Source organism: Camellia sinensis, chromosome 2, assembly GCF_055761805.1.
Source record: "Camellia sinensis isolate YWXY chromosome 2, ASM5576180v1, whole genome shotgun sequence".
NCBI lineage: Eukaryota > Viridiplantae > Streptophyta > Magnoliopsida > Ericales > Theaceae > Camellia > Camellia sinensis.
In genome coordinates this window covers 135,994,346-136,066,434 of record NC_138962.1, presented here as the reverse complement: position 1 = coordinate 136,066,434, position 72,089 = coordinate 135,994,346, and the positions used below count along the sequence as shown (strand labels likewise).

General features: G+C 40.8%; 1 protein-coding gene across 1 annotated transcript; it reads right to left on the bottom strand.

Annotated features, from left to right (window-relative positions):
* Positions 1-34,090: 34,090 nt before the first annotated feature.
* LOC145819066 (uncharacterized) lies at positions 34,091-69,179 on the bottom strand. The gene is made up of 3 exons (XM_082913051.1): positions 68,945-69,179; positions 34,688-35,026; positions 34,091-34,548 (listed from the first exon to the last, which is right to left on the bottom strand). The coding sequence occupies exons 1-3, from the start codon at positions 69,177-69,179 to the stop codon at positions 34,091-34,093; spliced, it is 1,032 nt and encodes a 343-aa protein (XP_082769177.1).
* Positions 69,180-72,089: the final 2,910 nt, after the last annotated feature.

Genomic DNA, 72,089 nt, shown 5'->3' with positions numbered 1-72,089 from the left:
CGCAATTCAACAATTGGCACACACACAACTTCAATTACAACCCCAAATCTTACAAATGAAAGGGGGAATTCTTACTCAAAGTTAAGAAAAGACTTAATTAAAACAAAATTAACATACATTGAGCCTTAAACCCTACAACCCCTCTCAATTCCCCAATCTTTCTTCTTGATGAGTTTCTTCCTTTCAAACCCTTTCTTTCCTTCTCTAATTTTCTTCTTCCAGGAGGTATTTGAGCTAAAGGCTCCCAAGTCCCAGTATATAATATATATATATATATATATAAAGTTAAGTTATATGAGACAAAACTTAATCAATTTAGTCCATCCAAATCAAATTTCTACAAACATGCTTATCAGTACATAACAATTATGACGATCTCCAATGTAAAATAAATTTCAGATTATCAAGCCACTAAGGTGTTCAATTTCTGATCTGAACATCATAATTGTGACAGATATGTTTCCTTATTAAACAGACCTGAATCGAAAATCATAAGGCTCACTTAATTACACTTAATTCCACATGGAATTTCACAATAAGCATTTAACTCTGCCGAATAAGGGACTGAGAATATGTCAGAGAACATGTATGAGGGTCGGGTTATTACACTCTCCCCCCCTTAAATAAGTTTGGTCCCTCAAACTTGTTTTATCGTGTGACAGGAAAAAAAAAACAAAACACAGTTTCACATCCTTGTTCAATTCCGATATAGATGGTCAATTAATTCCTACCATTCACAGGTGAACCCAATATTAACATAGTTACCAGACGTTATCCAACTAGTCGTTTCACTGTGTAAATGCCATATATTTATTTTATAGGATCGTAAGTCGTATGAAATGAGACCACAAAAGTTCGCTACTAAATACTCAAGGCATAATTCCCCGGTAGGCAGGGTTTAGAATCACAATATTTTTCCTATTGATAAGGTGTCTAACATCAATTGTCAGAACAGAAACATAATACATATCACTTCCTTAAGCACATCCCATGTTAACAGAAACGTTCTCTATTTCCGAAAACATGTCCGAGTCACATCGTTATATTGCTTCAAAACCATATATACTAATTCTTGACAAGATCAGAACATTAGGGAAAAGAATCCCAATCAATATCGTCAATTCTTCACAGTTTTTTCTTCTACATACCACAACACAAGGAAAATCATATTCTAACGCAAATAATGACAGTACTACCAAAGCAAATAACATACAGTTTTGTAAATTCATGCAGATATACCATTGTAGCCTCTCGATCACGCCATCATAAGTTCAACTCTAAACAATAAATACGACTATAACGGACATAACAGCTGTTAATTTGAGCGAAGGGAGCCACTCAAAAACAAAACCAGAAATCACATTCACAATCATGCTTGACTAATCAGTCAGAACCATAAGGTGTAACATCTTTCTTTCAGAAGCATTTCTTCTTGTTGCAACACAAAGTACTTTGGCCTCTTTTAAATCAGACATAACAATTCATATTATAGCTTTCAATACAAATAGAGGGCTAGCGCAACAATTTGTAATAGTCAGTACTTACATATCTACACAGAAATACATCACAGAAATGATTCCTTATTATACACCTAAGCAGGGTTTTGTTCTTGTAGTAAATTGTCAGCTTACCAATCATATACATTAGTCTCAACGTAGTCAATAACTACTTATCCTTCCAATACAGAATAGGGATTAATTTAACAATTTACAATATCTAACGTTTGCATATTTACACAGAATTATTTCACAAAAATGGTTTCTTAATCTTAAGTCATTTATACACGAACATGTTTTTGTTTGTTTTTATTCTTGCAATAGGCCAAACTGCCCCTCTCTCTCTCTCTTTTTTTTTTTTTTTTTACAAGTCTCATGTCTCATGTAAGTAAACACATAATGTGGGTAAGGTCCTTCATGTCATTCAACCATTCTTTCTAAGAAATCCTGATTGTGGATTACAACTTATACATAACAAAATCAATCACAGAATAATAGAGTACAGATTTCAGATCACAGGTTCCCGTAAACAAATTACACAATTCTTAATAAGGGTCATTATATGCCTAACTTCTTCTTACAACCAATTGTACAACACAATTTCAGTTAGCTTGCAAACACATCTCATCAAAATGCTCAAATGCCGTACTTTCTCAAGATCACAGATCTAACATTATTATGGTAAGGAAGGCATAATGCCAGCTTAAAGTTAGAGTGTTACATAGGACCTTTCCTTTGATCTTAGAAATATCCCATACTTAGAGTTTAATCAATTCACTTAAAGAGATGCTAAAAAGTCTAATTATAGCGTCGTCATCTCTCACAGATGACTAACAACCGATAACACACATTTCCTTTAATCATTTACATATAAGCTGTCTTACCAACCAGTTCGAACCCTCACCACACTTCCGCTGCGCAACTTTATTGATTTAATACCATCTGCAGGTCTTACCATGTTCTGCATAGCAATCAATCACAATATATACAAGAATGTAAAATAGACATAACTAGTAACCATTGCGGTTTGCGTTATTACATGTACCATTATCATTGCTATCAAGTCCTTTCATATGCACTAAGGCTGTCATGCATGATGCCTAAGTCTTTTCTAGACATCCTAAAGCTCAACGGATTCGCGGGTGAGATAGCAACTCGTGCTCTGATACCACTTGTCACGTCCCAAACTCGCCCCTAAAAGTTTGGGCATGACCAACTCAGAAACGGACACTTAACCTGCTGTATATACCGTAGGGGCCTGAACGAAAGCATTAAATATAAGAAAATAACATAAAGTAAAAGAATTGCATCCATTGAGCGACCACTATCATGCCAGGATCACAAACAATGCATCAGAGAATTTAGCTATGTACATATATATATACAGACCTAGCCCTCAAGATTGGGCGTAACAAAACATTGGGAACTTTAACATATTATAGACAATCAAAGTATAACCTAAAACTTAGCAAACTTCACAGAACAGGTAGGCTTCATCCAAATGCTTGGACCTATGGAGGCTGACAAAGGAAGGCTAGCATCGAGGTTTGTGTCTGACTTCCAGATTTCTTACCTATATAATTAAACAAAATAAAGGGTGAGACAATCTTAGTGAATAATAGTACGTATTAACTCAATGTTCAACTTGAATTATGATGCCGAGCAATGCATATATAATGTAAAAGACAGGTAACAAATCTGATTTTGTACTAATATTCAGAACGGATTTGTCGGTTCACAACTTCATAGATTGGCCCTTCGCCTGATGGGTTCACACTTTCGCAAATTGGCCCTTGGCCTCATAGATTCATAACTTCACAAATTAGTCTTTAAATAGAATGACTGTCATACAGCCCTTATCAGAATGGCATAAGCCCTTATCATGTATGTATGAACTCAAGAGGTGGCTCGCACGAATTCTAGAGGTGACTCGCAAGGCAGTACTTAGTTCCGTGCAGCACTTTGTTTCATACTAACAGATCATACAGAATGGCCATAGGCCCAGATGTCACAAATTGGCCATGGGCCACAGATGTTACAGAACGGCCGGAGGCCTCATAACTTTCACAGAACGGCCATAGGCCTCATGGGACCTCATAACTTTCATATTGGCTTTAAGCCCAGTTCACATATGTATGGACTCAAGAGGTGGCTCGTATGGATTCTAGAGGTGGCTCGCATTGCAGCACTTTGTTCCGTACAGCACTTTGTTCCATACCAGAAATCATTAGGTTTTAAAGGCCGGTCAATCATGTCATAACATAGTATAACGAAACAGATAAATAAAACAAATTCAAACATATGCTTAATTATGCCTGAACCATAAATAGAAACAGAGTTCATGCTTGCTTGATTATACATAATACATCCAATGGCGTTAACAAATCCTTATATCGTTCCATAATGGAACCTTTAGTACTGGGAACTTGTAACATACTTGAACCATGGTATTATTACCCCCGGGCAAGGGCCATAGATACTTTTACATATTCATTGATTCAAAATATAACATCTCAGTAAAGAGAGCATTTCTTGTTATATCATGTCATTACAATACACTTACCAAAGACAGAACAGTTTGCATCAGAATGTGAGTTACATGATAATGTCATTGTCATTTACTTCTGTCCTCAAGTTGAGTCGTACGTAAATCAATCCAATGTTTATCATACTTCTTAGCAGTTATTAACGTAGAAAACAATCTGTGGTCTAATTTAATTATGCATCCGGATAATCCATTCTGGGTAGATAGCCATGCCGTAAAACATGTGTTGAAACAACTAAAACTGTAGAAGTTCATGATAGGTCATTCAGAACATCATGATCTTGTGCAAATTAGCATGTTCTCATTAAGTGGAATTTACTTTCATAATTCTTAATAGTCATAAGTACTTCTTGTGCGGAGTTCATGAGTAATTCACAGGTTATAGCACATTAACGATAATCAATAACCCAAACCGGAATACCGAGTAGGTTTAGAGTCATACCAATGTACGCTAAAATCTTTGAACATCCACATAACTTCACGCTACTTTCCAATCAACATAATGTTAGCGTAACAAAACTACTTGTGAAAAGCAGAGCGTTAATAATAAGAATGATTTACGGTAAAGAAATGTGCGGTTACAGTACTACTACTCACAGTGTTGTGGCGGAGCGCTACTCCCCCCCTGAAGCGTGTCCTACACACATACAAAGTTCACAAATCAACTTTCCTTTTTCCTTGTCAAATTACTTCCTGACTCATTACGACTCGAATGAATTTACAGCCATCCTAAGATTATCAGAAAAATATTTTAAAAATATCAGAGGGTCAAGCATACGAAACGGAGCAGAACATTTTTGTCAGCTTGGGCCGCACGTGCGGCTTTGAGCCCCGCACATGCGGCGATCTGGACAGATTACAGTTCGAAATTTCAGCAAAACTCAATTTTTGGTGAGTATTCTTGAGGCTCGAAATAGATATTTTAATTGATGAAATATGGTTCAAAAATCATATATATAAACATTACAAACATCTATCAATCCCAATATAAACATTACAAACATTACATAGCTTATCTTGACAACATCTCCAATCAACCAAGTGACAAGAGCATTTCTCAATTCAACAATTGGCACACACACAACTTCAATTACAACCCCAAATCTTACAAACGAAAGGGGGAATTCTTACTCAATGTTAAGAAAAGACTAAATTAAAACATATTTAACATACCTTGAGCCTTAAACCCTACAACCCCTCTCAATTCCCCAATCTTTCTTCTTGATGAGTTTCTTCCTTTCAAACCCTTTCTTTCCTTCTCTAATTTTCTTCTCCCAGGAGATATATGAGCTAAAGGCTCCCAAGTCCCAATATATAATATATATATATATATAAAGTTAAGTTATATAAGACAAAACTTAATTTATTTAATCCCTCCAAATCAAATTTCTACAAACATGCTTATTAGTACATAGCAATTATGACGATCTCAAATGTAAAATAAATTTCAGATTATCAAGCCTCTAAGGTGTTCAATTTCTGATCTGAACGTCATAATTGTGACAAATATGTTTCTTTATTAAACAGATATGAATCGATAATTATAAGGCTCACTTAATTACACTTAATTCCACATGGAATTTCATAATAAGCATTTAACTGTGCTGAATAAGGGAATGAAAATATGTCAGAGAACATGTATGATGGTCGGGTTATTACAGGTTTTGAACCAAACCTTGTTTTCCTTGCTTAGTGGGTGGAATAAGGGGTGTAGATCAGTTTCCCTTCTTGAAGACCACTTTTTTTCCCTGCCAGCCAGTTTTCTGGTCAGCCAACAGGTCTTGGTGGTCTTTGGACCACCTAAAGTGGTCGGCAGCCATGCCACCACCCTCCACTGTTTGTGCAGACCAGCTTTCCCCTCTTGCCGACCACTTGTTGACCTTGCAGACCACTTGTTGACCTTGTAGACCACTTTTTCTGGTCAGTCGACCAGTGGGAGTGGTCGGCCGACCACCTCAACTAGTCGGTACCTTTTCTGCATTTTTCTGCAGATATTTTCTTGCCAGTTGTGCCAGCTGTTCGGCACAGAAAGCATCCTCCATACACGGGTATGGAGGGATTGCTAGGAGCTTCAAGCTTGTTGAACAAGCTTAAGGCTTGGTTTTCTATAAAATGGAGCCTCCTCCCTCTTGTCTCTGGTTGGGAAAATTTGGCTGAGGGCTATACTTATCTTCTATCTCTATACTTCTTCCTTTCTCTATATATTTGTGCTTAAAAGTGCCATTTCTTCACACTTTTGCACACAAACACCTAGTGAAACACATTTGCTTTGGAACTGAGGCACCTTGATGCTGGTTTTGGTGTTTTTGGATTGCTTTTGGTTCAAAGAGGCTACTGGAGTTGCTGCTTTGAAGTTGTTCTTCAAGGGTAAGAAAACTACCCCCTTAAAGCTTTGTTTTTTATTAAGTCTTTGGCCCTATTTTCGTAATGTTTTAGGCCTAACTTTCAACTGTAAAAAGTTCTAATTTTAAGTGCTTAAAGTGTTTGTTTAAGGCTTTGTTGGTGTTGGGGGTGGTCTATTCCCTTGCATGCCTTATTTACTAGGCTTTTGAGCCATCCTGCCTTTGTTTGGCCTCTTCACCACTGAAACTCAGAGGAATTTCAGTGGTGGGAAGTTTGTTTTGAGGTCTCAAATGGGTGGGGGTTGTTCCCCCTCCTCTTCTTTTGTGTGCTTGTGTTGATGGCTCATCAAAGTAGCATGTTTGTTAAGCTTGTTTTGGCTCCATCTCAGGCTAGTTTTGGCCTTATTTCAGTATGGCATACCTCTGTTTTGGCTTAGTTTAGGCCACCCTTGCATGCTTTATACACTTGTAGTGTAATCCTTGCAAACTAGCCGTGTATGCTTAAGGTTTTAGCTCACCTTTCTAGCATGTATTGATTCTATCTCATCATATTTTTGGTGTTGTTTTGCCATGATATATCTTTGTTTTCGGTCGGATTGATTGATTCTTGCATGTTCCTTGCACTTGTAGTGCAATTCCACTCACTAGCCTAACATGCATTGTGCTTTGGGCCATCATTCAAGCATGTTTTTGGCTCCTCTCCAGCAAGCTTTTGTTCATATTTTGCCATATTTAAGCTCTATTTTCAGTGTTTTGGGTCATGCATGCCTTGCTTTGTATAGCCATAGTGCAATCTTGCTCACTAGCTTTGAGTTTCCAAGTCACTAGCATGCATTACTTGGGCTATTTACATGATTTAGCATCATTTGATACATGATTTTAGAGCATGTTTCAATGTCATACACTCACATGTGTCACTCTTTTAATGCTTTGGAGGGTTGGTGCTTTATGCCTTAAATATGAGCCAATGTGTATGTCATCTTGCCTAAGCTTTTGGGCTACCATTTCAGTGTGTTTTTGGTGTTATTTTGCCATGAAACAACTCTTTTTTTGGTTGGTTAGAGCATCGCTCATTTGATTCTTACACTTGTAGTGTAATCATGCTCATTGGCCTAGTGTACTTGGTGTTTTTGGCCCATCATGCTAGCTTGTTTTGGCTATACTCCATACATGTTTTAGTGTTATTTTGACATGCTTTAGGACTGTTTTGGGTTGTCTTGGCCATATAGTTCATGTATTGCATAGCTGTAGTGCGATGTGCTTGACTAGACTTGTGTTTTCATGCCTCTAACATGCTTCATTTGTGACATATGCATGATTTGGCATCATTTAACATGTTATTTCAGAGCACATAGCATTTCCATGTTCTCACTTCTTCTACTCTTGGAGTGCTTTTAAGAGTTGTGCATTTGTGCCTCATTTATGGCCTAACTTGTATGCATGCTTGCCTAGGCTTTTGAGCTCCCATCTTAGGATGTTTTGGTCTTTGTTTTGACCTATTTGAGCTCCATCCATGGTTGGTTCAATCATTTGTACCATGCATTGCATGCCTCTTGTGTAGTCCCTTTTGGTAGCCTTGTGCCTTAGGCTTTCTAGCATGCTATGCTTGTGTTGTTTGGATGATTTGGCATCATTTCGCTCCTGATTTCAAAGCATATAGTGTTGTCACACTTCCATGTTTGTCACTTCTTGATCATGTTTGAGAGTTGTGCTCTTATGCTTAGTTGATGGGCCAATGCATGAGCATGGACCATCTTGCCTTTCATGCCATCATTTTAGAGCATTTTGGTCATTATCTTGGCATGCATGAGATCCATTTGGAGCTGGTTTGGTCCATTGAGCATTGCATTGTGTTTGGCATGCTTGAGTTGCATTGCATGTGTTTGGATTGAGCGTTAATCCAAACATCAGAAACAAGGGACGTTTCATACTTTAAGTGATGAAACGTGCCTCATTTCTCGGTCACCGACCCTCTTGATCAAGCATGATAGAGGTAAAGGCCCTTATGTGTTATTTCTGCATTCATTGACATTGAATTATGCAAACTTGGCTTCTCGGCCATCGTGCATTGCGATGCTCAGTTGGTGGCCCGAGAGTCGAGAACTACACTCCTTTGAGCTTAAGAAATGATGGGGAAGGTGGTTGTGCAAACATATCTTGCAAATACACTGTTGTACCCCTTCTTGTTTACTATTGCAGCAAATTGGAGCTTGGCAGAATTTTCTGGTCTGCAGACCAGAAAAAGTAGCTGGCCGACCACCTTTTTTGGTTTGCAGGATGTTTAGGTGGTCTACAGGTGGTCTACAACACCATTAAGTGGTCGGCAGCCCTCCTGGAGGTCTCCATGATGGAGTAGAAGCTATCTGGAGGTTTGCGCAGTATTCTGAAATCAAATGCAAACAGAGGCAAGTTGGGGCATAGTAATGGATTTCCGAATGAGGCGATCGAGCATGCATGCACTTCTCACCCCGAGGCTCCTTTTAACTGCTTTGCTTAGCTAGCTAACTATTTGGTTCTGTACTTAAGTAGTTAATGCACTTAGGTATTCATTTGTGTTTGTAAGTCGTTAACTTGTTAGTTAATTAGCTTCGGTTTGTGATAATCAGTTTAATTAGCTTAGATTAGCTAGTTAGCTTACCCTCCGTCGAAAGGGCACAAATGTTGTAATAAGTGTGCGTGTGTGTGTGAATGTCTTCCAACCCCACGTCTTTCTCCCTTTTACTTTACCGCTTTCGATGGTTAGTTTAGGGTCATTTTCAATTAGCATCCTTATGCTTCGCCTGCGTACATCATTCATCTGTTTTGCATGCACCGTGCTCGGCGCATCATATAAACTGCATTGTATTTCAATACCAATTTGAATACATGTTATCAAGTTGTATTCACACGATATCTTAGAATAGCCGAGCCTATCTTAGTTGCATTTTTGCATGTGTTGCATTAGGCATTCTTAACATAGCTAGGGTCATGCATTGGTTACTAACTAGCTTCTTTTTTGGCTCAGAGTACACTGTGAGTGTTTATGATTTAGCATCCTTGCATGTATGTAAGTGACTGCCATGATAGCATGCTTGCCATGAGGCTAACTGTTTAAGTGTTTAACTGCATGAATGCCTGTGGATGAAGGCTTCATTGCTTGAATTGGAACAATTCATAAAAATGTGCGTTTTAAGCCCACTTGAAGTGGCAAAATCATGTTGTTTTCTAAGCCCACTTGAGGGTTGCAAATCTGCGTTTTAGCCTACTTGCGAGTAGCACTTTCGAACCATTTTCGAAAAACAAACATGAGTCATTTTGTTCCAATTCTTGCGATTGAGTCTATACTTGTATGCTATGCACATCATGTAGTAAATTAGACTAATAAACTGGAATAAGAATGCATGTGTTTTTAAAAACAACATATCATGTTTAGTAGAGGCCGATCTTCGATCGGGCGAGCGAGGCTGCTCATTTCAGGACCTTCCCCGCTCGTACCCAAGTTCCCGAGCCGAAGCAACTTTGGTGATGACGGACACGTGGCCTTAGGCATGAGTCAGGGTTTCCTAAATTTTCCAAAACAAAATATTTAGGTGGCGACTTTGAAATCTGGCAAAGCAGTCCATGTTTGGTGCTTTTTGATTAAAATCGATTTTTCAAAACGATTTGCCAGATTTGGACTCTTTGGTGATTTATCAGTCTTACATTGCACTCTGTGAGATTAGATTCAGAACCGTGATAGGAGTTCGAACTGTAGTAGCTAGAACACAATTTGCGCCCTCGCGCACGGAGCGGAGTTCGGGCGGTCTACAGCCACCACAAACGCCTCCCATGTCGGTGCTATTCGACCCTTGGCATACTTCCACCATTGCCCTGTATCCCCCTTGAGATAGTAACTCGCGAAAGTCACTCTAAGCTCACTGTCTTCTATGTGAAGCATCTCGAATGTGATGCCCCAAAAATCGAGAACATCAGATAATATATTAACCATTAAATACAGGGTTTATCTAAGGTTTCAAGAGTAGGAAACGTCACTAATGAGTCCTTTGGCTAATAACCAAGCAAGATCACAGAAAGGTCGGAGGAGTCAAAATAGCCTCCATTCTGAGTCCAACCACCTTAGATAGCAAAGCTACCTTTTTGACAGACCTTGACAAGGTATTAACACAAGGCCTACATGAGTTGACAAAGTATAATGATAGGTTACAAATGTTATATACATACAAATTACAAAATCATGTATTAAATACCACATGGGATCTATCACTTACAATCTCAAACACATGTTTAACATAACTAGTTCCTAACTCTCATAGGATAGCCATACGTCCTCAAATACTTCAGCTTTGCCTTCGACCGGTCTAATAGTCTTCAATACCTGCCATGAAACGCCATGAGCTTTCAATGCCCAGTAATTGCACACACACCTTGTCCCTTTTTCCCATTCCAATACACCATCATTTTTATAGCGAGCAAGTAATGAAGCATGATGTTCAAGTCAATAATAGCAATTTTAATAACAGAGGAAAGGAACATGTCATTCAATAGATAACAAGGTTATAATGTTAGTGGTTAGTATTCTAGAAATCTCCCAAAGAGATTTTATCCTCCCAACCACAAGAATTGGACAGCAGACTGTTCGGAACTCCCCTTTTTGCTGCTTTGTTTCAGAACTAACCTCGGATGCCTACCAACGGTTATATACCGCATAGCGCAAATCGCAGGTGTGACGCCCCGATTCTACACTATAGGTTGCAGTCAAGGGGAAGTCACTAGTGAGTCCTATGGTCAATAACCGAGTAAGATCCCAGATCGCCAGAGGAGTCCAATAGCTTCCCTTCTAAGTCCGACTTTCTTAGGCAGCGCACTACCTTTTTGACAGATCTTACAAGGCATTGACACAAGGTCTCATAAGCAACGCTAAGGTTCATACATAGAATATAATTACATAATAACCACAATATACTTGATTAAAAAGATTGTTCCATTATATTACATCCCAAAAAGAAAGTTTTAAACTTCACATGAGTCTTACAAAAATATCAAAAGAAACTTCTAATATTCTAGGATAGCCAAAAGTCTTCAAATGTTTCAGGTTTGACATCTCCCGCTATGAGTTCCTCTTCGTCACCTGGTATGATACGCCGTGAGCTTTGAATGCCCAGTAAACACACACACATACCTCACCCATTTTTCCCAGTCCAATACACAATCACAAAATATAACATCAAGTAGTAAAGCATGATACTCCAATAAATAAATAAATAAAATAAATAAATAAATGGTTAAGTTAGATGTCAGTAAACTAGAAATCCCCCAAAGAGATTTCGTCCTCCCAACCACAAGAATCGGACGCGGATTATTCGGTATGCCCCATCTTTTGCTGCTTTGTTGCAGAACTAACCTCGGATGCCTACCAACGGTTATATACCGCGTAGCGCCAACTGCAGGGCCTCAAAAGAGACGGTAAAAGAAATAGGGCCTTGCCCGAATCCCTCCTTACACCAAACCACCTAGGGTCCGAATACAACCGCTCCGTTCAAGGGTTCCAAAAAGCAATTGCGCAAGACTTTAACTTTTAAATAGGGAACGCATCCCAACATACCATATACCACATATTCTCATCTTTTCATTACTCAAATGTTCGAAAAACCCAATACCCACCCAATTAGGTTTCACGTTGGATTAAGTGTTTTAAAACAAGGTTAGTTCAACATATAAAACATTAATATCCATATAAGCATGCATTCTTAAGATGAGAAAGGTAAATAACATAACCACAACACATATATTATCTGGTCAAGACATGATTATAAGCTACAACAATCTCATGAACTCAAAGGTACAAAACATCCATACCTAACAAAATTTCCAGATTTAGCATCGCATAAAGATTAAAATGAAAGAGCTATTTTAGATCCTTTATCGGGCTTGGCCTTCCTATGATTTGTAGAGGATTCAATCTAGTTTCTAGATCATTTTTCGGAATTGGGGTTGCTCTTTCAGATTCTAAGTTATCTAGAAAATATTTCAGCACTGTCCAGGGTCCGTCCAGAATCTGCCCAGATCTGTCGACTGTTACGAAAACTTGAGTTTCTTGTAAACCGCTCAATGTTTTTTGATGAAACCAATTTTAGTTGAAAGATAACTTCTAAAGGAAGGTTTTGACATAAAATTAAGGTTCAGAATATTTTTGTACATTTTTCTGGAATTTTCGAAAGTTGGCTGAAAAAAACAGGTTCTAAGGTAGAATGCCCAAATTAAGAAGATTTATGAAAAGGGCGTTCCACCATGGGAAAGTTTCATTTCTTTTGTGAAGAAAATATGCTAACTATCACATGTTTAACTCAAAATTTTTTTTTGAAAGAGTGCCCTTGGAAAGTTGAGAGATTTGTACAAAAAGAAGATGGTTTGTGCCAAAATGGGTAAAACACAAGAGAGATGGAAACAATACTCAAATCTTCGTATTTTTAACATAAGAACATGATAATAACAGATCTGAAACACCACTTAAAATCTTTAAAAAGAACATGCATTAGAAAAGAAAATGAAGAGAAGGTTGTGTTGGTGGCTTACCTTTTAGCTTTGCACAAGAAACTCTCTTCTTCTTCCCTCGCCTCCTCTAGACTTCTCTTCCTTGCTCTCCTCCCTCTCTCTAACCAAAATGTATGTGTGAGTGAGTGTGTTGTGTGTATGTTTGCAACCTAGGGAGGGTGTGGTATATATAGGCAATTTGGGGTAAAAGGACATGAAAGCCCTTTAGTTGAAAATGGATGGGAAAGCTCGGATTTTGGTTGGTGCCAAATGGGATAGGAGTAACTAACGTGTTAAATCCTAGGGTTTGGCATCAATTAGTTGATCTCTAGTTGAAAGGTAACTAGTTTTGAGATTTGCAACCTAGGTCTAGGTCATTAGGTTTGGATTTCCTATAATATCTTAATCATAGTCTTGAAAATTGGCTCCTCTCTTTTCCCTAGGAGTGTGACGGGTTATTATTTTATTTGTTTAGGTCCTAGAGCACAGTCTTCAAGGTGTATATATATGTATATCTTCCAAGAGTGATGGTACTAATAATATTAGGGTACATGTTGTCACGACCCGTACCCGCCCCTATGGGTTAAGGACATGACCGGCCAGTAATCCTGTGCTTACCTACGGCCTCAGACCGATACAGACGTAACTTGTCAGAGTAAAGGGGCCAAATGGAAGAAAAAATTTAAAGACTTTGTCCATAGAGCCGTGCTTATATGCACATCAAACAAACCATGCTCAGATACGTTAATAACCCACGTCAAAAATACAGTTACACAAAATACATTACAGACAGGATCATCTAAACTGAGTCAACCCATATCACAACTACATACCGATATACACAAGATCCTTGCCAACAAGACAAAATGGAAATACACAATAGAATGGCAAGGTTGAGTCTCGTGCGTGAGACACAAGGCTGACTCTCCAAACTCACGTTATTCCTGGCAGACTTCACTGGGGCTGGGTTTGGACTTCTATTGGCTCACCTACAAAGACATGAATGAGCGTGAGCGATAGCCCAGTGAATAATATCAAATATGACAGTTACATCACAATATGTAGAACAACATGCTCCAAACGGCCTTGGGCCCAATTCCTACTTCTAATTAGCAAATATATATGACTATACGAAATACAAATCAAGTAACTGTGGTTCCAACATTCTGGCCTTTCGCCCATTTGGGTTTCCATTCATGGCAAAACGGCCTTCGGCCCATTCACTTATGTCGAAACGGCCTCCGGCCCATTCATTTTTGTCAAAATGGCCTTCGGCCCATTCATTTATGTCAAAACGGCCTTTGGCCCACTCGTTCATGTCAGAACGGCTTTCGGCCTACTCATTCATGTCAAAACGGCCTTCGGCCCACTCACATGTGTCAAAAGGACCTTTGGTCCATTCATTTACATCAGGACGACCTTTGGTCCATTCATTTATATCAGGGCAACCTTTGGTCCATTCATTTACATCAGGACGACCTTTGGTCCATTCATTTACATCAGGATGACCTTTGGTCCATTCATTCATTTCAAAACGACCTTTGGTCCATTCATTCATTCATATCAGACTTACGTCCACAATCCCAATTAGCAATTCATAAAGCTTAAAAGGGGGGTAAACAATTGGACATTCGCAAGCATTCAAATATTGATATTACTCACAGTGATCGGCTTGTGGATTCGCCCTGGAGCTTGACCCTACACATTCCATGCACACAAAAGGGTCATTAACAATTCAATCCGTCCCTTAATTCACATATTCCTCTTTAGGCTTTATTCTTATCTCATTAACTCATTTATAATGTTTAACATACGCCTAAGAGTGATTACAAGTGAAAGAGAACGGAAAACGAAACACAGAACGCATGAACAAAATTCCAGAAATTAGGGTCCCCGCTCGAGCGTCACTTTACCAGCTCGAGCGGACCCTCAAGGCCTGTAAAAGTACTGGTTGCATGAAAAATACGCTCGAGCGTTAAATAGGGCGCTCGAGCGGAAGGCCTGTCAAAATAGCTCCCACGCTCGAGCGTCGACTTCCACGCTCGAGCGGGAACCATGTCTGCAGAAAATGCTGAGAGCTCGATTTCTTCGCTCGAGCGTCACTTAACCTGCTCGAGCGGACATCAAAAATCTGGGTTTTCCAGATTGAGTTCTTGAGCTTCATCTCGACATTCAAAGGCTCTAAATGCATGATTTCGGCCCAAACTTCACATAATCATATACTAACATGGTACAAACATAGAATTACAACATATTGAAGCTCAATTTCATAATTTATTTACATGCATGGCTCATTTTCCACCAACTCATTACCAATGTAACCATTTCATGCATTCAAAGCTCATATCGTCTCAATTTGTACATGCATGTGATGGATTAGCCACATTCTCAACTTAGATAACACAAATGGTGATCAAGACATGAGTTTCCTTTAATATTTCACATGGGTTATACACATTTGTGCTCAAACATGCAAATTTCAAAGTATTTCTTACATGCATGCACATATTAAGCTTCAATTCAACAAACACAACTCAACTTCATTACAATCTTGTTCTTGATCACCAAGATAGCTTGGACATGCACAAAATTACAATTATAATCCAAGAATCACTCACCTAGGAGCTTGATCCTCACAATCTATGATCAAATCTTGAATTAGACTTCCAATCTCCAAGTTTCAAGACCAAAGTTGCATAATCCCTATTTCTCCCTCCCTATAGTCGGCTCTCCCTCTCAAATTGAGTTCAAGAATCAGCCAAAATAAGCTAAGGGAGAGAAATAAGGTGTAGTGCTCAAATATATTAAGTCCCACTAAGTCAATATAATAATATAAAATAATGGGATACTTAATTTATCATTTCAATCAGTTTAAATTTACCAGAATCAATTTTCAATTAAGTTTCACCGTAGGCTCTAAAAATTATGCCAACCACAATGGCGTAATCGATTTTGGGTTCTGTGGCCGATAAGGCCCTCAATTAAATTTCCAAAGCTGATTATTCAAACAGATATTCCTACGGTGAACAGATAGAACTTCAAATCACATATTTTCACATAGTGGAACACAAAATCATATCAAAATACATAATCACATCATGTTAAGGACCAATTAACATATTACGGAACAGGGGTATTACAGCCTTCCCCCCTTTAGGAAGTTTGGTCCTCCAAACTTAATTTACCTGTAGTCGGAAATAATTCGGAATACTTTCTTATTCAACTGTTCCATTTCTTTTTGATAGCCACTTACTTAGCCCCAAAGTCAAACAAAACTCAGTTCTTACTCAGTCAGAGACTTACCTTTTCTTCCATACAAGGCCTCTATGGTGCCATACCGAAACTAGAGTGTAAGCCGTCGTCGTGAGCAAGGTCTGCCAACGATGGATAGATCTTTCCAATTCCTCGAAAATTTAAAGTACACATTTCGAGCATTTCTCCCAGAGTCTAACAAGTTCTTTCTGATCATACTTCAATTTGCGGATGGAAAAACAGCGCCGAATCATAATTCAGTTTCGTATCAAATTCGTAATTTGTCCAGATCATATACAGAAATCATAAGTCATGATTAAGTTTACGTGACACATCCATTAGCATTAACAGAACAGAACGGAACAGAACAGAACATATACACGTGAGGTTACGAATAACCAGTTTCATAAGGGAACCTTCGGGTCCGGATAACATAACAGAACAAAAGCTGAGCCCCCCATTGCCTCTTGAAGGCTTTTCAGAATTCAAACACATTTTAGAATTTCTGTCTAAACAATGGATACTGGGACCCCATGCAACCGAGCGATCTTATCGATGTAAACAGTGGCTAGTCTACAAGCATCATACAAAATTTTATAGGGAGAAATGGGCAACTTCAATAATTTTACCTACAATAGCCCAAATGGGACTTACACCTTGGGTACTCAAGGTAGCCCCACAACGAAACTCGTAGCCACATATTCCCATTTCCATTCCAAAATGGGGAGAGGTTGAAGTAGTCCCGCCACTATCTGGAATTCAACTTCGACCTGTTGGCACCGAAAAATATTTAGACATATTCACCAACTGACCTCTTCAAGGTAGGTCACCAACATATTTATTTCAATGTCAGCTAACTTTATCACAGAAGTTCGGTCTATTCCGTGTCACAAAAGTTCAATTCATTCTTCAATAATTCCCCAATTCACGATCTGATTCGGTATTTAGTCCAGTGGCTCATCACAATTATCCAAGGTCAATTAAAAGTCTTCAGGAATATAAGGTGGATCCAGATACTGATTCCCGAAACAACAAAGGTAACATCGAAGTAATTACCCACACAATACACTTAGTCCAGACATCCCCGTAATACTGATTGTAAAGTACAATAACATCGAAGCAGGCAATTTCTGACATAATACACGTGTTCTCAATTCATTCAACAGTTTACAGTTCACAATTCAGTTCAATATTCAATTGCCTGTTCTATCGAGTCTTTCCACATTATCTGATAGTCATCAAAAGCATAAGGCAATTCGTATATAAACCTCCATAATGGCAAAGGTAGTATCAAAGGAGTCAATCACATGTTAAGCACCATTTACACATCCTCAGGGCCCCAATTACAGAATATAATGGCGCTGGGCAGGCGTTCACAAGGTGTACTGAATTCGCACACTTATGGATAATCAGGATTTTTCAAAGCTTCTTGGATGTCTGTAACATCTGCATAATACCAAAGGATGACATTCCGGACAAAACAAAGGAATAATCGTCTCGGAATCAAGCACGCCCGTTCACAACCGTCGGTGGTCGACTCGAGATCTATTAGTCAAACCCACCCGTACGAAACCGTCGGTGGCAAAAGGTGTCTCGATCAAAGGTGCTACATAGGCTTAACGTCCCCTAGCACGAAAGGACGCCCCAAGAATGTCATCAAAACAAACATAATACCACTCATCGTAACCTGATCTTCCAAAATCCGATAACACTGAAGCGACCACTCTCCCATACACAACATATTCTGATCAGTCAAGGACAACTGTTCAGTACTGCTTATAGTCAAATCAATCTGCCATCATCAGTCCCCATAGCATCAAACCAACCAGGATGGGACAATACACAAGCATCGTTCCTTAAGACACCCAATCACGGGATTTGTACAATTCAGTTCATCTATAACACATATGTCCTCACTAGTTGAAGGTTAGTTCTCAATGGTGTTCATAGGTAGATCAATCTATTGATAGCCCACAAAAGGTCTTTCAAATAAGTCAAGCACTCCAAACGGATTCAAGTTTTGGGTCCATCAGTCTTCCTGCCAATAATAATCTGGTCATTTATTCATAGACAATTCTTAACCCCCTTTTACAAAATCAACTTTGATAGGGGTTCTTATCAATCAACCCAAGCAAAGGCCTTGTCAGATTAAATCAAACAAAGGTCCCGTCAAATTATATCCAATGAGGGTTCTATCGGGTCAATTCAGACAAAGGTTCTATTGGATCAAGTCAGATAGAAGTTTTCTCAAATAGGGTACATTTGATTCTGTAAAGCTCACTTCGTTTATTTAGGCACATGGCTGATAGTTTCACAACTGCCCTAAATTTATCAGTTCTCAAGGTCATATCAAAATCATTCATCACAGCTGTTCATATCAAAGTGTTTCGAATCACGTACAATACGGTATTGTCCACATAAGTTCAGGTATAGTTACATAAGCATGCAAGTGTTCATATCAAGAGGTACGTATCATAATCAGTATAGCAGTTCCCAAATAAGTCTTATATGCAAGAACATGGTGCACAGTAATACATTATACAAAGTTCCTCGGGTACACATAGTATGGGATTGTTACGCAAAGGTTCCAAATTAGTCACATCACCCAGTCAACTTTCTACCAATCAAAATATATGGTCTCACAATTATAGAGTTCATCATTTAGGGCGCTCAACTTGGTCACACGATTACAGAATCATAATTCCAGTGGTTTAGTCATTGAAGACGGTAACATAATAAATCACCCTGAGCATAGGTGTAGATATATATATATGTGCATGTGCAGAGTCAATCAATATCTCAAAACGTATTTCACAAATTTCCCAAACGGAGCATATCCTCCAATGAATACAGTCTCGATCATGTAAGTCTAACCAATCTAGATACACATGCAGCAGATATGAAATATATGCCGATCTGAATCAAATAATATCCCAAGCGAAGATGCACAAACGTACTAATTCAGAATCAATCAACACATAAACATTCATTTGTAAACAGTATAGATACCTCGGATAATGGTTACAACATTCTGAGTGCTTTCTGGGATGAGTGTGATTACTTCATCTTGAGTAGCAATTCCTACCACTGGTACGGATTTAGCCAAGGCAGAGGATTCATTCACATTTCGTTCAATCCGGCGACAGGTCCTTGCCGTATGGTCCATTTTACCATATCTATAATGAGCCCCAGAAGTCAGATAACAAACTCTTCGGTGTTTCTCACACTGGTGGTGGCAAAGGTTCTTGCCGTAGCGGCAACTGACGCTGTTGTCTCAAGATCTCTACCAATTCTTGTACTACTTTTTCCGGACTATCAAGTCGGGCTGTGGAAGAACCTTCCAACCCGTATGCCCTTAATTTGCCCATACTCTACATAAATTCTTATCAAGCTTTACCAAATATTGGGATGCCCAATACGAAATTAAACACAAAATCACATGAGTACATTCGCACATAGGCACATTGTTATATTCTTCTTTCACATATCGTACGCAATTAATCACTTACGTAACAGATAATTGCATATTTATCAAATATCGCATGCTGAACATTTACTAAGTAATTATACACTCAAATCATGTTCATATTCCACATAGACACCCATTGGCAGAATCGGATGCACATAAACAACCTTTCGTGATTCATATATTCATGTATGTGCATTATATCAAAACAAACTTGTTGTACACATTAGTGTAACAATTCATATCTCATATTCCAATCATGTGTGGTACTTCCTTTAGCATAACATAACATATTGGTCAAGCATAACAAGTTCCATAATGGGACCTTCGGTACTGAGTAACAGATCTCATACATAGGCCGCGGTATTGTTTCCCCCGGGCGAGGGCCTCATGACCATAAGCCACAGTATTATGTCCCCTGGGCGAGGGCCTCCGCTAAGGATACCACAATTATGTTCAAAGAGAATTTGAGCAACCACGTATACCAAACATAGCATCTCAGAGAACTTGTCATTTCATATCATCAGGAAATAATTGAGGCTAAACACAACCTTATAGAGTTCTTATTCACTATCTGATTAAACTTGCATTATACTCTATACAAAAGATTCACAAGTATGCATATACAAAGGAGTACATATATTTAGATAATTGCAATGCGAGTAGTTCACAAACTTATATCACATAATTACTCAAATCGAAACACTTAAGCATATTCTTGATGCTTTCAAGGTTCCTATCAAAATAGTTAAACATTATTATCAATGCTTCCAATTTCATGTTAATGCATCCTAGATCTCATCTAGACGCTTATTGCTCTTTTTGGACAAGTGTGTGAGTTATTAACTCGTGCTCTGATACCACTCTGTCACGACCCGTACCCGCCCCTATGGGTTAAGGACATGACCGGCCAGTAATCCTGTGATTACCTACGGCCTCAGACCAATACAGACGTAACTTGTCAGAGTAAAGGGGCCAAACGGAAGCAAAAATTTAAAGACTTTGTCCATAGAGCCGTGCTTATATGCACATCAAACAAACCATGCTCAGATACGTTAATAACCCACGTCAAAAATACAGTTACACAAAATTCATTACAGACAGGATCATCTAAACTGAGTCAACCCATATCACAACTACATACCGATATACACAAGATCCTTGCCAACAAGACAAAATGGAAATACACAATAGAATGGCAAGGTTGAGTCTCGTGCGTGAGACACAAGGCTGACTCTCCAAACTCACGTTATTCCTGGCAGACTTCACTGGGGCTGGGTTTGGACTTCTCTTGGCTCACCTACAAAGACATGAATGAGCGTGAGCGATAGCCCAGTGAATAATATCAAATATGACAGTTACATCACAATATGTAGAACAACATGCTCCAAACGGCCTTGGGCCCAATTCCTACTTCTAATTAGCAAATATATATGACTATACGAAATACAAATCAAGTAACTGTAGTTCCAACATTCTGGCCTATGGCCCATTTGGGTTTCCATTCATGGCAAAACGGCCTTCGGCCCATTCACTTATGTCGAAACGGCCTCCGGCCCATTCATTTTTGTCAAAATGGCCTTCGGCCCATTCATTTATGTCAAAACGGCCTTTGGCCCACTCGTTCATGTCAGAACGGCTTTCGGCCTACTCATTCATGTCAAAACGGCCTTCGGCCCACTCACATGTGTCAAAACGACCTTTGGTCCATTCATTTACATCAGGACGACCTTTGGTCCATTCATTTATATCAGGGCAACCTTTGGTCCATTCATTTACATCAGGACGACCTTTGGTCCATTCATTTACATCAGGATGACGTTTGGTCCATTCATTCATTTCAAAACGACCTTTGGTCCATTCATTCATTCATATCAGACTTACGTCCACAATCCCAATTAGCAATTCATAAAGCTTAAAAGGGGGGTAAACAATTGGACATTCGCAAGCATTCAAATATTGATATTACTCACAGTGATCGGCTTGTGGATTCGCCCTGGAGCTTGACCCTACACATTCCATGCACACAAAAGGGTCATTAACAATTCAATCCGTCCCTTAATTCACATATTCCTCTTTAGGCTTTATTCTTGTCTCATTAACTCATTTATAATGTTTAACATACGCCTAAGAGTGATTACAAGTGAAAGAGAACGGAAAACGAAACACAGAACGCATGAACAAAATTCCAGAAATTAGGGTCCCCGCTCGAGCGTCAATTTACCTGCTCGAGCGGACCCTCAAGGCCTGCAAAAGTACTGGTTGCATGAAAAATACGCTCGAGCGTTAAATAGGGCGCTCGAGCGGAAGGCCTGTCAAAATAGTCCCACGCTCGAGCGTCGACTTCCACGCTCGAGCGGGAACCATGTCTGCAGAAAATGCTGGGAGCTCGATTTCTTCGCTCGAGCGTCACTTAACCCGCTCGAGCGGACATCAAAAATCTGGGTTTTCCAGATTGAGTTCTTGAGCTTCATCTCGACATTCAAAGGCTCTAAATGCATGATTTCGGCCCAAACTTCACATAATCATATACTAACATGGTACAAACATAGAATTACAACATATTGAAGCTCAATTTCATAATTTATTTACATGCATGGCTCATTTTCCACCAACTCATTACCAATGTAACCATTTCATGCATTCAAAGCTCATATCGTCTCAATTTGTACATGCATGTGATGGATTAGCCACATTCTCAACTTAGATAACACAAATGGTGATCAAGACATGAGTTTCCTTTAATATTTCACATGGGTTATACACATTTGTGCTCAAACATGCAAATTTCAAAGTATTTCTTACATGCATGCACATATTAAGCTTCAATTCAACAAACACAACTCAACTTCATTACAATCTTGTTCTTGATCACCAAGATAGCTTGGACATGCACAAAATTACAATTATAATCCAAGAATCACTCACCTAGGAGCTTGATCCTCACAATCTATGATCAAATCTTGAATTAGACTTCCAATCTCCAAGTTTCAAGACCAAAGTTGCATAATCCCTCTTTCTCCCTCCCTATAGTCGGCTCTCCCTCTCAAATTGAGTTCAAGAATCAGCCAAAATAAGCTAAGGGAGAGAAATAAGGTGTAGTGCTCAAATATATTAAGTCCCACTAAGTCAATATAATAATATAAAATAATGGGATACTTAATTTATCATTTCAATCAGTTTAAATTTACCAGAATCAATTTTCAATTAAATTTCACCGTAGGCTCTAAAAATTATGCCAACCATAATGGCGTAATCGATTTCGGGTTCTGTGGCCGATAAGGCCCTCAATTAAATTTCCAAAGCTGATTATTCAAACAGATATTCCTACGGTGAACAGATAGAACTTCAAATCACATATTTTCACATAGTGGAACACAAAATCATATCAAAATACATAATCACATCATGTTACGGACCAATTAACATATTACGGAACAGGGGTATTACACATGTGCTAGTTTTTATGGTTTATTTTGAATTTCATAAAGAAGTAAGGGCTTGGTGTTAAATACATGTAATTTATGTAGAATTAAATTAGGTTAGGGAACCAAATTCGGCTAGTGTAATTCCTGTTTTGATAAAAAAAAAGAAAAGAAAAAAAAAAGTAATGCTAACCGACAAGATTCGAATTTATTCAAGTAACCGAGGGGCTTTAAGAAAATAATTCAACATTAGGGTTTTTAAAGTGAATACATATTTCGGGGGCTTCACAACCTATCCCCCTTAAAACAATTTCGTCCCCGAAATTCAACTACATTCTGTCTTCGAAAAGCTCGGGGTAGTTTGCCTTCACCCAATCCTGGCGTTCCTAAGTAGATTCCTCAACTCCCCGATGACGCCATAGCACTTTTACCAAGTGAACCGTCTTGCCTCTATGGTTCTTTTCTCGACTGTCTTGTATTGCTACCGGTCCTTCTTTAAATGTAACATCCTTGTCAAGACTGATTTCTTCCCACTTGAGGACGTGTAACAGGTCAGCGATGTATTTTCTCAACATAGATACATAGAAGACGTTATGTGTTCCTGCTAACTGCGGGGGTAGAGCTAATCTATAAGCTACATCACCCACTCTTTCCAATACCTCAAAAGGTCCAATATATCGTGGTGACAGCTCCCAATTTCTCCCAAAACGTACGATTCCACGCCTAGGTTGCACCTTTAGGAACACGTGGCTGCCTACTTCAAATATCAATGGTCTTCTCCTCCTGTCTACATAATTCTTTTGACGGTCTTGGGCAGTCTTTAACCGTTGTCGGATCAATTTGACCTTCTCAGTAGTTTCTAGAACAAGTTCGGGTCCTATCAGATTTGCATCACCCACTTCAGTCTGACAAATCGACGATCTACAAGGTCGTCTATATAACGCTTCAAAAGGCGTCATACTGATGCTAGCTTGAAAGCTGTTGTTATAGGCGAATTCAATTAAAGGTAGGTGACGTTCCCAACTTCCTTCAAAATCCATTGCGCAAGCTTTCAACATATCTTCGAGTGTCTGGATGGTGCGTTCAGGTTGTCCATCCGTCTGCGGGTGAAAGGCGGTGCTAAAACATAACTTAGTACCAAGAGCTTCCTTCAGGCTTCCCCAAAATCGAGAGGTGAATCGTGGATCACGATCTGACACAATAGATACCGGAATTCCATATAGTCGAATGATCTCTCCAATGTAGAGCCTGCACATAGACTCTAAAATGTCGGTCATCTTATAGGGTAGGAAATGTGCTGACTTAGTGAGACAGCCCACTATTACCCATATAGCATTGCGCCCTTTAGGTGACTTAGGAAACCCTGTCACAAAATCCACCATCACGTACTCCCACTTCCATTTGGTAGAGGTTGCAACATTCCCCCTGGTTTCTGACGTTCTGCCTTTACTTGTTGGCATGTTACATATTTTGCTACAAATTTAGCCACTTCCTTCTTCATTCCATTCCACCAATACTGCCTCTTCAAATCTTGGTACACTTTAGTCCCTCCTGTATGTACCGCAAATGCAGAATGATGTCATTCCTCCAGTACCTTTTCTCTAAGTAACTCGTCACTTGGTACAAATAATCTACCTTGGTATTTTAAACTCCCATCGGGGTGAATTACCCAATCGGGCATGGGTTCTCCTGATTCCAGACGTCCTTTGATATAGGCCACCTCTTGATCGTGCTTCTGGGCCTCCATGACCTAATTCATCAACTTAGGCATCACCTTCTGCGCACTAAGATATGCTCTTGTATCTTGAGATTCTACTTGGATCCTGAACTCATTGAGTGTCTTAACCATATCCCATTCCTTGACGGAGATCCTAGCCATCATTCCTCTGCTCTTGCGACTTAGAGCATCTGCTACTACTTTGGCTTTACCGGGGTGATATGAGAGAGTGAACTGGAAATCCTCAAGATACTCCATCCATCGTCTCCGTCTCAAGTTAATGTCCTTCTGCGTCTATAGATACTTCAGGCTCTTGTGATCTGTGAAAATCTCAAATTGTTTCCCATACAGGTAATGTCGCCACTGCTTTAGGGCAAAAACTATGGCTGCTAACTCCAAGTCATGTGTGGGGTAGTTGCGCTCATGAGGTTTCAACTGCCAGGATCTGTATGTGATTACCTTTCCATTGCATAAGCCCGCAACCTAACTCTTCTTTAGACGCATCGCAATACACAGTGTACCACTCTTCTCTTTCTGGGATGGTCAAAATTGGCGCAGCAGTTAACCTCTTTTTTAGCTCTTGGAAGGATTTTTCGCAAGCCTCATCCCACTCATACTTTACTCCCTTTTGCGTCAAGCGAGTCATTGATTTAGCTAGTTTGGAGAGATCTTGGATGAACCTCTGGTAATAACCGGCCAATCCTAAGAAGCTGCGGATTTCTGACATGGTTTTTGGTTGTGTCCAATCTAATACTGCCTCCACCTTGGTTGGATCCACCACAATCCCTTTCACATGCCCTAAGAATTTTTTTTCATTCAACCAGAACTCACATTTACTCGCCTTGGCATATAACCAATTATCCCTAAGAACTTGGAGGATAGTCCTTAAATGTTGCTCACGCTCTTCTTCAGACCTTGAATATACCAAGATGTCATCAATGAACACTACTACGAATTGGTCAAGGTATGGTCTAAAGATCTTATTCATTAGGCTCATGAATACTGCCGGTGCATCGGTTAGTCCAAAGGGCATTACTACAAACTCATAGTGGCCATATCTAGTACGATAGGCAGTCCTTGGTATATCCTCCTCCTTGACTTGTAGTTCATGGTAACCTGACCTGAGATTGATCTTTGAATAGCACCTCGAGCCGCTAAGTTGGTCGAAAAGGTCATCAATCCTTGGGAGTGGGTATCGATTCTTAATCGTGACTCGATTGAGTTGACAATAATCGATGCATATCCTTAACGACCCATCCTTCTTTTTAGCAAACAACACGGGTGCTCCCCATGGCGAAGTACTTGGCCTAATGAATCCTCTCTCGAGCAATTCCTGTAGTTGTGTCTTCAATTCTTGTAGTTCTGCTGGTGCCATACGATACGGAGCCACGGATATTGAGGTAGTTCCAAGTTGCAACTCGATGCTAAAGTCTACTTCCCGAGTTGGCGGCAATCCTGGTAATTCCATAGGAAATACATCTTCATAATCGCATACTACGCGCGGAAGTTGTATTTCTCCTTGGCCCTCCGCATTTAGAATCAGACTTGCTATCCTACCCACGAGTTGATCGCCCCACTGCGTCCTTCATTTCGTTGAAGTCATGGAATCTTGTCTATCCCCTTTAAACCGAAAACATGCTTCGTTGGATGGGTAAGTCATCTCATTCTTTTGGTAACTATCGGTAATTACTGAGTAACGAATCAATTTTAAAGATGAGGTCGAAGTAGGGTATCTTCAGGCGGTTGAGTTTCCTTTCCACAAGCTCCAAATCCTCTTGGATTCTACCTCCTTCCATTCTGAATGTTCTGCCGATTATTTCCACAAGGATGGTAAGACTCTTCCAATATTTGATTTTTGATAGGGTTCAGGATTTTTAGCCACGGTTACTAGTCCATTCTTAAGGTTTCAATTTCCTGGTACCGCATTTCTATTGTTGCTTGCAAGCTCATGTTATTACTTGTCTTGAAGTATGGTCCACCATTTTTTTTTCTTGAATGGGGTGAGGCGTAAGTCAAATTCTAACTACAGAGGCAATTCCTGATATTAAGTTAGAGTTTAATTATCCTAGGGTGTTCACACAACACAACTTCATATATACATACTAATAATTACAAGATTCCTAATATTGGATTGAAGTAGAGATGAAGAATACGAAGCACTTATGGTGATAACATCAAGATTAACTGAAATATGGATGAATGGTATGATATTATGGTTTCGAACTTCAATGTGATTAAGGTTATAGATGTAGTGACTAAACTAGATATTTAACTTGAAACTGCATTGGCCATCCGTGTTTCAAACTGAATATCCAAGATTCATCACCGAGCAAAGAAATGAAATTATTTACAAGAAGCCTTGGGCTAAATAAAATAATCAAGGGTCAAAGGGTGTCAAATTTACAAATAGTAGTATATAAAACAGGACTAGATGGACAAGACTTAATCTTGGGAAAGAATGATATTGAATAAAGGTTACGAATTCAAGATGAGGGTACGACACTCGATAGAAGACGCGTAGAACTAATAGCACCCTCTGCTGCGCGATGTGAGGCCGCACTCAAAGTTAAAACCATTTCACGATCCTGATGTAGGTCCTCATGAATTGTTGTTGGTGTGCCCGAAATTTGAAGAAATTCCCTAAGGTAGGTCAAGAAAGGTTCCATTTTTGATGTCTCCTTGTGGATAGAATAGATACTGTAATAATATAACATAGTCGGGGCAATGTAGTCTCTAATCGCAGGTCGAAACGCGTGGGTAAGGGTTGAACCTGGGCTCTGATACCAAGTTGTGACGCCCCGATTCTACGCTATAGATTGCAGTCAAGGGTAAGTCACTAGTGAGTCCTATGGTCAATAACCAAGTAAGTTCCCAGATCGCCAGAGGAGTTCAATAGCCTCCCTTCTAAGTCCGGCTTTCTTAGGCAGTGCACTACTTTTTTGGCAGATCTTACAAGGCATTGACACAAGGTCTCATAAGCAATGCTAAGGTTCATACATAGAATATAATTACATAATAACCAAAGTATACTTGATTAAAAAGATTGTTCCATTACATTACATTCCAAAAAGAAAGTTTTAAACTTCAGACGAGTCTTACAAAAATATCAAAAGAAACTTCTAATACTCTAGGATAGCCAAAAGTCTTCAAATGTTTCAGGTTCGACATCTCCCGCTATGAGTTCCTCTTCGTCACCTGGCATGATACGCCGTGAGTTTTGAATGCCCAGTAAACACACGCACACACTCCACCCCTTTTTTCCAGTCCAATACACAATCACAAAATATAACATCAAGTAGTAAAGCATGAGACTCCAATAAATAAATAAAATAAATAAATAAATGGTTAAGTTAGATGTCAGTAAACTAGAAATCCCCCAAAGAGATTACGTCCTCCCAACCACAAGAATCGGACGCGGATTATTCGGTATGCCCCATCTTTTGCTGTTTTGTTACTGAACTAACCTCGGATGCCTACCAACGGTTATATACCACGTAGCGCCAACCACAGGGCCTCAAAAGAGATGGTAAAAAAAATAGGGCTTTGCCAGAATCCCTCCTTACACCAAACCACCTAGGGTCCGAATACAACCGCTCCGTTCAAGGGTTCCGAAAACCAGTTGCGCAAGACTTTAATTTTTAAATAGGGAACGCATCCCAACATACCATATACCACATATTATCATCTTTTCATTACTCAAATGTTCGAAAAACCCAATAGCCACCCAATTAGGTTTCCCGTTGGATTAAGTGTTTTAAAACAAGGTTAGTTCAACATATAAAACATTAATATCCATATAAGCATGCATTCTTAAGATGAGAAAGGTAAATAACATAACCACAACACATATATTATCTGGTCAAGACATGATTATAAGCTACAACAATCTCATGAACTCAAAGGTACAAAACATCCATACCTAACAAAATTTCCAGATTTAGCATCTCGTAAAGATTAAAATGAAAGAGCTATTTTAGATCCTTTATCGGGCTTGGCCTTCCTATGATTTGTAGAGGATTAAATCTAGTTTCTAGAGCATTTTTCGGAATTGGGGTTGCTCTTTCAGATTCTAAGTTATCTAGATAATATTTCAGCGCTGTCCAGGGTCCGTCCAGAATCTGCCAAGTTCTGTCGACTGTTACGAAAACTTGAGTTTCTTGTAAACCGCTTAATGTTTTTCGATGAAACCAATTTTAGTTGAAAGATAACTTCTAATGGAAGGTTTTGAAATAAAATGGAGGTTCAGAATATGTTTGTACATTTTTCTGGAATTTTCGAAAGTTGGCTGAAAAAAACAGGTTCTAAGGTAGAATGCCCAAATTAAGAAGATTTATGAAAAGGGCGTTCCACCATGGGAAAGTTTCATTTCTTTTGTGAAGAAAATATGCTAACTATCACATGTTTAACTCAGAAAATTTGTTTGAAAGAGTGCCCTTGAAAAGTTGAGAGATTTGTACAAAAAGAAGATGGTTTGTGCCAAAATGGGTAAAACACAAGAGAGATGGAAACAATACTCAAATCTTGGTATTTTTAACATAAGAACATGATAATAATTGATCTGAAACTGTCACGCCCCCAAAAGTTTGGGCATGACCTAAACGGAAACGGATAAATACACTATGGTACGTAGTATACGGGGCCTTAACGGAAGCACTAAAATTCAAATAATAAGAATTTCCATTGAGCCACTTCTAGTATGCCAGGATCACATGCGTCTTGAATACTGTGACAATTAGTTACAAGCCAAAATGATACATCAAGCATCAGTTATATACACATACATACACAGTCCCACCCTTATGGTAAGGCATATACAAAAGTATTATAGTCATGTACAATCAACCTTAAATGAGTAATCAAAATACAAGTCAATATCTTAGTAAGACTTCACAAAATAAGTGCTCTCATTTAGTACTCGGGCTCATGAAGGTTGACAAAAGAAACAGGCGTCCTGGGCTAGGGATGACCTCCTGGTTAGTTACCTACAGATACAGACATGACAAAGGGTGAGCCAAGCTCAGTGAATAGTATTACATAACGAGGTGATGCTTAACTTGAATCGTAGTAAAAGGATACATATAGTTTCGTAGCTTCTCAACACTTATTGAACCATGAATTGTGTCTAACATGCTTTGGAAATAGATAAGGATACACATATGAATTAAATGCAACTTTTCAAATTTTCCTGAAAATGAGTCCCCGCTCGAGCGCCACTTTGGCCGCTCAAGCGGACTGTACAAATTAACAAAAGTACTGGGAGGTCGATTTTTATGCTCGAGCGGAATTTCCACCGCTCGAGCGGACAGCGAAATTTCTAAAAAACTGCTAAAAGGTTAATTTTCACGCTCGAGTGGGAATTCCTCCGCTCGATCGGACCATGCAATTTTTGAAATTCTAAAATGCGAAGTAAAGTTCCAACCTGATATCCAAAGCTTCAACATGTACTTCCGGATACTAATGTAGCATTCACATAATGAGTCTGAATCTGTACTTATTCATAATAGTCTTAGATCTTATCATTGAACATATTAGCTTGAACATAATGTTTTGGCTTAAAGCCCTTATATAGTGTGGCACAAGCCCTTAATCAGGGTGGCATGAAGCCCATTAACATAGTGGCGCAAGGCCCTTAAAAAAATTGGCATAGAGCCCTTGAATCATTTGGCATTGAGCCCTTATAAATTGGCATTGAGCCCTTGTAAATTGGCATTGAGCCCTTGTAAATTCTTGTATGAACTCAAGAGGTGTCTCACACGGTTTCTAGCGGTGACTCACAATGTAGCACTTAGTCCCGTGTAGCACTTTGTTTCGTAGCGTAGTTCCTTATATCGTATGGCCAAAGGCTCATAATCTAAAAGAATGAAAACACTTCATTTTTCCCTTTCTTTATTGACACATATCAAAACATAACGTAATTACATAGCGTGTATAAACAGGATGCTAATGACAATCGTTAGCTATATATATATGAAGCATATAATGGTACTACTACTCACTGTGGTGTTGAGATGACGTGCTACTCGCCCCTAGAGTGTGTCCTGTACACAATCAAACCTTGCATATTAATTCTTCTTTTCCCTTGGTACATTAGTTCCTGATTCATTATGCTTCAAGTGAATTTATAACCATCTAAGATCATCAAAAACATAATCTAAAAATAACTGAGGGTGCAGCACGCAAAACAGAACATATAAATTTTTCTTCCTTTCCGCTCGAGCGCCCGAACCTCCGCTCGAGCAGTCGTGCCCCTGTTTTGGGTAGTTTCGAAGTTCAACCAGAAATTCTGCAACACCACTTCCTTATTCATGCAAGACAAGGAGAAATTAATGCAATACATTAACCCAACATCACCAATACACAATTAAAACTTGAACATCATAAAATACACATGAGTAGAAGCTTATTCAAGTTACAAACCTTCTAAATTCTATCTTTAGTTCAAGTTCCTCATGTTTATTCAAACATCATACATTACACAAATATATTTTCATGGATTTAACATGAGAAACAAAGATTGAGGTATAAATTGCATATCAAAGCAACCAATTGATGACTACCCCTTTAATCAAACATAAATTATGAACACTTGTCCATGACCCTAAATCATCAAACATAATTCATATATAAACAAACCCTTCTTCACAATTAAAAGGAGAATTCTCATATACACTAGATTTATCATACCTTAAGCTTTAAACATGGCAGGGATCTCCTAATTTAATCTCAATTTCCTTCCTTGTTGAGCTTTGCCCTAGTTCCCCTTTTCTTTTCCTTTTTTTTTCTCTTCTTTCGTTTTTGTTTTCCTCTCCAGAAGATGGTTCAAGTCTTGATTAAGCTTAAGTGGACTTAGACTTTGATATAAATATATATATATATATATAAAGGCATATAAGACAAAATTCCATCGTTTAATCATCCCGAAATTGAAATTTTGTAAACATGCTTAATATTACTTAAAAATTATGCTGATCATAGATATAAAATCAATTTCAGATAATTAAGCCGTTAAGGCTTCCAATTTCTGAGTCAAAGATTTAAGGTATAACAGATACGTTTCTTAAGGGACAGATAATCATCCTTAAACATGGATTTCATGTACTTAATCTTAATTTCTCATGGAATTTCGCAATAAACATTTAAAAACATAAAACAAGGACTAAAAATAAATCAGAAAACATGTATGAGGGTCGGGTTATTACAGAAACATCACTTAAAATCTTTAAAAAGATCATGCATTAGAAAAGAAAATGAAGAGAAGGTTGTGTTGGTGGCTTACCTTCTAGCTTTGCACAAGAAACTCTCTTCTTCTTCCCTCTCCTCCTCTAGACTTCTCTTCCTTGCTCTCCTCCCACTCTCTAACCAAAATGTGTGTGTGAGTGAGTGTGTTGTGTGTATGTTTGCAAGCTAGGGAGGGTGTGGTATATATAGGCAATTTGGGGTAAAAGGACATAAAAGCCCTTTAGTTGAAAATGGATGGGAAAGCTAGGATTTTGGTTGGTGCCAAATGGGATAGGAGTAACTAAGGTGTTAAATCCTAGGTTTTGGCATCAATTAGTTGATCTCTAGTTGAAAGGTAACTAGTTTTGAGATTTGCAACCTAGGTCTAGGTCACTAGGTTTGGATTTCCTAGAATATCTTAATCATAGTCTTGAAAATTGGCTCCTCTCTCTTTCCTAGGAGTGTGATGGGTTATTATTTTATTTGTTTAGGTCCTAGAGCACACTCTTCAAGGTGTATATATATGTATATCTTACAAGATTGATGGTACTAATAATATTAGGGTACATGTGCTAGTTTTTATGGTTTATTTTGAATTTAATAAAGAAGTAAGGGCATGGTGTTAAATACATGTAATTTATGTAGAATTAAATTAGGTTGGGGAACCTAATTCGGCTAGTGTAATTCCTGTTTCGATAACAAAAAAAAAAAAAAAAAAAGAAGTAATGCTAATCGACAAGATTCAAATTTATTCAAGTAACCGAGGGGCTTTAAGAAAATAATTCAACATTAGGGTTTTTAAAGTGAATACATATTTCGGGGGCTTCACAACCTATCCCCCTTAAAACAATTTCGTCCCCGAAATTCAACTACATACTGTCTTCAAAAAACACGGGGTAGTTTGCCTTCACCCAATCCTGGCATTCCCAAGTAGATTCCTCAACTCCCCGATGACGCCATAGCACTTTTACCAAGTGAACCCTCTTGCCTCTAAGGTTCTTTTCTCGACTGTCTTGTATTGCTACCAGTCCTTCTTTAAATGTAACATCCTTGTCAAGACTGATTTCTTCCCACTTGTGGACGTGTAACGGGTCAGCGATGTATTTTCTCAACATAGATACACAGAAGACGTTGTGTGTTCCTGCTAACTGCGGGGGTAGAGCTAATCTATAAGCTACTTCACCCACTCTTTCCAATACCTCAAAAGGTCCAATATATCGTGGTGACAGCTCCCCCTTTCTCCCAAAACGTACGATTCCACGCCTAGGTTGCACCTTTAGGAACACGTGGCTGCCTACTTCAAATATCAATGGTCTTCTCCTCCTGTCAACATAATTCTTTTGACGGTCTTGGGCAGTCTTTAGCCGTTATCAGATCAATTTGACCTTTTCAGTAGTTTCTAGAACAAGTTCGGGTCCTATCAAATTTGCATCACCCACTTCAGTCTGACAAATCGGCGATCTACAAGGTCGTCTATATAACGCTTCAAAAGGCGTCATACTGATGCTAGCTTGAAAGTTGTTGTTGCAGGCGAATTCAATTAAAGGTAGGTGACGTTCCCAACTTCCTTGAAAATCCATTGCGCAAGCTCTAAACATATCTTCGAGCGTCTGGATGGTGCGTTCAGGTTGTCCATCCGTCTGCGGGTGAAAGGCGGTGCCAAAACATAGCTTAGTACCAAGCGCTTCCTACAGGCTTCCCCAAAATCGAGAGGTGAATCGTGGATCACGATCTGACACAATAGATACCGGAATTCCATGTAGTCGAATGATCTCTCCAATGTAGAGCCTGCACATAGACTCTAAAATGTCGGTCATCTTATAGGGTAGGAAATGTGCTGACTTAGTGAGACGGCCCACTATTACCCATATAGCATCGCGCCCTTTAGGTGACTTAGGCAACCCTGTCACAAAATCCATCATCACGTACTCCCACTTCCATTTGGTAGAGGTTGCAACATTCCCCCTGGTTTCTGACATTCCGCCTTTACTTGTTGGCATGTTAGATATTGTGCTACAAATTTAGCCACTTCCTTCTTCATTCCATTCCACCAATACTGCCTCTTCAAATCTTGGTACACTTTAGTCCCTCATGGATGTACCGCAAATGCAGAATGATGTCATTCCTCCAGTACCTTTTCTCTAAGTAACTCGTCACTTGGTACAAACAATCTACCTTGGTATTTTAAACTCCCATCGGGGTGAATTACCCAATCGGGCATAGGTTCTCCTGATTCCAGACGTCCCTTGATATAGGACACCTCTTGATCGTGCTTCTGGGCCTCCATGACCTTATTCATCAACTTAGGCATCACCTTCTGCGCACTAAGATATGCTCTTGTATCTTGAGATTCTACTTGGATCCTGAACTCATTGAGTGTCTTAACCATATCCCATTCCTTGACGGAGATCCTAGCCATCATCCCTCTGCTCTTGCGACTTAGAGCATCTGCTACTACTTTGGCTTTACCGGGGTGATATGAGAGAGTGAACTGGAAATCCTCAAGATACTCCATCCATCGTCTCCGTCTCAAGTTAATGTCCTTCTGCGTGTATAGATACTTCAGGCTCTTGTGATCTGTGAAAATCTCAAATTGTTTCCCATACAGGTAATGTCGCCACTGCTTTAGGGCAAAAACTACGGCTGCTAACTCCAAGTCATGTGTGGGGTAGTTGCGCTCATGAGGTTTCAACTGCCTGGATCCGTATGTGACTACCTTTCCATTGCATAAGCACGCAACCTAACTCTTCTTTAGACGTATCGCAATACACAGTGTACCACTCTTCTCTTTCTGGGATGGTCAAAATTGGCGCAGCAGTTAACCTCTTTTTTAGCTCTTGGAAGGATTTTTCGCAAGCCTCATCCCACTCATACTTTACTCCCTTTTGCGTCAAGCGAGTCATTGATTTAGCTAGTTTGGAGAGATCTTGGATGAACCTCTGGTAATAACCGGCCAATCCTAAGAAGCTGCGGATTTCTGACATGGTTTTTGGTTGTGTCCAATCTAATACTGCCTCCACCTTGGTTGGATCCACCGCAATCCCATTCACATGCCCTAAGAATTTTACTTCATTCAACCAGAACTCACATTTACTCGCCTTGGCATATAACCAATTATCCCTAAGAACTTGGAGGACAGTCCTTAAATGTTGCTCATGCTCTTCTTCAAACCTTGAATATACCAAGATGTCATCAATGAACACTACTACGAATTGGTCAAGGTATGGTCTAAAGATCTTATTCATTAGGCTCATGAATACTGCCGGTGCATCGGTTAGTCCATAGGGCATTACTACAAACTCATAGTGGCCGTATCTAGTACGATAGGCAGTCCTTGGTATATCGTCCTCCTTGACTCGTAGTTGATGGTAACCTGACCTGAGATTGATCTTTGAATAGCACCTTGAGCCGCTAAGTTGGTCAAAAAGGTCATCAATCCTTGGGAGTGGGTATCGGTTCTTAATCGTGACTCAATTGAGTTGACAATAATCGATGCATAGCCTTAATGACCGATCCTTCTTTTTAGCAAAAAACACGGGTGCTCCCCATGGCGAAGTACTTGGCCTAATGAATCCTCTCTCGAGCAATTCCTGTAGTTGTGTCTTCAATTCTCGTAGTTCTACTGGTGCCATACGATACGGAGCCATGGATGTTCATGTAGTTTCAAGTTGCAGCTCGATGCTAAAGTCTACTTCCCGAGTTGGCGGCAATCCTGGTAATTCCATAGGAAATACATCTGCATAATCGCATACTACGCGTGGAAGTTCTATTTCTCCTTGGCCCTCCTTCTTTAGAATCAAACTTGCTATCCAACCCGTGAGTTGATCGCGCCACTACGTCCTTCATTTCGTTGAAGTCATGGAATCTTGTCTATCCCCCTTAAACCGAAAACATGCTCCGTTGGATGGGTAAGTCATCTCATTCTTTTGGTAATTATCGGTAATTGCTGAGTAACGAATCTATTTTTAAGATGAGGTCGAAGTAGGGCATCTTCATGCGGTTGAGTATCCTTTCCACAAGCTCCAAATCCTGCTGGATTCTACCTCCTTCCATTCTGAATGTTGTGCCGATTATTTCCACAAGGATGGTAAGACTCTTCCAATATTTGATTCTTGATAGGGTTCAGGATTTTTAGCCACGGTTACTACTCCATTCTTAAGGTTTCAATTTCCCGGTACCGCATTTCTATTGTTGCTTGCAAGCTCATGTTATTACTTGTCTTGAAGTATGGTCCACCATTTTTTTTTCTTGAATGGGGTGAGGCGTAAGTCAAATTCTAACTACAGAGGCAATTCCTGATATTAAGTTAGAGTTTAATTATCACAACTTCATATATACATAATAATAATTACAAGATTCCTAATATTGGATTGAAGTAGAGATGAAGAATACGAAGCACTAATGGTGATAACATCAGGATTAACTGAAATATGGATGAATGGTATGATGTTATGGTTTCGAACTTCAATGTGATCAAGGTTATAAATGTAGTGACCAAACTAGATATTTAACTTGAAACTGCATTGGCCATCCGCGTTTCAAACTGAATATCCAAGATTCATCGCCGAGCAAAGAAATGAAATTATTTACAAGAAGCCTTGGGCTAATAAAATAATCAAGGGTCAAAGGAGGTCAAATTTACAAATAGTAGTATATAAAACAGGACTAGATGGACAAGACTTAATCTTGGGAAAGAATGATATTGAATAAAGGTTACGAATTCAAGATGAGGGTACGACAATCGATAGAAGACGCGTAAAACTAATAGCACCCTCTGCTGCGCGATGTGAGGCCGCACTCAAAGTTAAAACCATTTCACGATCCTGATGTAGGTCCTCATGAATTGTTGTTGCTGTGCCCGAAATTCGAAGAAATTCCCTAAGGTAGGTCAAAAAAGGTTCCATTTTTTATGTCTCCTTGTGGATAGAATAGGTACTGTAATAATATAACATAGTCGGGGCAAGGTAGTCTCTAATCGCAGGTCGAAACGCGTGGGTAAGGGTTGAACCTAGGCTCTGATACCAAGTTGTGACGTCCCGATTCTACACTATAGGTTGCAGTCAAGGGTAAGTCACTAGTGAGTCCTATGGTCAATAACCAAGTAAGATCCCAGATCGCCGGAAGAGTCCAATAGCCTCCCTTCTAAGTCCGGCTTTCTTAGGCAGCGCACTACCTTTTTGACAGATCTTACAAGACATTGACACAAGGTCTCATAAGCAACGCTAAGGTTCATACATAGAATATAATTACATAATAACCACAATATACTTGATTAAAAAGATTGTTCCATTACATTACATCCCAAAAAGAAAGTTTTAAACTTCACATGAGTCTTACAAAAATATCAAAAGAAACTTCTAATATTCTAGGATAGCCAAAAGTCTTCAAATGTTTCAGCTTCGACATCTCCCGCTATGAGTTCCTCTTCGTCACCTGGCATGATACGCCGTGAGCTTTGAATGCCCAGTAAACACACGCACACACCCCACCCCTTTTTTCCTGTCCAATACACAATCACAAAATATAACATCAAGTAGTAAAGCATGATACTCCAATAAATAAATAAATAAATAAATGGTTAAGTTAGGTGTCAGTAAACTAGAAATCCCCCAAAGAGATTATGTCTTCCCAACCACAAGAATCGGACGCGGATTATTTGGTATGCCCCATCTTTTGCTGGTTTGTTGCAGAACTAAGCTCGGATGCCTACCAACGGTTATATACCACGTAGCGCTGACCGCAGGGCCTCAAAAGAGACCGTAAAAAAAAATAGGGCCTTGCCCGAATCTCTCCTTATACCAAACCACCTAGGGTCCGAATACAACATCTCCGTTCAAAGGTTCCGAAAACCACTTGCGCAAGAATTTAAATTTTAAACAGGGAACGCATCCCAACATACCATATACCACATATTATCATCTTTTCATTACTCAAATGTTTGAAAAACCCAATACCCACCCAATTAGGTTTCCCGTTGGATTAAGTGTTTTAAAACAAGGTTAGTTCAACATATAAAACATTAATATCCATATAAGCATGCATTCTTAGGATGAGAAAGGTAAATAACATAACCACAACACATATATTATCCGGTCAAGACATGATTATAAGCTACAACAATCTCATGAACTCAAAGGTACAAAACGTCCGTACCTAACAAAATTTCCGGATTTAGCATCGCATAAAGATTAAAATGAAAGAGCTATTTTAGATCCTTTATCGGGCTTGGCCAAAACGAAAACCTAATTTTCTTGCAAATCGCTCAGTGTTTTTCGATGAAACCAATTTTAGTTGAAAGATAACTTCTAAAGGAAGGTTTTGACATAAAACAGAGGTTCAGAATATTTTTTTAGATTTTTCTGGAATTTTTGAAAGTTGGCAGGAAAAAACAGGTTCTAAGGTAGAATGCCCAAATTAAGAAGATTTATGAAAAGGGCGTTCCACCATGGGAAACTTTCATTTCTTTTGTGAAGAAAATATGCTAACTATCACATGTTTAACTCAGAAAATTTGTTTCAAAGAGTGCCCTTGAAAAGTTGAGAGATTTGTACAAAAAGAAGATGGTTTGTGCCAAAATGGGTAAAAACACAAGAGAGATGGAAACAACACTCAAATCTTGGTATTTTTAACATAAGAACATGATAATAACAGATCTGAAACATCACTTAAAATCTTTAAAAAGAACATGCATTAGAAAAGAAAATGAAGAGAAGGTTGTGTTGGTGGCTTACCTTCTAGCTTTGCGCAAGAAACTCTCTTCTTCTTGCCTCTCCTCCTCTAGACTTCTCTTCCTTGCTCTCCTCCCTCTCTCTAACCAAAATGTGTGTGAGTGAGTGTGTTGTGTGTATGTTTGCAACCTAGGGAGGGTGTGGTATATAGGCAATTTGGGGTAAAAGGACATAAAAGCGCTTTAGTTGAAAATGAATGGGAAAGCTAGGATTTTGGTTGGTGCCAAATGGGGTAGGAGTAACTAAGGTGTTAAATCCCAGGTTTTGGCATCAATTAGTTGATCTCTAGTTGAAAGGTAACTAGTTTTGAGATTTGCAACCTGGGTCTACGTTACTAGGTTTGGATTTCCTAGAATATCTTAATCATAGTCTTGAAAATTGGCTCCTCTCTCTTCCCTAGGAGTGTGATGGGTTATTATTTTATTTGTTTAGGGCCTAGAGCACACTCTTCAAGGTGTATATATATGTATATCTTACAAGATTGATGGTACTAATAATATTAGGGTACATGTGCTAGTTTTTATGGTTTATTTTGAATTTAATGAAGAAGTAAGGACTTTGTGTTAAATACATGTAATTTATGTAGAATTAAATTAGGTTAGGGAACCTAATTCGGCTAGTGTAATTCCTGTTTTGATAAAAAAAAAAAAAAAGAAATAATGCTAACCGACAAGATTCGAATTTATTCAAGTAACCGAGGGGCTTTAAGAAAATAATTCAACATTAGGGTTTTTAAAGTGAATACATATTTCGGGGGCTTCACAGTAGGGCCTCAAAAGGGACAATGAAAATAAAAAGGTTTTATCTCCTGAATCCAACCTCATCCTTCAAAAAACGTTTTATCCTCCTGAATGTCCCATCACGACCCAACTTTATCTCACCAATCAAACCATCGCAAAGAGTCTGAATACGTCCGTTCCATTCTAGGGTTTATGCGACAACCGCTTGCACAAGACGTAACCTTCAATTAGGGAGCACATCCCATCAATCCATACATAACACATTATCATCACTTCAATATTCAAGTGATAGAAAACCCAATACCATCCCAATTAAAATTTCCGTTTGGATCAATGTTTTAAGTCAAGTTAGAACAAACTCAACAAGATAGTAATATCCACATAAGCATGAGCATCATTAAAATGATGAAGATAAGGAACATAATTATAACACATGCAATATTATACCAAGAAATGATCATAAACTAATAAGCATATTCATGAACACAAGAGCATAAAACACCCATGCAAAACTAAATTTCCAGATTCAGTACCATTTAAAGATTAAAATCAAAAGGGCTATTTTAGATTTTTACCGAACTCGGCCTTCCTATGGTTCGTATAGAATGTAATCTAGTTTTCCGAACATGTTTTGAAAATGTGATAGCCTTTCTACGTTTTTAGTTATTTGAGAAATGTTCCAGCGCTGTCCAGATTTGTCAACCGTTACGAAAATTGGAGTTTCTCACAAATCGCTCACTCATTTTCAATGAAACCAATTTTAGTTGAAAGATAACTCCTTAAGGAAGATTTTTACATAAAATGGTGGTCGAAAAGATTTTTCTACATTTTTCTAGAAATTTTGAAATTTGGATGAAAAATAGATTTTTCTGGCACAGTTCTTGAAAATAGAAATTTGGTGAGAAAAGAGGTCAACTAGGGGAAATTTTCCACTTATCTTATGATGAAAACTTGCTAAATAATATGTATTGAACTTAGAAATTTAAGGTGAAGGTGTGCCATTGGAAATTTTGAGAGTTTGATATGAAAAAATGTAGTCTTATACCGATTAAGAGAAATACAAGAAGAGTAGAATCAAGGCTCAACTTCTTTCATTTCTAACACAAGAATACCATCAAAGCACATCTGAAATGAATGTTTAAAACTTCTAAAAGCATGTATTTGAAAAAGGAAAATAAAAGAGAGAGTTGTGTTGTGGCTTACTCAAATGCTTATGGAACTAGTTTTGCAAGACTTGCTCTCTTTCTCTTCTTTCTTCCTCCCACAAGCTCACTCTCCACTCCTCTCCCTCTCTATATGACATGTGAGTGTGTGGGTGTGGTGTTTGATGTTCAAATAGATAGAGGATGGTGGTGTATTTAAATGTCCATTGGTTCCAATTCAATTGAATAGTGCCTTGATTTAGTTTAAATGTAATTGAATGATAGAGGATTAGAACCTTAATTATGTATTTAATTATGATCTAGTTATGTTTAAGGCTAATTTAAATACCTTCTAGTTAGAAGTACACTCATATATATAGCAAATTTTCATAGGTACCAAGGTCATTATTGTTTCAATATTTCAAGGGATTTGTTTGTACTAAAGTACAATGATTATAGCCTAGGAGGTATGATGGCTAGCCATGTGATGGTGAATTGATGGACTTGTTTTATATATATATATATAATTTATTTTATTTATTTATTTTTTTTTTGTGTTCAACTCTTGGAAATTGTAAAATATAATGTTAAAAAAAGATTTTAGGGTACAAGTGTATATATAAATATATAATGGTATTTGCTTGGGGTCAATTTGTGATTTAAGAAAAATATGAGGGCATTGGGTTTAATTTATGAATTGGAACATTTATTTTAGTGTAGAATTAAATTAAATTGGGGTTAGAGAATCTAATTCGGTTTGGATTTCTTTCGAACAAAAACGCGATCAACCGACGAACGTGATAAAGACTGGAAAAACCTAGGGTTTCCAAGTGGTAATTTCATATTTAGGGAGTCAGTTAGAGTATTGGAAATTATTTCTAAGTTTCTGAACTCGATCAGGGTTTGCGAGTTTTCAGTTGGTGCATGTATTTTGATCCTAGGGTCAAAATTGCAATTAATTAAGAAATAATTTAAAAGTAAGGGACTTAATAGGATTTACAAAAGTTAGGGGTCTCACAGGCTATCCCCCTTAAATAAATTTCATCATCGAAATTTCAGTCATTCTTCATGTCTCAAAATGCTGTGGGCAATTGCGTCCTAGTGCTGGCAACGTGTTTTAAATCATTCAGATCATCTTTCCCTTTTACGTTATTATCCGTTCTGTCTAGAGTCGCCATTGGCCTTATTCTAATAATAGTGTTTTAAATCGAATTCCTCCCTAATTAATGACTAAGGAGATAAGCTAATCTCCCGCACTTCTTGAACTGTTGACTATATGGGTAATGACGCTGCTGCTCCAGTGTGAGGGCTTGTATTGCCAATTTCCTGATGTGGCGATCTTTCCATTGTGTTTGTTGATTTCTTGAATCAGTAATCTATCCCCCTTAAATAATAAAAGCATTTTGTTGGATGGGTAAGTCATATCCTTATATTGGTAATTATGGATAATAGCTAAGGTACGTGTAACAATTCTATTTTTAAGATGAGGTCGGAGTAGGGTATCTTCATGTCTTAGAAAATTAATCGTACAAACATCTCCTAGTTACATCTTCCCTAAGTTAGTCATTAATCATATCCATCCATTCTTGTCTATGCCTTACTGTAGACCGCCCCGAGAACTCTGCTCTCCGCGCCGCGAGGGCGCGAATCGTTTCGTTCTTAGCTACTACAGTTCGGACTGATGTCACGGTTCTGAATCTAATCTCACAAAGTGCAATGTGAGACCGATAAATCACCAAAGAGTCCAAATCCAGCAAATCGTTTTGGAAAACTGATTTTTAATAAAGAAATGCCAAACATGGACTGCTTTGCCAGATATAGAGTCGCCACCTAAATGTTTTGTTTTGGGAAATTTAGGAAACCCTGACTCATGCCTAAGGCCACGTGTCCATCATCACCAAAGTTGCCTCGACTCAGGAACTTGGGTACGAAAGGGGAAGGTCATGCAATGAGCACCCTCGCTCGCCCGATCAAAGGATCGGCCTTTACTAAGCATGATATTTTGTTTTTGAAAGAACATGTGTTCTTATTTCAGTTATTAACTTAGAATTACTATGTGATGTGTGCAGCATACAAGTATAGACTAGATCGCCTAAGTTGGAACAAAATATTTCATGTTCGTTTGTTTGAAAACGGTTTAAAGTTTGCGACTCGCAAGTAGGCTAAGACGAGGATTTCGATGAATTGTTCCAATTCAAGTAATCAAACCTTCACCCACAGGCATTCATACAGGCAATCACTTAACCAGGTAGCCTCATAGAAAGCATGCTAAACATGGCAGCACTTACACACATACAGTATGCTAAAGCGTAAACACTCACAGTGTACTCCGAGCCAAAACAGAAAACTAGTTAGAATTCATGCATGATCCTAGTTCATGTTAAGATAGCTAATGCAACACATGCAAAAGGCAGCTAAGATAGGCTCGGCTATTCTGAAGATGGCATATGAATGCGACAATTCAATACATGTATTCAACTTGGAATTGAAATACAATGCAGTTAGTACGATGCGTCGAGCCCGGTGCATGCAAAATAGATGAATGATGCGCGCATGAAAGCATAAGGATGCTAATCAAAATATGCCCTAAAACTAACCATTGAAAGCTGGTAAGTAAAAGGGAGAAAGAAATGGTTCGAATAAGAAGACATGCATCACACACATGCACGCTTATTACAACAGTTGGCCCTCTCGACTGAGGGTTCGAATAAGAAGCTAACTAGCTAATCTAAGCTAATTAAACTAATTATTACATCACAAAACTAATTAACTAACAAGCTAACTAATTAAGTACAAAACGGAGCTAATTAACTAACAAGTTAACTAGCTAGTTATTATAACACAAATAAGCAGCTAAACACATTAACTACTTAAATACATAACCAAAGCATAAACTAGCTAAGGAAAGCAGTAAAAAGAGGTCGTCGGGAAGAGGAGTGCATGCATGCTCGGTCGCCTCGTTCGGAAATCCGTTGTGATGCCCCAATTTGCCTCTGTTTGCAACTGTTCTCGGAACCTTGCACCAAGCTCCAGAAAGCTTCTAACTCACCTTGGGGACCTGTAGGAACATGGCCAACCAGTTGTTGATGTTGCCAACCACCTGCCGACCACTTTTCTTTGCTGTAGACTAGAAAAAGTGGTCAGCCAGCTAGTTTTTCTGGTCGGCCGACCAGTTTTTGCTGCACTTCTCCAGTTTGCCGCAACAGAGAGCAAGAAAGGGCATGGCAATGAATTTGCAAGGTATGTGTGCACAACCACCCTCCCTGCCATCTCATAAACTCAAGGGAGTGTGGTTCTCGACCCTCGGGCCACCAATCAGGCATCTTGATGCATGATGGCCGAGAAGCCGAATTGCACAATTCAATGTAAAATGAATGAACAAATAAACACATAAAGCCTTGACCTCTATCATGCTTGATCAAGAGGGTTGGCGACCGAGAATTGAGGCACGTTTCATCACTTCAAGTATGAAATGTCCCTCGTTTCTCATGTCCAGATTAACACCTAATCCAAACAAATGCAAAGCAACTCAAGCATGATAAACACGATGTAATGCATGCATACACAATGCGATGCAACATGAGCAACCTATCAATGCTAAACATGAAAGCAAACAATAATGCAATGAAACCTAGCATGCAAACAACAATGTAATGTATGCATACAACATGCTATCCTACCAATGCTAATGGCATGCATACACAATGCAAAGCAACCTAAGCAACCTAATGATACTAATAGCATGCATACACAATGCAAACAACAACATGGCATACACAATGCAAACAACATGGAATACACAACGTAATGTAACATGGCATACACAATGCTCAATGGACTTAAACCGAATATGGACAGACCTCAGTCATGCCAAAACAATGGCCATAATGATGAAATAATGACATGAAATGCAAGGTAAATGCATGCTCATGCATTAGCCTATCAATAAAGCATAAGAGCACAACTCTCAAGAGTGCTCAAGGAGTGATAAATGTGGAAGTGTAACAACACTAAATGCTCCGAAATAAGGTATGAAATGATGCCAAATCATTCAAACAATACAAGTATAGCATACTAGAGACCTTAAGGCATAAGGCTAGCAAAGAGGACTATACAAGGGACATGCAATACATGGCACAAATGCATGAACCAACCATGGACAAAGCTTAAATAGGTCAAAACAAAGACCAAAGCATGCTAAGATAGGAGCTCAAAAGTCTAGGCATGCAAGCATACAAGCTAGGCCATAAGCTAGGCAACAATGCACAAGCCTTAGAGGCACTCAAAGGGTGAGAGAAATGGGAACATGGCAATGCTATAAGCTCTAAAATAACATGTGAAATGATGCCAAATCATGTACATGACACAAATGAAGCATGCTATGGTGCTCAAAACTCAAAGCTAGCAAGGCCAATTGCACTATAGCTATGTAATGCATGAAGCATATGACAAATACAACCCAAAATAGTTCTAGAGCATGTTAAAATGATGCTAAAACATGCATGGAAGGAAGTCAAAATAAGCTAGCATGGTGAGAATGAAGCATGAAATATGCAAGGCCAAAAGGGAGGATTACACTACACCTACCAAGACCAAGCATGAGATGGCTTCGCCAACAAAAATCAGAGTTATATCATGGCAAAATAACCCCAAAAACACACTGAAATGATAGCTCACAAGGTTAGGCATGAAGGCATACGCAATGGCTCATGTTAAGGCATAAAGGACCAACCTTCCAAAGCATGGAAAGAGTGACAAATGTGAGTGCATGAACATGAAGCATGCACTGAAATCTCATAACAAATGATGTCAAATCATGAAAGTAGCCTAAGCAATGCATGCTAGTGGACTCGATACACAAAGCTAACAAGCTAGAATGAACTATTGCTATACAAAGCATGGCATGCATGACCAAAACAACATAAATTAGAGCTAGAGCATGCTAAAACATGAACAAAAGATTCTTAGAGTTAAGCCAAAATCATGCTAGAATAATGGTCTAAGGCATGATATACATTAGGCTAGTTCATGGAATTGCACTACAAGTGCATGGGGCTATCAAACCAAGCCTTAATAGAGGTATATCATGGCAAAACAACACCAAGAACATGCTGAGATGGACTCAAAATAAGCTAGAAAGACATGCTACTTCATGAAGCATACAAAGCTAGTTTGTAAGATTTACACTACAAGTGTACTAACCATGCATGAGGTGACAAAACCAAGTCAAAACAATGGTATGCCATGTCAAAATAACCCCAAATACATGCTAAGATGGTGCCAACATAAGCTTAAGAAACATGCTCAAACATGAGGCAAATGAAGCAAGCATTCAAGAACACAAGGAGAGGGGATGACCCTCTCCTATTTGGGACCTCAAAACCATCTTTCCACCATTGAAAATCCTTTGGATTTCAGTGGAAAGAAGGCCAAAAAGAAGTGGTCCCAATAGCTAAAAAAGAAGGTTCAAAACAAGGCCTAACAAGGCACAAGAGGGGGTGGACCACCCCCAACACAAAAGAGACCTCAAACAAACATGTTAAGCCTTAAAAATCAGAACTTTTTTCAGCAAAAAGTCAAGCCAAAAACAGCATGCAAATAGGTTCAAAAGCTTACACCAAAACAAGGGTTTTAAGGGTTAGAAGCTCACCCTTGAAGAACACCTTCAAAGCTGCAACTCCAGCACTCTCTTTAAGCTTCAATATAGCGATCCCGGGTTTACCCTTGTTGTACAGTGATCCAGACATGTGTCCGTGGATGTTGGTAGTTGATTATTATCTTGCTTACATCCCTTTTACTTCATATTTGAGTCATAGGATGTGTTGGGCAGGTTTGTTACAGGTTGGTTGAGTTTAGAAACCAAAACTAGTTGCCCAGATTTTGACCTGTCTGCTCGAGCAGGGGTTTTGGCGCTCGAGCGGGAATTGCACCCATCCAGTATTTCCTATGCAGTGTTGGAAGCTCGAGCGTGGAATTGGCGGCTCGAGCGGGGTTCTGTGTGTGACGCTCGAGCGGGAGAGTTGACGCTCGAGCGGAGACCTAGTTCTGTAAAAGTTCTGGGAGTGTGTATCCGCCGCTCGAGCGGGAGTCTGTGAGTGACACTCGAGCGGGGTGTTTGACACTCGAGCGGGGCGACTGGGCTTAAGTTCCGAGTTTTGACTTTTCAAATCACTTTTCACTTTCTCTTCTCTCTCCTACTTTCCCAAAAAACACCATTGTTGAGCCTCTCACTCTAGAACTCTACCTTCTCTCTAGGTTTTGATCTAGTAGGAGTGATTTGCTCATCTTTGGCATTTACAAAAAAGTTGTTGATCGTCGAGGGCTACTTTTTAATCTGAAAATTTCGGGATTTGGAGCACGTTGCGTTTTGTCATCTTCTCCCTTGGGGCTCCGGATTTGAGGTAGGGATATCCTACTCCTCTCTCTGGATTTTGTCTTTAAATTTTGGTATTTTTAGATGTTGGGGTTGGTTTGGTAATTTTGTGAAAGTTTGGGGCTTTTGTGTTATTTTACAAAAGTTGGGGTTTTATTTATAATAAACCTAGATGCATGTTTGGCATAGAGAAATGGAATAAATGTTGAATCATTGATGAAAATGGGACCTAAGGGTTGTAATGTTAATTATGGAAAATGACCTAATTACTTTGTTTGATTAATTGGGATAATTAATTGTGAGAAATGAGGAAATGAAATGGAATTGTTGAGATTGGGAATGCATGGGGTTAAAGGGTGTAGTTGAATTATTTATCACTCGCCGAATTGAAATGTTGATAGAATATCCATTGGTGCATTTATTTTCTATTTAGAAATAACTGCTTTGGGCTATCGGTGGAGGATAGTCGTGATTGTTGTAGACAATGCATGATGATTAGGAAAATGAAAACTAATCAATGGAATGTGTCATGGAATTTCACGGTTGATAGAATACATTAACTGTATGTATTGAGTGATTGTATATAGAACCAATGTGCTTGTATACGTTATGTGTAGAGGAGGAGATGGGGGATGTACTCCGCGGTTTAGGGGAAGATGGGGGATGTACCTCTAAACCGGATAGTATTGGGAGAAGATAGGGGATGAACTCCGTAGATACAGCTCATATGCTTGTCTAGAGAAGTGAAGATAGAGCTCATATGCTTATCTTTGTGAAGTGTGGATACAGCTTATATGCTTATCTGTGAACGTGGGATATAGTTTTTATACATATCTGTTGAGATGATGATAGAGCTAATATGCTTATCTGTTGAAAAAGGGAAAATCAAAAGTAACTTGGCCTCATAAGTCGTATAACATAATGTGTGATTCATGTGGATGTATCAGTGTTGGCCATCTATCAATTGCTAATCTTTTAGTCATTGTTCATGGTTGGTTTAGTGTATTTCTACTGGGCTGTGGCTCACCCTATATAGGAATATCATTTTCAGGTACCGGTAGCATGCCACCTCCAAGGTCATAGCTTGGGAGGCTAGAGGCGGGCAGATTTTTGTTGTTTAAGTTCCTTTTGATGTATTACATGTATATTCAAGCCGAGGGCTTAATGTGTAGATGAGTTAGCACTCTTTTGTTGTAACCAAGTGTTAACTTGGAAAGCTGTAAGCCCGTAGGGCATTTTGCTTTTGTTGTTAACATGTAATACTTTTGTAATGAAACTCTGATGAATAGAAGAATGTGGATATTTCGTATGTCAATGAATGTTTTATTTGATGGGTTTAATGTTATTATTTTGAGGGCGTGACAACTTGGTATCAGAGCGTACCGGGTTCGAATACTTTGGGTACGTGGGAAGTGATTAGGATCACAATGGGTTTGTCTCGCTTGATAGAGACTTAGATGTAGTGTCATATGCTATGTGCTTAATTGATAACATGCTTATGTGACTATGTGGGTATGGAATGTAGTTTCTAGGATGTTGATTGGATCCTTGGGTTTTTGGTAGTCTTGTTGGAAAAGCACTTGATCAATGCTGTTTCTTACCGGAACTCTAGTAACGCCTCGGGACTATCATTATCCGGAGATGAAATTCGTAAGTGCTTATGTGTTTATGTGCTTACGTGGAGTGAATTACTGTTTTCCGTGCACTAGGACGTGAGTGTTTAGTTTCGGCACATTTGTGAATGTGCTAACGTTCTGTATTACCTTTATTAGGATGTCAGGACGAGGAAGAGGTACTAGGCGTGGTAGACCTGCGAGGCAGGAAGTACCTTTACCGGATGAGATTCCGGCAGTGCAGGAGGGAGTTGGCCAGGCCAATGTGGCCAAGCCAGCGGGTCAACAGGCCATTGGTGCCTTGGCCCGAGAGATAGCAGGAGCTTTGGGTATTCTTAGAGATGGGAATCAGGCAGCTGAGGCAGGGCCTTCTTTCTTGAAGAGGGAGTTTTTCTGGTCTAATCCGGGTGAGTTTATCGGGGATCTGAAGGAGCCACTGAAGGCCGATGAGTGGCTAGAGCAAATGAGTAAGACGTTCGAGATGCTTGGCATCGAGGACGGAGCACTGAAAGTGACCTTGGCATCCTTCCAACTGAAGGGAGATGCGAGTCAATGGGGGAAGTATGAGAAGGCTCGTGTTGGGGGTACATGGGAGGCGTTTGTGAATGCTTTTCAGGAGTGGTTATTGTCTGCAGCAGCTAGGGAGAAGCTGAGGGATCAGTTTAGCCGGCTTAAACAGCAAGGCTTGTCAGTGGCCGAGTTTGAGGCTACTTTTACCAGTCTGTCCAGGTTTGCACCTGAACTGGTGGCGTCTGAGGAATGCCGTTGCTATGAGTTTGAGCGGAAGTTGAGGCGGGGCCTCAAGTTGAGAGTTGGTGGGTCTTACATCCGAGTGTATAGACACCTGGTAGATGCTGCTGCTCATATGGAAATTATGATGCAGGAAGAGGAGCAAGAGCCGAGGGGCTCCAAGAGGAGACAGGATGGTCAAGGTGATGGCAGGAGACAGAGGGGTTATAACCCTCAGCAGCCTCAGGGTGCAGTTTCTAGATTGACCTTTCCAGTGCCGAGTGCAGGCTCGGGGAGAGGCAATCAGGGGGAGTTTGCTTGTTACAAGTGTGGCCAGCTGGGTCACAAGGTTTCAGTTTGCCCGCAGAAGGGTGGGGGTCAGAGAGCTACTCCTTCTTCAGCTAGACCGCAGAGTCAGAGTTTGGGCAGGGGGCAGCCCTTGTCTTGTTATTAGTGTGGACAGCCTGGGCACCTGAAGAGGTTTTGCCCACAGTTGAGTGCCACTTCAGGAACGTCTAGTTCTAGACAGACGTAGGGATTTCAGCTAGCTCAGTCTGTGCAGGCCTCGAGGCCCAATCTGGGGGCTTCGTCGTCCCAGTTAGTACATCAGTCGTATGCTCCTAGAGGTGAGCAGGTGGAGCAGGGGCCCACAGGACGCGTGTATGCTGTTACCGCGCAAGATTTAGTACCGGCTCCATCAGTAGTGAGAGGTACTTTTCTGTTTTGTAACTCGGTTGCTAGTGTGTTGATTGACACGGGTGCATCTCATTCTTTTGTATCTGCTGCATTTGCATCTGTTTTAGAATTGGAGTTGGCACAGTTAGCATCTCCTATTTGTGTGGTATCGCCTTTGGGTGGTGAGTTGATCTTGAAACAAGGTGTTAGGGGTTGTGATATAGAGGTCGCCGACCATAGGTTTCCTTTTCCGTTTGTTGTCATGCCCATGAAGGGCTTTGATGTTATTTTGGGTATGGACTGGCTATCGTCATACGGGGCTGTTATCGATTGCTACCGCCAGAGGGTCACGTTATGTACCTTGAGCGGGGAGTGGTTCCATTTCTTAGGAGACCGGGTTGGTTGTGTTTTACCACCGGGGTATGATTCGCGAGGGCGAAATGAGCTTAATGGTCTACTTGCTAGCTTTGAAAGTGGTGAGTGTGATGAAACCCAGATTGTATTGCCGAGGGTGATTTGTGAGTATTCGGATGTATTTCCCAAAGACCTTGTTAGTTTGCCACCTCACCGAGAGATAGAGTTCTCTATTGATCTAGTGCCCGGGACGGCGCCGATTTCTATGGCACCTTACCGTTTTGCTCCAGCAGAGTTGGTTGAGTTGAAAGTTCAGCTCCAGGAATTGCTAGATAAGGGTTTTGTTCGCCCTAGTGTTTCACCGTGGGGAGCATCGGCCCTCTTTGCTAAAAAGAAAGATGGTGTCATGAGATTGTGTAAAGACTACAGGAAGTTGAATCGGGCTACGGTCAAGAATAAGTACCCTATGCCCCGTATAGATGATTTGTTTGAGCAGTTGAAGGGTTCCCGTTGTTTCTCTAAGATAGACTTGAGATCGGGTTACCACCAGTGGAGGGTCAGGGAGGAGGATATTCTTAAGACGGCATTCCGTACGCGGTATGGCCATTATGAGTTTCTGGTAATGCCATTTGAGCTTACCAATGCACCGGCAGTTTTTATGGACTTGATGAACCGGATCTTCCGGGAATTTTTAGACCGTTTTGTAGTCGTTTTCGTAGACAACATCCTTATCTATTCGCCTTCAGAGGAGGAGCACAAGGAACACTTGAGAGTGGTGCTTGAGTTGCTTAGAGCCCATAGGATGTATGCCAAGTTTGGGAAGTGTGAGTTCTGGCTAGGAGAGGTGAAATTCTTAGGCCACGTGGTATCCGGGGAAGGAGTGTCTGTTGATACATCCAAGGTAGAGGCAGTGCAAGATTGGGCACAGCCTAAGAGCGTGTTTGAGATCCGCAATTTTCTGGGATTAGCTGGGTATTACCGTCAGTTTGTGAAAGATTTCTCCAGACTAGCTTCGCCGTTGACTAGATTGATGCGTAAAGGGGTCAAGTTTGTATGGAGTGAGACTTGTGAAAAGTCGTTCCAAGAGTTGAAGGTTAAATTGACCACCGCTCCGATTTTGATTATCCCGGAGAGAGGGTTGGGTTATGCGGTTTATTGTGATGCCTCGCGAGAGGGTTTGGGTTGTGTGTTGATGCAAGAAGGGAAAGTGGTAGCTTATGGCTCACGTCAGTTAAAAATTCACGAGAAGAATTACCCCACACACGACCTAGAATTAGCAGCAGTGATCTTTGCCTTGAAGATTTGGAGGCACTACCTTTATGGTGAGAAGTTCGAGGTGTTCTCGGACCACAAGAGTTTGAAGTATCTGTTTACACAGAGAGACTTGAATTTGAGACAGAGGAGATGGATGGAGTTCATTGAGGACTATGATTTTGAGTTGCACTATCACCCGGGAAAGGCCAATGTTGTGGCCAATGCCCTTAGTAGGAAATCCATTAGTGATGTAGCTTGTATAGCCATCCAGGAATGGGAGATGTTGGGAGCACTTGGCGAGTTCGATTTGCTACTGGGCGAATCCGTTGAGGTTGCGGCCTTGTTTTCTGTTGTTGCGTAGCCTACACTTGTGACTAGAGTGTTAGAGGCACAGAGAGGTGATCTTGAGGTAGAGTCCTTCCGAGAGAAGATCTCCAGTGGGAAAGTTGAGAAGGGTTTGACGGTGTATCCCGACCTGAGTGTGAGATACCGAGACCGTTTGTTTGTGCCGGAGTCTTGCCGAGAGGAAGTACTCCGAGAGTTTCACCATTCACGTCTTGCGGTGCATCCCGGAGGTACTAAGATGTATCGGGATTTGGGTCGCCAGTTTTGGTGGCGAGGTATGAAGAGAGATGTGGCAGCTTTCGTGTCTAAGTGCCTTACTTGCTAGCAAGTGAAGGCCGAGCATCAGAGGCCAGCGGGTTTGTTGCAACCCTTGCCTATTGCCGAGTGGAAGTGGGAACATATCACTATGGACTTTGTTGTAGGTCTTTCGAGGACTCAGCGGGGTAGTGATGCTATTTGGGTGGTTGTAGACCGGTTGACTAAGTCGGCGCACTTCATTCCTATGCGTGTGAGAGATTCGGTAGACCATCTCGCCGACTTGTATGTTCGGGATATAGTGAGATTGCACGGGGTCCCAGTGACGATCATCTCAGATAGAGACCCTCGTTTTACTGCTAGGTTATGGCAGAGTTTGCAGAGTGCCTTGGGTACTAAGTTGACCTTTAGTACGGCTTATCATCCTCAGACTGACGGGCAGTCCGAGCGTACTATTCAGACCCTCGAGGATATGCTTCGGGGTTGTGTCCTGGACTTCAGTGGGACGTGGGAGAGGCACTTACCCTTGGTAGAGTTTGCCTATAACAACAGCTTTCAGTCTAGTATCGGTATGGCACCGTTCGAGGCCTTGTATGGCCGGCCGTGTAGGTCTCCAGTTTGTTGGGCCGAGGTGGGTGATGCATCTTTGTTGGGTCCGGAGTTGGTTAGGGAGACGACGGAGAAAGTTGAACTTATCCGTAGGAGGCTTGTTACAGCCCAGAGTCGTCAGAAATCTTATGCTGACCGTAGGAGGAGGCCTTTGGCGTTTGAGGTAGGTGATCATGTTTTCTTGAAAATATCACCTAGGCGAGGCTTGATGAGGTTAGGGAAGAGTGGGAAGTTATCCCCTCGGTTTATTGGTCCTTTTGAGATCCTTGAGAGGATTAGGGAGGTTGCTTATCGTTTAGCCTTACCGCCGCAGTTGTTCGGAGTTCATGACGTGTTTCATGTGAGTATGCTTCGGAAGTATGAGCTAGATCCATCACATGTATTGGATTGGACCGATTTAGAGGTAGATGACGATGCCTCGTATGAGGAGAGACCGGTTCAGGTCTTGGACAGGCGGGATCAGGTCCTGCGTGGCAAGACTATTCCTTTGGTGAAAGTCTTGTGGAAACATCACGGAGTGGAGGAAGCCACTTGGGAACGTGAGTTGGAAGTCCGTGAGAAATATCCGGACTTGTTTGTTGATATGTAATCTTCTATTTAAATTTTGAACTATTGTTGAACTTAAGAGCTTTTATATATGTCTTAAATTGTGAAACATTGAAAATGTTTGGTTTATTGGAAGTATGTTTTGGAACTTGCCTCATATGGGAGTTGAATGTGACATTATATACGTTGAATATATTGTTGAAATTGGAAAGGAAATGCGTAATGTTGATGTATGTTGAAAGTACATATGTTGTTTACATATTGTGAAATGCCTCTTGTTAAAGGGATGGGATGACCGGTAACGGGTCGAATTGTTGAATGTTAAAATGTAACATTTTTTAAAATGGAGGGAAACCTGTTTTTTTTTTTTTTTGAAAACTTGTGCTTAATTTCGGGGACGAAATTCTTTAAGGGGGGGAGGTTATAGCGATCCCGGGTTTACCCGTGTTGTACAGTGATCCGGACATGTGTCCGTGGATGTTGGTAGTTGATTATTATCTTGCTTACATCCTTTTTACTTCGTATTTGAGTCATAGGATGTGTTGGGCAGGTTTGTTACAGGTTGGTTGAGTTTAGAAACCAAAACTAGTTGCCCAGATTTTGACCTGTCCGCTCGAGCGGGGGTTTTGGCGCTCGAGCACGAATTGCACCCATCCAGTATTTCCTGTGCAGTGTTGGAAGCTCGAGCGTGGGATTGGCCGCTCGAGCGGGGTTCTGTGTGTGACGCTCAAGTGGGACAGTTGACGCTCGAGCGGAGACCTAGTTTTGTAAAAGTTCTGGAAGTGTGCATCCGCCGCTCGAGCGGGATTGTTGACGCTCGAGTGGAAGTCTGTAAGTGACGCTCGAGCGGTGTGTTGGACGCTCGAGCGAGGCGACTGGGCTTAAGTTCCGAGTTTTGACTTTTCAAATCACTTTTCACTTTCTCTTCTCTCTCCTACTTTCCCAAAAAACACCATTGTTGAGCCTCTCACTCTAGAACTCTACCTTCTCTCTAGGTTTTGATCTAGTAGGAGTGATTTGCTCATCTTTGGCCTTTACAAAAAAGTTGTTGATCGTCGAGGGCTACTTTTTAATCTGAAAATTTCAGGATTTGGAGCACGTTGGGTTTTGTCATCTTCTCCCTTGCGGCTCCGGATTTGAGGTAGGGATATCCTACTCCTCTCTATGGATTTTGTCTTTAAATTTTGGTATTTTGAGATGTTGGGGTTGGTTTGGTAATTTTGTGAAAGTTTGGGGCTTTTGTGTTATTTTACAAAAGTTGGGGTTTTATTTATAATAAACCTAGATGCATGTTTGGCATAGAGAAATGGAATAAATGTTGAATCATTGATGAAAATGGGACCTAAGGGTTGTAATGTTAATTATGGAAAATGACCTAATTACTTTGTTTGATTAATTGGGATAATTAATTGTGAGAAATGACGAAATGAAATGGAATTGTTGAGATTGGGAATGCATGGGGTTAAAGGGTGTAGTTGAATTATTTATCACTCGCCGAATTGAAATGTTGATAGAATATCCATTGGTGCATTTATTTTCTATTTAGAAATAACTGCTTTGGGCTATCGGTGGAGGATAGTCGTGATTGTTGTAGACAATGCATGATGATTAGGCAAATGAAAACTAATCAATGGAATGTGTCATGGAATTTGACGGTTGATAGAATACTTTAACTGTATGTATTGAGTGATTGTATATAGAACCAATGTGTTTGTATACGTTATGTGTAGAGGAGGAGATGGGGGATGTACTCCGCGGTTTAGGGGAAGATGGGGGATGTACCTCTAAACCGGATAGTATTGGGAGAAGATAGGGGATGAACTCCGTAGATACAACTCATATGCTTGTCTAGAGAAGTGAAGATAGAGCTCATATGCTTATCTTTGTGAAGTGTGGATACAGCTTATATGCTTATCTGTGAACGTGGGATAAAGTTTTTATACATATCTGTTGAGATGATGATAGAGCTAATATGCTTATCTGTTGAAAAAGGGAAAATCAAAAGTAACTTGGCCTCATAAGTCGTATAACATAATGTGTGATTCATGTGGATGTATCAGTGTTGGCCATCTATCAATTGGTAATCTTCTACTCATTGTTCATAGTTGGTTTAGTATATTTCTACTGGGCTGTGGCTCACCCTATATGGGAATATCATTTTTAGGTACAGGTAGCATGCCACCTCCAAGGTCATAGCTTGGGAGGCTAGAGGCGGGCAGATTTTTGTTGTTTAAGTTCTTTTTGATGTATTACATGTATATTCAAGCCGAGGGCTTAATGTGTAGATGAGTTAGCACTCTTTTGTTGTAACCAAGTGTTAACTTGGAAAGCTGTAAGCCCGTAGGGCATTTTGCTTTTGTTGTTAACATGTAATACTTTTGTAATGAAACTCTGATGAATAGAAGAATGTGGATATTTCGTATGTCAATGAATGTTTTATTTGATGAGTTTAATGTTATTATTTTGAGGGCGTGACATTCAACCAGTCTAAAAACTCCAAAATCAACCTCAAAGTGCCTCAGCAACAATAAGATGGGGTTTGAGTGTGTGTTTGTGTGCAATAGTATGATGAAAATGCACTTACAAGCACAAAAATGAAAAGAAGGTGCAAGATAGTTACAAAGGTGTATGTATCACTCTCAGCCATTTTTTCTGAACCTAAGGCATGAGAGAGGAGGCTCCCTTTTATAGAAAACATGCAACAAGCTTGTTGGACAAGCTTTTGGCCTAAAGCCATCCCTCCATACACGTGTATGAAGGATGGCTTCTGTGCCTTCCAGCTGTAACAGCTGGCCTAAAAATATCTCCAAAAAGGTGATGGAAAGCTGCCGACCACTTGAAGTGGTCGGCCAGCTACTCACACTGGTCGGCCGACTAGTGCAAGTGGTCGGCCAGGGAAGAACGTGGTCGGCCATGGGGGGGAGATGGTCTGCAACGTGAAAGCAAGGTGGTGGTGTGGTGGCCGACCAAAAAAGGTGGCCCAAAGACCAAGAAAACAAGTTGCCTGACCAGAAAACTGGCTGGTTGGAAGGAAAGTGGTCTCCAAGGGGAAGAACTGGTCTCCCACCCTTGTACCACCTTCCAAACAAGGAAAACAAGGTTTGTACCAAAAAAAATCAAACAGGATGCAAGACGAAAGTTCAGGAAGCAAGGCGCGCAGCCGGGAGCCTCGAACACTAGTCTACAGGCACCAAAAGTGGTCTACGACCACAAAAGCGGTCTCCAAGACCACAGTGTCCCTCTAGGCAGAGGCAACAAGGTGTGGCTCAAAAACCACGCCAAACAGAGAGCGTTAAGCAGTCCCAAGACAAGGCGCGCGACCGAAGGCTCCAAAAACCAAAAACTAGTCTCCAAGCAGGAAAAGTGGTCTATGACCACAAAAAGTGGTTTACAAGACCTCTTCCTCCCTCCAGGGAAGGGAAACAAGGCTTGGTCTACAAACCGAGCCTAAACACAAAGAGTTCAAAGGCCCGGAGGCAAGGCATTCAGCCAAAAACTCTGGAAACTCCCTAGGGTGTTGACATAACACAACTTCATATATATATATAATAATAATTACAAGATTCTTAAATTTGGATTGAAGTGGAGACGAAGAATACGAAGCAGTTATGGTGATAACATCAGGATTAATTGAAATATAGATGAACTAGCGTATGCCCGTGCCTGAAGGCACGGTACAATTAATGATGAGATTAAAATATGAATCAAAATTAGAGAGGAATGTATTCAAATTAATAAAGCATAACACATAAATTGCAAGATCAATTCCACCAACAGAAATGATGATCAAGACCTCAATTCCATCAACAGACTTGAAGATTTAGGCCAAACAAAAATTTGGCTATCATTAGAATTAGACTATAACCCGTGCCTTAAGATATATCACACTTGGGCCAAACAAAAAAAAAATGAAAAAATACCAAATAGAAACATACCAAACAGATAAAACTACATAATCATTCTGTTTTGGAGAGGTTGTTTTCGAATTGGGTAAGAAAGAGAGTAGTAGAATCTCATATAAGCTCATCATTTAATTTTTTATTTTTTAGACTAACAAAAAAAGAGATTAGTTTTTGGATATAGAAATGGTAAAGACTAAGAAATTGACTACAGAAAATATAACAGACATCTATTCTAGAGAGGTTGATAATGTGGGTGGTTGTTGTTGTTGTTGTTGCGGCGGCCGCGGTGGTGGAGGTGTGTTGGTATTGGGGAGAGGACGCGAGGAAAAGGAACACTGCAGAGATCATGATATCCATAGAGTGTGGCCAAGGCCGCCCCACCCCAGTCGTAGCGCAGGATCCGTGTGACGTCCACTAAAGCGCTCAGCAAACAGAGAGGCATGGTGTTCGCCCGATCGGCGAAGATGGTCGTCCCCAGTAAGAACATGAGGAAGCCGCGTGCATACCGCTCCGCCTCTTCCTGAGCCATCGGTGTCTCCTCAGCTAAAGCTGGTTGAATCCAGAAGTGGTCCTCAAACCACGAGTATCTGACGAAGCTTGGACGAGTGAGAGGCGGCAGCTCGACGAGCAAATATATCTGAGTGGCCTCCCACTCATCCATGTCTGTATCAAAGGGGATCGGATCATCCCCTACCCCGATGCCAGTGAGCATCGAGAAGTCATAGGGAGTCATCGTCATGTCTCCCGTGGCAGAGAAGTGGAATGAGTCGGTGGTGTCCCACCACCTCTCCACCAGAGTGGCAAGAAGAGGCCTGCTCACGGTAACGCGTGAGAGTCCCCTGCAGAAGGTGCCGAAGCCAGCCTGGTCGACAATGTGACGGACTGTGTCCAGTGGCACCATGTACCATCCGCGGGCAGCAACATTCCCATACCCCCGGAAGGCATGGAAATCCCCCTGTATTCAAAAGTAAACAGTTGCGAAGCAATATTCAATATATAGTTTTGAAGAGCATTCAGAATTAGTACAGATATAGCGTGTGTGCACGTGTTCAGATTCAAACAGACATTGGGTGCCGGTGTGCTCGCAGTGAACTACAGCATATGATGTGGCAGTGTGTTTAAGTGGTTCGGTACATATATAGTATGTGTGCACGTGTTTAGATTCAAACAGACATTGGGTGCCAGTGTGCTCGCAGTGAACTACAGTGTATGATGTGTGAGGGTGTTTGAGTGGTTCAGGGCAAATACAGTGTGTGTGCGCATGTTCCAATTCAAACAGATACTGAATGCAGGTGTGTTCACAATCAACTACAGCATATAGTATATCGGTGTATCCGGATCAAACAGTTAAAGGCAGAATCGACTATGGCAGTTAGGTATTCTACTTTGCAGAAAATGAAATTGGGAAGAATATACCTTAGAAGCACCGTATGAAAGGTGTGTCTCTGGCTCACGCAGAAGCCGCTCTGGTGGCACCCTCCTGTCAAAACTCCTAAACTAGCGAAGTCCGTCAGGTGGTAGCACGTGAATCGCCGGTCTGTAGGCCATCGGATCGAACGGCCAGATGTGAAGCGGCAAGAGCTCGGCCTCTAGGTCCATATCTATCTCTGGGAGAGCCCCACCGCCTGGAATGTCGTCCGCCATCTCGAGAATGGTGCTAAAATGGCTAGAAGAGTGAAAACCGGGCAAGAATACGAAAAGTCAACCGAAAAGTCAACCCCGGGAGGGTGAAAAATGGCCGGAAAGGTCGGGGTGCAGAAAAGGCACAGAAATCAAGGTAAACTTGAGGGAAACAAACCCCGAGTGGTGAAAGTCGAGAAAAAGACGCCGAAACAAAGTTTTGTTCGGTTCAAAATATTCGAAACACGAAGGTATTCGCGAATCAAACGTTGAAACGGGCCCTAAAACCCAGGAAAATGGTGGATCGAAGGAAGAAAAATAGCCTAGAGAGAAGGAGCAGGAAATTTCGAGCAAGACGGAAGTGAAAATATAGGGCTAGAAGCCCTATATTTAAAGTCTCGTGCCGATTTGACCAAACTGCCCCGATTCAGGCATATTTGGCCAGTCGGCCACATTGTTGGCCGGTCGGCCAAATATATGGCCGGTGGACTTTTTTTGTGGCCGATGGATGGGTCTTTGATGTGGTTTGGGGCCTCCATTGCTCAACACAGTGCAAGAGAGTTCATTTTTGAAGCTCAACCGGACTCCGTTTTGACCTCGGACCGTGTTTTCTGTGCGTAGCACTCGAATGCGTGCAAGGGTGTATCCTTTTCGTATCCTTTTCATATCTTGCAAACATTCGGAAACTACTTCAAATGCATTGCATCATTATGCATGCATACACGCATTGTCAAGTGCACGCCGACTTGCATTGTCAAGTGCACGCCGACTTGCATTGTATTTAAGGCGAGACCTTAAATACGCTCGGTCTAGGAGACCTTAAATCCTAACGGTCTAGGAGACCTTAAGTCCTCTAAAGGTGCAAGTCCTTTGGTGTTAGGTTGCATTGTCATGCATCCCTCGACTTGCATTTGATATGCATTTTATCTTAGGTAGCATTGTCATGCATCCCTCAACTTACATTGTCATACGTATCTCATTTGCATTATCATGCTTATCTTACTTGCATTGTTATGCATTTTAATTTACGGTCTAAGAGACCTTAAATCCTCTAAAGGTGCAAATCCTTTGGTGTTTGTCGTGCCCGAACGGCTTTTTGGTAGGCGTATCTCATTTCATTGTGCATACCTTACTTGCATTGTTATGCACCTCCATGCGGTCTGGCGAGACCTTAAATACGCTCGGTCTGGGAGACCTTAAATCCTCTGAAGGTGCAAGTCCTTTGGTGTTTGTCATGCCCGAACGACTCTTGGCGAATTTTATCTTAGGTTGCATTGTCATGCATCCCTCACTCGCATTGTTATGCACACACCTTGTGCATTGTAGCGCATATCATGCTCGCATTATTATGCATCTTCTTTAGGCCGCATCGTCATGCGCACGTTACATGCATCGTCATGCATCTTCCTTATGCTGTCGCGCATTCAAGATCATGTGCATTGTCATGCATCTCAAAAGCCACGCATTGTCGCGCATTCAAATTCATTGTGCATTGTTATGCATTTCAAAAGACGCGCATTGTCGCGCATTCAAAATCATGCGCATTGTCATGCGTCTCAAAGACGCGCGTCATCACGCACTCATTTCATTTGCATTATCATGCACGTTTCATGCATTTCAAAAAAAAAAAACAAAAACAAAAAAACAAACATACATTATCATGCATTTTTCCTCCATTTGCACTTTTCATGCATTTTTCAAAAAAAAAAAAAAACAAAAAAAAAAAAAAAAACCAACATGCATATGTCATGCATTACATTATAAATAGTGCATATGTCATGCATCACTGTAAATATTACATTTACATCCATTGCATATTGTATACATTGCATTGTTGCTTGCATGCATTCACTGCATCACATCCATCTATGGCTTGCGCCTTTCCATGTTGAGCTTGGTCTGGTATGTGCCCATATTTTTCACGTCGAAGCACAGTTATGATATTATGTGTACGCACCTATTCCACTGCTGGTATTGTGGTTTGAGGGTGACGGCACCGTTTTTGTGTTAGACGCGGTTTGTATGTGTCCATGCCTTTCCTAGGCAAGATACAGTTTGGCCGTAGGCCTCTTCCATTACATCCATTGCATATTGTATATATTGCATTGTAACTTTCATGCATTCACTGCATTATCTATCTATGGCTTATGCCTTTCCATGTTGAGCTTGGTCTGGTATATGCCCATACTTTTCGCGTTGGAGCACAGTTATAATATTATGTGTACACACCTAGTGTTCTGGGTGACGGCACCGTTTCTGTGTTAAACGTGGCTTGTTTGTGTCCATGCCTTTCCTAGGCAAGATACGGTTTGGCCGTAGGCCTTATCCATTGTATATATTACATTGTCGTGTAATTTGTTGCGTCTAGCATTTAGGATTGCGGTCTTTCCTCAGCTGGTCATTTCCCCACTTATATCATCCCACCCAATTACTTGTATCTTGTGTCCGTCTACACAACTCATAGTTCTGCATGTGTACGTGCCTATTCCACTGATGGTATTGTGGTTTGAGGGTGTCGTCACCTTTTATATGGTAAACGGACTTTGAATCTCCATCATCTTCATGATATTCGTGTGGTTTTGAACTGCTTATGGTTTGATCATGTTTTAAATGCATTGCATATCGTTTGCATTGTTTATGCATAGTTTTGTATATATTGCATTATCATGTTGCATCCATTCCGCATATATTGTGCATCGCGTATAGGTTGCATTGTTATGCACTTCTTCATTAGCATTGTCACGCAGTCTTAACTTGCATTGTCATGCATGTTGCTAACAATATTATACCTATTAAGTTCCTCTCTTTTACAGGTACGATATTGCATGTACAGTTCATTTAAGGCTGGCGCAACCAGACAAACCGGACAAGTATTGTATTCTCCGCGTGACACGTAGCGAGAATTACATAATTCTCTTACATCCTTTCTACATTGTAATGTAGTTAGATTTGTGTTTGATTGCTTAAAATTGTCGCATGTTATGCTTTGTTTAGCTTTCTTTGCATGATCATAAGTTATGCTCGGCTTTGTGCATTGTCTTGCATTTTAGCCCCGCCCTTGGGCGCATATCTGTATTGTCTTGCATGCTTTGTCTAAGTGTTCGGCCTTGTCAAAAATGGGTTGTCTCTGGGCTTTGACACTCACTCCCGTCATTGTTATGACTTTCAAGTTCTGTCAAAGAGGGGCAACTGTAGACACCCCATTTTTTACCGTCCTCAAGACTTGGACGTCACCGTTTGAACACTCGGTGATCATCCATGTTTGTGTTCGTCTTGAGTTCCCGGAGGTCTTGGCCACACGCCTTGCCTCATGATCTCTTGACTCGACTGTTTTGTGTTTGGTTTTGCACCAAACGCTTGTGTTTTTGCTTTGGAGGGCAGGGAATAGCTTGTTGGCCATCCCCACACCTCACCGGCCATGGCTTGAGGCCACCGGCCACTGTTTTGTTGCTATCGGCCAAATATTTGGTCGGTCGGCACTATTGATGGTCGGCCGACCATTGATTTGGCCAATTTGGCATCTTTGGCTGGCCGACCACTGTGCATCTGCTTTTGGCTGATATTTTGTGCCAGCTGTGATAGCTGGCGCCCACTTTGCCCCCCCTCCATACACATGTTTGGAGGAATTTCACTCTTGCTTAGCTTGTTTTGTAAGCTTTGCAAAAGTGATCCTCTACAAAGGGAGGCCTTCTCCTCCCTCCTCAAGGGTTAGAAGGTTGAGTTCCAGAGGTCTGGACTAGGGTTAGGGTTTGTGTATCACCTATCTCTATATCTCTCTCTCTCTCTTTGCCTTTGTGTGTGTATAAGTGTGTTTGTGTCTTAATTTTGTGCATAAACACCTAGTGCTACACCTTACCTAAGAAGAAGAGGGCCATCCCCTCTCCTTGTTGCCTTCAATGTTGGCCATTTTAGCCTCATGTGTGAGCATCTTGTTTAAGTGCATGTTGGTCATGTCTTAAATGTTATTTGTGCTCATTTTTCCATTATTTAGCACTGTTTTTAATTGGTTTAGACACATCATGCTTGCCTTGCATACTTGTCTTGTAATGCCATGAATTGCCTTAACATATGCCTATCATTTAGACCACTATGCTTACTTGTTTTGGCCTAGCTTTGTGAAGCTTTTATGCATGTTTTAGTATACCTAAGGTCTGTTTTTGGTTGTTAAGGTCATCCATGCTGTGCTTTGTATAGCTACCATGTAATCCCCCTTTTGAGCCTTGAGTGTTGACCCCTCCAGCATGCTTTACTTGCTTTGTTTCAGTGGTTTGGAACCATTTACCATGTCATTTCAGTCCTCATGGTATGCTTGTATGCTTGCATTTGATGCCCCTTTAATGCTTTAAAAGGCTTGTGCCTTATGCTCCATGTTTGGACCTTTGTGTATGCTTCCATGTTTAGACCATTTAGATGCCATCTAGATGCGTCTTTGGTCTTGTTTAGACCTGCATTGGACCTGTTTTAGGTCCTCATGGACCTTTGAGGCTTGCTTCATATTGCTTTGGTTTAAGCCCCTTGGCTTGTCTTGAGTTTTGGGCATTGTTGCATGCTTGGCTTGTCTTGTTTACTTGGTTTGGCACCTCTTATAACATGATTTCAGAGCTTATTATGCATGCCATTTGTCCATGATTATCCCCTTTTACGTGTGCTTAAAGGTTGCTTCTTTGATGCTTAAGTGTTGGTCCATTTGCATGCATGTTTGTATGTATATTTGCACCTCATTTCCTTAGCATTTGGCCACTGTTTTTGGCTTATTTGAGAGCTGACCAAACTAGTCTAAGACCCTCATTCGCGTGTTGTTGCACGCTAGCCTTGCATGTTGTTGCATACTTGGCCTATCGCATGTGTTGCATGCTTGAATCACATTGCATTTGGCATGCATTTCCTCTTGTTTTGATTGCTTAACATGTTATATGTCTTGCATGTTTGCATGTTCACATTGCATCTTTGCATGCTTGTTAACTTCCATACTTGTTACATATTTGCATCTTAGCATGCTTGTTTGCATCCTTATGTTTCATGTTTAGCTTGCATGCCTAGGTTGCATTTCATTAAGCATGCATGCCTTGCCTCTTGAATTGATTATGATAGATGTTGGGCCTCCATTGTTTGTTTATGTGCATTTCATTCCACACCAAAATGCACAACTTGGTTTCTTGGGCCATCACGCATTGAAATGCGCGATTGGCGGTCCGAGAATCGAGTACCATCCCCCTTTGAGTCATAAACATGATAAGGGGTGTGTTGGTGCACACATTGCTTTGAAATGCATTGCCATGCCATGTTTGCCCTCTGCTGCTGTCAAAACAGGATTCTGCAGACAAAGATGGCAGGTCGGCTGCATCAAGTGCCAATCGACCAATTATGGATGGCCGAGAGCTCAATGGATGGTCGATGACCATCCCATCATAGCCGGTGATGTTTCCCCCTGGTCGGTGGTGTTCCACAGTGTTCAGAGAGTGTCCCTTGGGAATTGTGCCATTTTCAGAGGAGGAAAACAGTGGAAACAGTGGCAGCTTGTGCATAGCGGTGGATCTCCGAGCGAAGCCAATCCGAGCATGCGTGCATCCCTCTTCCTGAGGCCTTTTACTGCTTTCAGTAGCTTAATTGATTCATTAATTAGTTAAGTGTTGTATTAATTAATTAATTAGCTTGTAGGTTAATTAATTTGTATTATTCTTTTGGCCCCTCCGAGCGAGGGCAAATTTGTAATAAGTGTGGGTGCATGTGTGCATGTCTTCCAACCCCCACCTCTTTCTCCCTTTTACTTACTTGCTTTTGATGGTTAGTATTAGGGCATATTTAATTTAGCATACCTTATGCTATGCATGCATGCACCCATTCATTTGTATTGCATACACAGGGCTCGGCTCATCATACTAATTGCATGGTATTTCAAATCTAAGTTGAATACATGTTATCTGTACATTTCATATGCCATCCATAGATTAGCCAAGCCTATTCTAGTGACATTCTGCATGTGATGCATTAGCCATTTTTAACATGAACTAGAATCATGCATGATTGCTAACTAATTTCTTGTTTTGGCTTAGAGTACACTGTAAGTGTTTTTATGCTTTAGCATCTCGCATGAGTGTGAATGTTAACATGACACCATGCTTACCATGTGGCTATATGCTTATGTGACATAATTGCCTGAATGCCTGTGGGTGAAGGTTGGACTGTTTGAGTTGGAACAACTCATTGAAATCCATGTTTTAGCCTACTTGCGAGTAGCAAATTTCAAACCGATTTCCAAACAAACGGATATGCTATGCTTTGTTCCAAATTAGGCGCTGTAGTCTATACTTTTGTGTTGTGTGCATCACATAGTAAGATTAGCTAATTAATCGGAATAAGAACACATAACGTTTTCAAAACTAGATATCATCGTTAGTAAAGATTGATCTTCGGATCGGGCGAGAGGGGGTGCTCATAGCTGACCTTCCCCAATCGTACCCAAGTCCCCGAACCAAGGCAACTTTGGTGATGACGGACACGTGGCCTTAGGCAACGAGTCAGGGTTTCCTAAATTCTCCCAAAATAAAATATTTAGGTGGCGACTCTGTATCTAGCAAAGCAGTCCATGTTTGGCACTTCTTTCTAAAAATCTGTTTTCTCAAAACGATTTGCCGGATTTGAACTCTTTGGTGATTTATTCATCTTGTATTGCACTTTGCAAGATAAGATTAAGAACCGATACAAATCGAGTCCGAACTATAGCATTGAGGCCCGCGAGGGCGCGTCTACACACTCTGAGCACAAAACGATTTGGGAAAAGGGTTTTTAACCGAGTGTTGAGCCTACGACTGAACACAGCGAAAAAAAAAAACGTAAAACATGAATCGCGGTAAACAAAACAAAAGACACGACACACAGACGTGTTACAAAGACAAGAGAACTCTCAAATCACGAGGAGCCAGTTTCTTCGGGTATTTTTCCTACCCTTTTTGATTTGTGATTCTCACATCACTCGGCCCTCAGGCTCGTTTTTTCACTCAAACGCTTTTGCTCACTTTCTCTCAACTTACACCTCTCTATTATTTAATCTCTCATTTTATATCCCTCCCCTGGGTGGTTGATGGATAAACAAGAGGTTGTGGATTCATCCCTAACATTGTTAGCTCGCGACTATTTCCTCCGGTGACGTTTAGTCGATGTTCCGGATGAGGGAGAGGAGTATTTTGATCCATTCCGATTCGTGCTTCGCACTTGATTTAATACCTCGTTGCTTGGAGGATGTTGAGAGCTTTCAGCCCTTTAGTTGTTAACCTCAGTTGTGCCCTTGTTGGCAGGTAGAGTGCCCTTCTGGCAAGTAGTCAATGACGGGGGAAAGACAAAACACCTGACTCAACTGTGCCCCTAATTCATCATTTTGACCATTTTTTGTTTCGGTTTTCTACTAAAACAATTTTGACCAACATGAGAGTTAGATTGACATGGTCGTTCGATTTTTTATTTGAAATCATGCAAGTCAGGCTATGAGCACTGAAAATTTCTCTTTTTTTTTTGGGTCCAAGAAAATGGTCCAGTTTTGGAAAATGAAATAATTTTTTGAGAAAATGGTTATCCTCAGTAAAAATTCTCAAAAACTATTTTTGCAAACCGTCACTGCTCAACGAGCGCAGAACTTACTCTCGAGATGCACAACCTCGGATCGGAGGCAATGGAAAATTGCCCCTTGTCTGGATGGCACTACACGACAACGGAAAGTTGCCCCTGGTTTGAATGGCGACTCATGGCAACAGAAAGTTGCCCCTTGTCTGGATAATGCCGCAGCATACTGTGAACAGTTCTCATTGGTGATGATCGCAACCGGACTCCCGGATACAGAGAAGACGAAGATGGTCAAAACCAATATATGGACATAGTCACTTTGAAAGTGTTGGTGGTTGGACTTCAAGATGAAGTTACCTAGTATCCTAAACATGGGAATCAAGCCTTACGTAGTTCCGGTTGTCACAACCGAACTATCAGATTCAGAGAAGGCAAGGATGATCAAAACCATTACATGGACACACTTGATCTGGAAGTGTTTGTGGCTGGACTTCAAGGTCAAGTTGCCTACATATCCCAAACATGGGAATCAAGCCTTACATAGTTCAGGTTACGGTACACTCGTGTATTAACCCTCACTTTTTTACGCTCTAACTTTTGCCAAGGCCGCTCTTTTGGGTTTTCAACCTTGCGAGCTTTGTTTTTCTTTTCTTTTCAATTCTCTTCTTTTTCTTTTTTTTTCATTCTTTTTTTTTATTATTCTTTGCAATTTTTCCTCTCTTTTTTTTTCTTTTCTTTTTTTCTCTTTTTTTCTTTCGTATTTTTCTATTGCTCTAACTTTTGCCTGGGTCGCCCTTCCGAGGTTTTGGCCCAGCGAGCCTCTCAAAAGGTAAAAGTGTAACAAGTCCATACCAAATGGTTTTCGGGTTTTGAAGCCATCCGTATCCAGGAGAGTGACTGTTGTATTGATTTACAGAAGGATCCATCTTCGGCTCTTCAAGCACATCGGACATTTTTGTCCCTAGTTCGAGGGCTGCTTCTGATTTAGCTTTGCAAGCTTCTTCTGATGAGGTCTGATCTTCTTGATCTGACTTTGGTGCCTCTTGTTCAAGGGTTGCTTCAAATCTGGCCACACAGGCCTTACATCGCGGTTGATCGTTGAACAGTCTGAACCTAAGGTCCAAGGTTTGAAAGCAAGGGCTCAAGTCATGAGGCTGAGAGCGATCCAAAGCTGCACAATCTCAAGAGTGATTCTACGCAAGTCTTCGCAGGACTGTGCAAAACATTTTGTTTTTGAAAGTTTTTAAGAAAACGACAAATCGCTCCCGCTGAAGATAATGTGGAACCAATCTGGATCAAGCTAGGGTCCTTCTCATTGCTCACGTTAACAAACATGATCTCATTCATTAAGGGCTTAGCATGCCTCTCTTTCTCTCAAATGATCAAATTTTTACAAAGCCCGAGGAATTCCTCCCTCTTCGTTTTCACCGCAGTGTTCAAAAAGTTTGGAAAAACTTAGGTCAATGCAATGATTTTGGGGTGCAGAAGAATAAGTGAGATGTTCCGCCGTTTCATTCAAATCCTCTGGCACAACTAGCTCAAAGTAGCAGTAAGCACGGAATCATGATAGCCGCAGCTGTTTCATTCAGATTTCCTAGCTACAACTGGCCCCACAGCAGAGACAGACTTAAAAAAGAAAGCAAAAGGATAATTTACAAAACAAAACGGTGTTCGAGGCAACAACCCCGGGATCACCTGACATTCTATACAATGGGACTGACTCCGTACAACAAGACAGACCCTTAAGCAAAAAGACTGACTCAAAACAAAGAGACAGACTGAAAACAAGACCATCGAACTGACTCAATACCCAAGTCAGGAACTACAAAATTAGCATTCGCAGATGCTCAAAAAAAGTGCGTGCCAGACGCCACATCTTGAAATAAACCGAGCGCCGCCCGCAGGTGGTCCAACCCCTGATCACATACTTGTAGTATCCTTGAAGTCCAATAGCTCAGTGGTGACAGACTTTGTTGAGGTAGGCGGGAGGATGATCATATTGTCGATCAAGTCCTGTACTCCATGGCGAAGCCGGAAGCAGTTGTCGTTGGGATGACCGGTTTGCTGATGGTACGCGCAGTACTGAGTAACATCATGGCCTGCTGGAAGATGACTAGGGAGAGGCCTAGGCTCGAGGGGTTTAAGATGCTCCTTTTCAGCCAGGATTTGAAGTGCCTTAGACAGAGGCATGTAGAGGGCGTGAAAGAGTCTGCGCCCTCGGGACAGATACTTCGAAGTTTGTGGATTCTTGCTAGACGCACTAGCGAAAGGATTGGCAAGCACTGCCTTGGCTTTCTGATCTCTTCCAGGTGCAGGGTTATGAGTGGAAGGAACTATTCTGGCATGACGGGGCCTATCCCAATTTTCCTCCTGGCGGGAACTCTCCTCAGTTGGAGTGGGGAAAGTATCATCCACAGTCTTGGCCACAACTGCGAATACCTGCTGCTTATTCATCCCCTCGGCTTTCAAAGCCTCGACTACCCATAGCAGTTGTTCAACGGGATTGGCATCTGTTCCCACTTGGTTCTTACCTCTACCCTGAGCCTGATCGAGGGTTTGGGTTGCTATATCAAAGTGAAACCTGGTTGTTGTTGACATGTCATTGCTGTAGCTTGAGACAGCCTCAGGTTGGCTGAGCTTGATCATAATTCGCCCTAGTAGCAGGGGCTCCTGCGGTACAAAATTCCCGGCATATGATGTGGCTGGTGGTGTGGCCGACATTCCATAAGCGAGATCAGCCACGGACCTCTGGAGGTCACCAATCATTCCCACTCACGAGCTTGATACAACTGGGGTGTCCAGATCGGGTGTGCAACAGGCGACCTGGGTGGATGTGGTACATCAACATTGGCTTCATCCTGCGAGATGATTCCTTGGTCTAATGCGGCTTCCATAACCACAATTTCTTCTAAACTTTGGGTCATCATAAGTCCGCTGAACTGAACAGTGATTGACGGATCAGATAACTGCCTTGCCTCAGCCAAGGAGAATACTGGCTATTCTGTACTGAATCTCTGAACCTTGAAAAAGAAAACACGCAGCATTTCGGCCCAATCAAAATAGACACAAGCATAGCTGAATAACTGTACTCTACTACTGATCACTATTCCCCAAAATCACTGCCCCAAAAAACTGAGTCTGATACCCGCAGATATAACTGACTCTCAAATTCCGATATTGATGCCCTCAGGCCTGACACTCAGATTTGCAAACTGGTATATGCGACCTGTAGAGGCACACTCTAACAGCACATAACAAGCAAGTGAGAGCCAATACACCCCTATGTTGGGGTAGGGTTTCCCTGTCCTATTTTTTCAGGAGCTAGGGTTTCACTACGCACGCAGCGGTTTCAAACAACCAATAATCGGGTAGCAACCTATCCTAGCTTGGAATGGTCACTATGGATTCCGAATATGCACTAGGTCGAATGGTCGAAAAGGGTGCCCCGGTAAAAATCGAGGTTTGTGTTCCCATCTTGGCAGAGCCTGTAATCGGTCAGCCTTATGGCACGCTTCTCGAAGCGAGCCTCCGGCAAACCGTTCAGGAATAGCAGATGGAAAACCATGTGACTTAGGCGCACCAATGCACATGCAATGCAAAGAAACACATAAGTGTAATCAAAACAAGATATCACGAGTTCGAGTCAAGCTCTCCAACTCCCCAACAGAGTCGCCAAAAACTGTAGACGTGCCCTCGCGGGCCTCATCCTACAGTTCGGACTCGATTTATGTTGGTTCTTAATTTGACCTCACAATGTGCAATTCGAGATTGATAAATTACCAAATAGTCCAAATCCGGCAAATCGTTTTGGAAAACAGATTTTTGTGAAGAAATGCCAAACATGGACTGCTTTGCCAGATACAGAGTCGCCACCTAAATATTTTTATTTTGTGAGAATTTAGGAAACCTTGACTCATTGCCTAAGGCCACGTGTCCGTCATCACCAAAGTTGCCTCGGCTCGGGAACTTGGGTACGATTGGGGAAGGTCAGCTATGAGCACCCCTCTCGCCCGATCCGAAGATCGGCCTCTACTGACCATGATATCTAGTTTTGAAAACATCGTGTGCTCTTATTCCGGTTAATTAGCTAGAATTACTATGTGATGCACACAGCAAAACAAGTATAGACAAGATCGCCTAATTTGGAACAAAGCAGTGCATATCCGCTTGTTTGAAAGATAGTTTGAAATTTGCTACTCGCAAGTAGGCTAAAACATGGAGTTCAACGAGTTGTTCCAACTCAAGCAATCCAACCTTCATCCACAGGCATTCAGGCAGTTTATATCACATAAGCATATAGCCACATGGTAAGCATGCTGTCATATTAACATTCACACTCATGTGAGATGCTAACGCATAAAAAGCTTACCGAGTACTCCGAGCCAAAACAAAGAACTTGTTAGCAATCAATGTATGATCCAAGTCCATGTTAAGTGGCTAATGCATCGCATACAAAAATGCAACTAGAATAGGCTCGACTAATCCTAGGATGGCATGTGGAATGCAACACGTAACACGTATTCAAGTTAGATTTGAAATACTATGCAGTTAGCATGATGCGCCGAGCCCGGTGCATGCAATACAAATGAATGGATGCACGCATACATAGCATAAGGATGTTAAATTAAATATGCCCTAATGCTAACCATCAAAAGCAGGTAAGTAAAAGGGGGAAAGAAGTGGGGGTTGTAAGACATGCACACACGCACCCACACTTATTACAAATTCGCCCTCCCTCGGAGGGGCCAAAAGAATAATACAATTTAATTAACTAACATGCTAATTAAATAGTTACAAACCAATTAACTAGTTAAGCAAATTAACTAAGCTAATAAAGCAGTAAAGCAGCCTCGGCAAGAGGGCCCAATGCACGCATGCTCGGCTCCGCTCAGAAATCCAACGCCATGCACAAGCTACCTCTGTTTTCACTGTTTTCCTCCTCTGAAGACTTCACAAGTCCCAAGGAACACTCTCTGATCACAGTGGAAGGTCACCGGCCAAGGGGGAACACCACCGGCCATGGAGAAGTGGTCATCGACCATCTATTGAGCTCTCGGCCACCAATGCATGGCCGGTCGGCACTGAATGTGGTCGGTCGGCCATCTATGCCTGCAGAATCCTATTTTGACAGCAGCATAGGACAAGACAAGGCATGGCAATGCATTTCAAGCAAATGTTGCACCAACACCCTCCTTATCATGTTCATGACTCAAAGGATGATGGTCCTCGACCCTCGGGCCACCAATCACTCATTTCAATGCGTGATGGCGAAAGAGGCCAAGTTGTGCATTTTAATGTCAAATGTAATGCACACAAACACATAAGGAAGCCAACCTCAATCATGGTGATTCAAGAGGCAAGGCATGCATGCCAAATGCAACCTAAGCATGTGAGCTAAGTATGCAATATCAGCATGAGGGTATGCAATATGAAGGTGCAAGCATCTAACAAGTATGCACGCTAACAAGCATGCAAATGACATGTGACAACATATCAAGCGAACATGTGACAACATGTTAAGTAACTACAAGGGGAGTGCATGCCAAATGCAACACAACTTTAAGCATGCAACAACATGCCATGGGCCAAGTATGTGACAACATGCCTATGGGCCAAGTATGCGACAATATGCAAGGCAAATGTACACACAAGCATTCATGCACACAATGGTCCAAA

Excerpts from the sequence above, each read along its gene's own strand:
- LOC145819066 (XM_082913051.1), bottom strand. The coding sequence starts at position 69,179 with ATGATTGGTGACCTCCAGAGGTCCGTGGCTGATCTCGCTTATGGAATG. Across the intron at positions 35,027-68,944 it reads CGATCAGGCTCAGGGTAGAG|GGCATGTGAATGGGATTGCG; the intron begins GTAAGAACCAAG and ends TAAAATTCTTAG. Across the intron at positions 34,549-34,687 it reads CGTGCTTATGCAATGGAAAG|ATCACAAGAGCCTGAAGTAT; the intron begins GTAGTCACATAC and ends AGATTTTCACAG.